The 71,389-nt window shown below is 42.1% G+C and overlaps 2 protein-coding genes across 6 annotated transcripts in view; one reads left to right on the top strand and one right to left on the bottom strand.

Moving 5' to 3' along the window:
• The window catches only part of ATOX1 (antioxidant 1 copper chaperone), a 15,710-nt gene extending 3,443 nt beyond the window's left edge, over positions 1–12,267 (bottom strand). The window contains exons 1-3 of one of the 2 annotated variants that reach the window (XM_030927017.1): positions 12,139–12,267; positions 5,965–6,040; positions 1–159 (exon numbers count right to left, since the gene is read on the bottom strand). The exon at positions 1–159 is cut by the window's left edge and continues 12 nt beyond it. In XM_030927017.1, the coding sequence (XP_030782877.1) occupies positions 35–159; positions 5,965–6,040; positions 12,139–12,144 (207 nt within the window). In that variant the 5' untranslated portion in view covers positions 12,145–12,267 and the 3' untranslated portion in view covers positions 1–34. The remainder of the gene's footprint in view (positions 160–5,964; positions 6,041–12,138) is intronic. The other variant, XM_010358656.2, reaches the window with a different exon arrangement.
• Positions 12,268–30,394: 18,127 nt separating this feature from the next.
• G3BP1 (G3BP stress granule assembly factor 1) lies at positions 30,395–71,169 on the top strand. 4 transcript variants are annotated; one of them, XM_010358654.2, is made up of 12 exons: positions 30,395–30,544; positions 46,264–46,376; positions 50,207–50,288; positions 50,755–50,928; positions 54,052–54,142; positions 55,357–55,453; positions 57,086–57,287; positions 59,074–59,175; positions 59,750–59,861; positions 60,079–60,207; positions 60,633–60,742; positions 63,676–71,169. In XM_010358654.2, exons 2-12 carry the CDS (start codon positions 46,282–46,284, stop codon positions 63,880–63,882), a joined length of 1,401 nt encoding a protein of 466 aa, XP_010356956.1. In that variant the 5' UTR covers positions 30,395–30,544; positions 46,264–46,281; the 3' UTR covers positions 63,883–71,169. The 4 variants fall into 4 exon arrangements, with proteins under 4 accessions (XP_010356956.1, XP_010356954.1, XP_010356957.1 ...); XM_010358652.2 differs by having other exon boundaries at positions 46,234–46,376; XM_010358655.2 differs by having other exon boundaries at positions 30,464–30,548.
• The last annotated feature ends 220 nt before the right edge of the window (positions 71,170–71,389 follow it).

The raw sequence follows: 71,389 nt of genomic DNA, 5'->3' as shown, positions 1-71,389 counted from the left end.
GTCCATCCTGCGGGCTGTGGGGACCAGGTCCCTACTACTCGAGGCCAAGGTAGGAAACAGTCTTTCCTGTTTTCTTCAGGGTTGCAAGCAGAGTGTCCATGCTGTGCTCAGATTCAATGCAGATCTTCTTGTTGGGCAGGTCAATGTCATACTTAACTCCTGCAGGAAGAGGAAATGGGGTATGGGGAAAGGAAACACAGACCCTCCCAGTTACAGCAAGAAAGAGTTCAGGCTCTAAATTACTATTCACAACCACCCTTGCCCTTCCTCTAGAGCAGGGATTGGCGAACTTCTTCTGTAATGGGCCAGAAAGTAAATGTTTTAGGCATTGTGGACCACATATGGACTCTGTTGCATATTCTGCGTGTTTTTTTATAACTCTATTCTTGAACATACAAAAATAGGCTGTGAGCAGGATTTGGTCCATGGGCTGTAGTGTGCCGATCCCTGCTCTATACTAGGGCTTTCTGAGACAGAGACTCACTCTGTCGCCCAGGCTGGAGTGCAGTGGCACAATCTCAGCTCACTGCAACCTCCACCTCCTGGGTTCAAGTGATTCTCATGCCTCAGCCTCCGGAGTAGCTGGGATTACAGCCATACACCACCACATCTGGCTAATTTTTGTATTTTTAGTAGAGACAGGGTTTTGACATGTTGGCCAGGTTGGTCTCAAACTCCTAATCTCAAGTGATCTGCCCGCCTTGGCCTCCCAAAGTGCTGGGATTACAGGCATGAGCCACCACGCCCAGTCATGTTTTTTTTTTTTTTTTAATTGCAAAAGTAATATAGACACTTCTTTTTCAAAAAAGCGAACATTTCTAAATAAAAGTAGAAGCGGTAAGGCCCCCTAGTGATCCTACCCCTTGAGATCACTGTGAACAGTCCAGCTTCTATCCAGACTTTGTCCCAGATAGACAAATGAAAAATAATTCCTCCAAATGGCATCACACTACATAAACAGGTCTTGCTAATATTTTACTTTTTTCTTTATTTATTACATTTATTTATTTATTTAGAGACAGGGTCTCATTGTGTTATCCAGGCTGGAGTGCAGTGGCACAATCACAAATCACCGTATCCCTGAACACCCAGGCTCAAGTGATCCTCCCATCTCAGCCTCCCATGTTGCTGTGACTCCAGGCACATGCCACCATGCCTGGTTAAGTTTTGTATTTTATGCAGAGACAGGGTTTTGCATATTGCATTTGCAGGCTGGTCTTGAACTTCTGGGCTCAAGCTATCTGCCTGCCTTGGCTTCCCGAAGTGCTAGGACTACAGGTGTGAGCGACTGCACCCAGCCCATTTTTTTTTTTTGAGACAGAGCGCCCAGGCTGGAGTGCAGTGATGTGATCTCAGCTCACTGTAGCCTCTGCCTCCCGGGTTCAAGCGATTCTTCTGCCTCAGCCTCCTGAGTAGCTTGGATTACAGGCATAAGCCACCATGCCTGGCTAATTTTTGTATTTTTAGTAGAGATGGGGTCTTGCCGTGTTGGCCAGGTTGGTCTTGAATTTCTGACCTCAGGTGATCCACCTGCCTCAGTCTCCCAAAGTGTTAGGATTACAGGCGTAAGCCACAGTGCCTGGCCCTATTCTTTTTTTAAAAGCTACAATCTTCCATAGTGTGAACGTACCACACATCCACTTAATTAATCCATGTTAAAGGTCATTGAGGATGCTTCTAATTTTTCACCACTATCACAATGTTATAGCAAACATATTTGAACTTGTCTTAAAAAAACTTATAAAAATATTTTTATACAGTGAATTCACAGAATGGAAATTGTGGGGTGACAGATGTTTGACACATTTTGAATGTTTTTAATAGACATTGCAAAATCGCCCTCCTAAATGGCTATGCCAATTTATAGCTCCTCAGCAGCACATGAGAGGACCCAGAGTTTTACTCTGATGAAAGAGCACACAGAAAGAAAGGAAAAGTCTTGAGAGGTTCTAGGCCTGGCCTCACCATTGACTTGCTAGGTGACCATGGGTGGCAGGGGTGGGGTCCTGCTTCTCACAGGCCTCAGTTACCTCATCTGTACATGAAGGATTCAGGGCTGGCCAGCTCCTGTGGTCTTTCCAGCTCAAGAATGCCATTAATCTGTGATTCCTCAGCCCTAACACTCTTCTTTTAGGGCCCTAAGCAACTCAAAAAACCCTCCTGACTTTCTCAAGAGGCCATCCAAGTAGGGACAGTAGGAAAAGATGGGGAGAAACCTGCCGAAGCTCAAAGGCAGATCCCCCAGCAAGGGGCCTTAAAAATCATATGGTTGGCTGGGTGTGGTGGCTCATGCCTGTAATCCCAGCACTTTGGGAGGCTGAGGCGAGTGGATCACTTGAGGTCAGGAGTTCGAGACCAGCCTGGCTAACACAGTGAAACCCCATCTCTACTAAAAAGATGAAAATTAACTCAGTGTGGTGGCATGTGCCTGTAATTCTAACTACTCGGGAGGCTAGGACAGGAGAACTGCTTGAACCTGGGAGGCAGAGGTTGCAGTGAGCCGAGATCACGCCACTGCACTCCAGCCTGGGAGACAGAGTGAGACTCCTTCTCAAAAACAAAAACAGGCCGGGCGCGGTGGCTCAAGCCTGTAATCCCAGCACTTTGGGAGGCCGAGACGGGCGGATCACGAGGTCAGGAGATCGAGAGCATCCTGGCTAACACGGTGAAACCCCGCCTCTACTAAAAAATACAAAAAACTAGCCGGGCGAGGTGGCGGGCGCCTGTAGTCCCAGCTACTCGGGAGGCTGAGGCAGGAGAATGGCGTGAACCCAGGAGGCGGAGCTTGCAGTGAGCTGAGATCCGGCCACTACACTCCAGCCTGGGCAACAGTCCAGCCTGGGCAAAAGAACAAGACTCCGTCTCAAAAAAACCAAAACCAAAACCAAGAACAAAAATCATATGGTTTCCCAGCCTGGGCAACAAAGTGAGATCTTGTCTCAACAACAAAAAAAAAAAAAAAAAAAAAATAGCCGGGTGTAATCCTGTAGTCCCAGCTACTCAGAAGGCTGAGGTAGGAGGATCACTTGAGCCTGGGAGGTTGAGGCTGCAGTGAGCTGAGGTCGTGCCACTACACTCCGGCCTGGATGAAGTTCCTGGGGTGGGTAGGTGTCCTTGAGCTGTCAAACAAAATTAGGCCCGTTCCCACTTCATCCAGAGCCTGCTGCTTTGTTTGAGGGGCTCCTGTGCAGTTTCATTTTTAAAGCGTCAACAGGCCAGGCACAGTGGCTCCTGCCTGTAATCCCAGCATTCTGGGGGGCCAAGGAGAGAGGATCATCTGAGGTCAGGAGTTTGAGACCAGTCTGTCCAACATGGAGAAATCCCGTCTCTACTAAAAACACAAAATTAGCTGGGCGTGGTGGCCCGTGCCTGTAATCCCAGCTACTCGGGATACTGAGGCAGGAGAATTGCTGGAACCCGGGAGGTGGAGGTTGCGGTGAGCTGAGATCACGACATTGCATTCTGGCCTGGGCAACAAGAGCGAAACTCCATCTCAGAAAAAAAAAAAAAAAAAAAAAAAATCAGCCAGGCGCGGCGGCAGCTACCTATAATCCCAGCTACTCGGGAGGCTAAGGCAGGAGAATCGCTTGAATCCAGCGGAGGGCGGGTGAAGCAGGTTGTAGCCAGCAGAGATCATGCCACTTCACTCCAGCCTGGGCAAAAGAGGGAAACCCCATCTCAAAAAAAAAAAGCATCAACAGCAGAAGTTGATACAGATACACAAGATATACATTCCTATACCACAGCTGGGGAAACCCAGGCCTGAGAAACAAGGGCCCACAGTTATGTGGAAAGTCAGCAGCCAGGTTCTTTCCACTGTTTCAGTTTCTTTCAGATTAAGATCCCAGTTTACAGGGCCAGAGATCAGCCACTGACTTGCTGTGGGACTCTGGGCAAGTCACTTAACCTCCTGGGTACTGGCATCAACATCCTCACTCCAAAGATGGAAAGTACAGCTCAGAGGACTGCTAACGAGATCACATCCATGTGGAAGCCATTTGAAAACTTAATGTCATTATTATTTAGGGTTTTAAAAGAGAAAATTTTAGAAGATTGTGTGACAGTTCATGTAGGGGAACAAGAAAAGAAAAAGTCTTAGAAGGCTGACTGAGCACTGGCGTTGCCAAAACTCTGATCACAACTCAGTTATTACCTCATTCAGTCCCAGGACCAGATCCCAGCCCTCTCTGGGCCTCAGTTTCCCCAGCTGTGAAATGACAAGGCTGGATGAGACTGATTGTTGAAAAGAGGTGCTTTAAGGATAGCTGCATGTGGCCAGGTGCAGTGGCTCATGCCTGTAACCCTATCACGTTGGGAGGCCAAAGTGGGCAGATTACTTGAGGTCAGGCGTTCAAGACCAGCCTGGCCAACATGGTGAGACCCCATCTCTATGAAATATACAAAAAATTTGACAGAAATCGCTTGAACCCAGTAGGCAGAGGTTGCAACGAGCTAAGATCATGTGCCACTGCACTCCAGCCTGAGCAACACAGCGAGACTCCATCTCAAAAAACAAAACAAACAAAAAAAAAAACCTGCATGTGAGCAATTCAAAATTACTTAAAAAAATTTTTTGAAGCAAAGAAATAGAAAAAGACAAAATTTTAAAAAAATTGTTACTTTAAAAAAATTTTTCGAACTGAACAATGAGATCACTTGGACTCGGGAAGGGGAACATCACACACTGGGGCCTATCATGGGGAGGGGGGAGGGGGGAGGGATTGCATTGGGGAGTTATACATGATATAAATGATGAATTGATGGGTGCTGACGAGTTGATGGGTGCAGCACACCAACATGGCACAAATATACATATGTAACAAACCTGCACGTTATGCACATGTACCCTGGAACTTAAAAGTATAATAAAAAAAAAAAAATTTTTTTTCCTTTTTTTTTATTTATTTATTTTGAGACAGGGTGTTGCTCTGTTGCCCCCACTGCAGTGCGGTGGCATGATCTAGGCTCACTGCAGCCTCAACCTCCTGGGCTCAAACGATCTTCCTATCTCAGTCCCCCAAAGTGGCTAGGAGTACAGGCATGTGCCACCATGCCTGGCTAATTTTTTTGGTATTTTTTGTAGAGATAGGGTTTTACCATTTCGCCCAGGCTGGTCTCAAGAACTCCTGAGCTCAGGCAATCCGCCTGCCTCAGCCTTCCAAAATGCTGGGAACACAGGTGTGAGCCACCGTGCCCAGCTCCATTTAAAAAATCTTAATAGCGGCTGGGCAGGGTGGCTCACACCTGTAATCCCAGCACTTTGGGGGGCCGAGGCAGGCAGATCACCTGAGGTCAGGGGTTCGAGACCAGCCGACCAATATGGAGAAACCCCGTCTATATTAAAAATACAAAATAAGCCAGGAATGTAATTTACAAAATTACAGGCACATGCCTGTAATCCCAGCTACTCGGGAGACTCAGGCAAGAGAACTGCTTGAACCTAGGCGGCAGAGGTTGCGATGAGCCAAGATCACACCACTGCACTCCAGGCTGAGCAAGAAGAGCAAAACTTCACCTCAAAAAAAAAAAATTTTTTTTTAGCAGAAAATGACACTCAAATGTGTCATGCAGTACACACTGGAGATGACCAATATTCACTAGTACTGCCACGGTTCCAGAGCTAGTCCTGGCAGTTCTAGTTAATTTGGCTAAATCCCAGCTCCGCCATTTACTGACCATGTGATCCCAGATAAGTTAACGTCTCTGAATTTCAGCTGTCTCCTATTTAACATGGAGCTAGTCAAACAAGCTGTCTGAAATGGCTGTGGTGAGGATTAAATGATGTGATGCACATAAGAAACTAATAAGAGTAGCTGGCACGTGCTAAGCCCTCAATACATTTCAGTTTTACTGTTATGATCAGCTTAACCCTAAGCCTCTCCTGCAACATCTGCATGCATCTGAACATGGCATAAGTGCATCTGTCTCCTCTATCCCACCCCCAACTGAGGGCCACTCACTCACCTCCAAGCTTATCAAGGACCCGAGAGACAGCTTCAGCACAGCTTCCACAGGTCATGTCCACGGAGAACATGTGCTTCTGAAACAAACAAAGGGGGAGCATGACCCGAGCCCTGCAGAGTGACCCACACACAGTGCCAGCAGACAGGCCCACTCAGGGTCGAGAGAGAAGGCAGAGAGACTGGGTAGGACCTGGTTGGCATCAGACTCATCTGGAGCCTGTTTCTGAGCTCCAGTCTCTTCAACTATAGAGTAGCTAAGAGTTTCTACCTCACAGGTGGTATTCAATGGAATCATCCCCATAAATCCTTTAGCAATGTCTGGCACATAGTGAATAGAATCACCTGGAGATCTAGTTTAACATGCTTTTTCCCAGTCCTACCTTCAAAGCACTGATTCTTGAGCTATGAGCTTTGTCTCAGGGCCACCAATAACTCTGACAGGGATGGGCCCCCATACTTATGAACGAGAAAATTATTTTCTGCACTAGAGTCACCTGTAGCTTGCAAAAACTACAGGTTCTGGTCAGCAGGTCTGGGCTGGGGAATCTGTTATGTCTAGTCATTATCCCAGGTGATTCTGCTTTCATCCAAGGGCTGCATTCTCAGTGGCAGCATCTGGGTCCAGGGAAGAGAAAGGATTGCCTGGGTTCCCCAGTGGGTTGGAGGCCAGGCAGGAAGGGATCCCCGGCTCCTAGTCTTCATGTAAGCTCTACATTCTACAGTCTCCAGGATATCTAACAGATCAAGGGTCTGAAGGTAAGCACCCAGAAGACAGAGGTTTTGTTCAGTTCACTGCTGGATTCCTAATACTTGGAACAGTGCCTGGACAGAGTAGGTGCTTAAAACATATTTTTGAGTCAATGGATAATTGACATGGCTGGTTTGAACTTCTGGGTCTTTTGCTTTGCTTTCACACAAGGATTACATAAACCAATACTTCATTTTAAAATCTCTGGAAATGAGACAATCTGAAATTAGATAAATCTGGCTTCAGATACCAGTTCTGACACTACTAATTGCATGATCATCAATAAGTTACTTCTCTGTGCCTTAGTTTCCACATCTGAACATTGGGGGTAAGAGTCCCTCTCTAGATTTGTGAATGGGATGAATACAGGATTTTAAGTGTGGTAGCTAGCATCCAAGATGGCCTCAATGATCTCTGCCTCTGGTATTTATGTCCTTGAGTAATCCCATTCCAAATGTCTTGGGTTGGTCTGTGTGTCTTATAGAATATGGCTTGAAGTGAGGTTATGTGGCTTCTGAAGATATCACAAATGTCATAAAAGACACTGTGACTTCTGTCTTGCTCTCTTTCAGGGGTCACTTGCACTAGAGGAAGTCAGCTACCAAATCATAAAGATATTCAAGTAACCATAAGGAGAGGTCCACAAAGTGAGAGACCCAACCCCTCGAGCTAACAAGCATGTGAGTGAGCCATCTCGAAAGTGGATTCTCCAGCTCCAGTCAAGCCTTCAGATGAATGCAGCTCCAGCCAACATCTCACTCCAACTTTATGAGAGCCTCTGAGCCGGAGCCACTAGGCCAAGCTGTTCCCAAATTCCTGAGTCTCAGAAACTGTGCGAGTTACTATAAATATATTTGTTGTTTACTACAAAGTTTTGGGATAATTACTAAGGAGCAATAGATAACTAATACATTAAGGAAATTAGAGCCTAGTACTAGGTTCCATTGGGTAAAAAATTAGCTATTGGGTTATTATTAATTTCTTCCATTTGTCTCTCCTGTTTCCCTTCAAAAATAAATGGCTACATTTTTCATGGAGCACTTCAAAATATTTCAAGTCTATTACCTCAATTGGAATTCTGGGTGTAGCGATATATCTTGCTGGAAAACCACAGGCAAAATCTCTGCTCCAGAAGGGCTCCAGTTCCCTAATCTATACCAAAAGGGTATTAGCTAACTCAGTTTTTTTTTCAACTTCAGTGTGTATAGGAAGAATCTGGGGACCTTGTATAAAGTGCGGCTCCCAGACACCTGCCTCAACTGGCTCTATGGATGTGCAGCAGGCCCTGCCACTCCTCATTTTTAACCTACTGGGGAGAGACAGGGAGGCAAAACTACAGACCTGAAAATAAAGTGGCTAAGTGGCTTCTAAAACTCTTTCCAAGTCTCTAAACACCTCTGAGTCTGGATTGTCATTGTGCTCTACAGAGGAAACCAAGACCAAGAGTTAAACAGCTCGATTTTCCAGTGTAGACTGTATGACCTTTGTGACTAGTAAACTACTACTTTTATTAAGGCCAAATCTGCAAAATCTGCCTTAAAGAAAATGGTCAGTCTTTCCTTTCTTCTAAACATCTCTGATTTTTCATCTTGTTTCATGATTATTCAAAGACAGCAACAATAACAAATTCTGGAAAGAAGGATTTGCAGTAGGTATTACAAAATCTTGTCTTTAAAATGTGGTCCTCAACTGAACAATATGAGCATCACCTGAGAGCCTGCCAGAAATGCAGAATCTCAGGTCCCTTCCCAGAAGTCCGGAATCAGAATCCTCATTTTAACAAGACACCCAAGTCATTCCTGCCCACATTACAGTCTGAGATGATGCTCTCCTCTATTAAAGAATTTTTTAGGCAGGGCAATGTGGCTCATGCCTATAATCTCAACACTTTGGGAGGCTGAGGCAGGCGCCATCACCTGAGGTCAGGAGTTCGAGACCAGTCTGGCCAACATGGTGAAACCTGTCTCTCTACTAAAAATAGAAAAAAATTAGCCAGGCATAGTGGCAGGTGCCTGTAATCCCAGCTACTTGGGAGGCTGAGGCAGGAGAATAGCTTGAACCCAGAAGGCAGAGGCTGCAGTGAGCCAAGATCATGCCACTGCACTCCAGCCTGGGCAACAGAGCAGGACTCTGTCTCAAAAAAAAAAATAAAAATAAAAATCTAAAGGCTGGGTGCAGTGGCTTGCACCTGTAATCCCAACACTTTGGGAGGCTGAAATGGGAGGATCACCCAGGATTTTGAGACTAGCCTGGGCAATACAGTGAGATCATGGCTCCATTTAATTTAAAACAAAAAAATTATTTAAAAAAAAAAAATGATGATGCTCTAGAACATGGATTGGCACACTACAAGCTACCTGTTTTACAAGGGAAAAGGTTTTGTTAAAACATAGCCAAACTCGGGCCACGTGTGGTGGCTCATGCCTGTAATCCCAGCACTTTGGGAGGCAGAGGCAAGAGGATCATGAGGTCAAGAGATTGAGACCATTCTGGCCAACATGGTGAAACTCCGTCTCTACTAAAAATACAAAAATTAGCTGGTAGTGGTGGCGTGCGCCTGTAATCCCAGCTACTCAGGAGGCTGAGGCAGGAGAATCACTTGACCTGGGAGGCGGAGGTTACAGTGAGCTGAGATCATGCCACTGCACTCCAGCCTGGCGAGAGAGCAACACTCCGTCTCAAAAAAAAAAAAACAAGAAACAAAAACAAAAAACCATAGCCAAACTCATTTGTTCACTTTTGCACTAGAATGGCAGGGTTGAGTAGTTGTACCAGAGACCCTGTGGGTTGTGAAAACTAAAATGTTTACTATTTGGGCCTTGTAAAAAAAAGTTTGCTGAGTCTTGCTCTAGGATAACCAGTAGAAAATTGATTAATCAATGGTTTGCACTTATATACTGAGCCAAAGTTTGGAAGGGTTTGCAAGCTCAACCTAAGAGCTAAATCTACTGATTGTCTATTATATGTCAAATTGTCTTTATGCAGTATCTAAGTTAGTCCTCACTGAGCCTGGAAAGAAAGCTATTTATCTTATTTCACTCAGGAGGAAAGTGAAGTTCCCAAGAGTTCACTAAGTGGCCTGCAGTCATGTGGCAAATACCTACTGAGTATGGAATATGAACCTAGGCTTTCTTCGCTCCAGGGAAATCCTGCTCGTTCTGGAATAGCAAAGTACACCACCAGCTCTCATAACCGTGACTCTCAGCAGAAGCTCCGAAACTAGAAATACATTTTTAGGGAGCACAGTTTTTTGCTGCCCAAGGACCTAAAGTCAACAAATACCTGAAACTTTCAGTTGCTGATTACAGGGAGTAGGTCCCATCCCCCACAGTATAAAGGTCAGAAGTGAGAAATCAGCTTCTGGGTATAAAGATTACAGTTCAGTGCTCTCCTCCTCCACCTCTGAGGGGCAAAAATAAATTTGAGGGTGATGGAAAAACTATTTCATGGACAGAGTAATCACTTCTTTATAGGAGAAGCTCAAGATTGGCTCTACTACCGGATGCATAACTGGGTAGTTCTGGTTCCTCATGGCCTCTGGGGTCTTTCATAAAGACTTATAAAATGGGTAGATTTTAAAAGCCAGTAGGTTTAAAGTAGGTTTTAAAAGTCAGTAAGTGGTGGCCAGGCACGGTGGCTCATGCCTGTAATCCCAGCACTTTGGGAGGCCGAGGCAGGCGGATCACAAGGTCAGGAGATCAAGACCATCCTGGCTAACACGGTGAAACCCGTCTGTACCAAAAATACAAAAAAAAAAAAAAAAAAAAAAAATTGGCTGGGCGTGGTGGCAGGCGCCTGTAGTCCCAGCTACTCAGGAGGCTGAGGCAGCATGACATGAACCCGGGAGGCGGAGCTTGCAGTGAGCCAAGATCACGCCACTGCACTCCAGCCTGGGCGAAGTAAGTGGGACGATTTTTTTTTCTTTTTTTGAGACGGAGTCTCGCACTGTTGCCCAGTATGTGTATATATATATATATAAACATATATATATGTTTTTTTCTTCCCTTTCCAGTTTTAAGGCAGTCCCTTGACTAACACCCTCCTTCCTTCAGTTGCTCATCTTGTGGTACATGGTGCCAGGCGCCCTCCTCATTCCCATCATTTGCTCCAGAGGGTCTTTTGTCAAAATCCCCAGAAGATACAGAATACACTGATGATCAAGCTGGCCTTTTCCTCATTGCCACCCCCCACAAAAAATCTTGGTGACCTTCACTCTTCAAGTCCCAGGGAGATTAATACTGTCTTTTACCATTGCCACAGGCTGACTTGTTCAACTGGTAGGGCTGATTCTATTAGATTCCTTATCCATACTTTGTTGTTGGAGGATTTGTCTCAAGGCACCTGGCAAGGTCCAAGGAAAATGACACCTGAAATGTTAGTGGCTCTGCCTAGGGGGCGTCAGGCTCACCTCTCAGCTCCCAAAGGACAGGCTGCTAAGACACATGGCATCTGTGGGATACCTCTTGATATCCACCTGGCCCAGAGCCATGAATTACGCACCTCGAAGACAATGCTAAACACCACATGACCCTAACCAAGCAATTGAGATCAGACCATCTTCCCAAGCCGGTATGACTGCTTTTGCCAGGCACCTGCGATGTGGTCAGGCCTGGAGAGATGGGGAGCCTGAGGACAAGGAGCTGAATCCTGGCTCTGCCAACTTCAACACGACCTGGAATAAGTTACTGGGTTTTTTATATTTTTATCTGCCAAAGCCCTCAATTCTTTATATAAAAAACGAGGCCACGAGCAACAATATACTGAGTGATCTGCAAAGGCAGGCTAAGACTGATTTCCCAGACTCTGCCACTGAGCAACTGGTGACTTTGAGGGGGGTTCCTGAACCTCTCTGGGGCTTATGGGTTCAGGCTGACAAAGTGTCTCCATTCAGAGTCGCCCAGAGCTGATTTGAAAAGTAAGCCCTGGTGGGCAGGAAAATTAAGAAAAGCATGAACCTCTGAAAACCTGCCCGGTCCGTGAGGTTATAACCGGGTCCATCCCCTTGCCCAGAGCCTCCCCACCGCCCTCCTTCAGGCCAGCTCCGCGGGCAGGGCAGCCAGGAGGAAGGCTCAGGGACTAGGCGTCTCAGTTCCCGCTGGCCACCAACTCCCCGCGTCCTGCTGAGCGACCCCCTGCCCCCTCTCTGGGTCTATTTCTCCGTGTACGCAGGAAAGGTGTGGGCTTGTCGCCCCTGGAGGCCTTCCAGCTCCGACGTTTTGAAGCCTAGCTCCTAGATTAAACTCTCTTCGGATCCCATTTTCTGAAGGGTCGCAAAAGCTGGGGGCTGGGTGGGGTAAGCTGGGGGACAACAGCGGCTCCGGCCGCGGCCTGAGCCCTTCAAGAGAAGCATCCGGTCAAGCCGCTGTGCAGCCGAGGAGGAACCCGGGGACTGCAAGTCTGCGTGGCGGGGACGGCGCAACCACTCACCGGCATAACTGAGGCAGCGGCGTGGCGGCGGCGGCAGCAGTGGCAGCAGCGCCTCTCTGGGCTCGGAGGGCGGGTTCGGCTGCGCTTCCGAGAGTGCGCGCTAGAGGCCCCTTCCCGGAAGCCCAACCGCCTCCGGGCCAGGCCGCGAGGGAGGCCCCGCCCCCTCCGGGCCTCAACCCTGCCGGCCGCACCGCCCCATTTCCGCCGGCCACGCTTTTGGTCACCCGGCCTGGACGGAGAGAGGAGGTGAGAGGAGCGCTGCGTTGGCCTCCATCGACTGTCGGCCTTTTTCAGAACGCCTACTTCGGGTCAAGCTTGTGTTAGGGAATACCAGAGAAGGGCACCGCCTTGAATAGGACAGATTCATCCATCCCTAAAAGGACAGTTTCACTCATTTATTCACCGAGTCAATGTTTATTGAGCGCCAGCCAACGAGGACGCAGCGGTTGAAAAGATGTAGCAGGAGGCTGCGAAGGACGCAGGCAGTGATAGTGCAGGGTTAGCAGAGCTGTCGTGGCAGAGGAGGAAGGGCCCTGACTGGAGTGGGGTGGGGGCGGTTGTGGAAGAGAGGCGGCCTAGGGAGGAGGCAATAATCTGGACCTCAGTTAGCCTTTTTCGCCCTATTACAGGCTCTGTCTCTAAATGCAGTCGCATTGGGGGTTAGGGTATCAACATAGGAATTTTGGGGGACACCATTCATGTCCATGTCAGAGTTCAGTCCCTAACAGAGCCATACTGACTAGAGTTTTAATCTCAGCTCTATCATTTACCAGCCGTGTGACCCTGGGCAGATGAACTTACCTCTCTAAGCCTCAATATCTTCACGTGTAAGATGGGGACAGTTAAGGTGACTATACAATTTTTTATCTAAACCTTTTGCTAGAGAAAGGAGATGCTATTAATAATTTTGCCAGGACAACAGGCAAACACCATGACTGTTTCAGGCAAACAAGGACACATGGTTCCCTCCAAGAAACCTACTTTGTGGTATTGTTGGAATACATGTAATGTATGCAGACTTCGTAGCACATTGCTTGGCACATGGTAGGCACCAAAATATATAAGTATTCTCTAATTGCTAGGCCCTCGGTTGGCCTCCCTGGCACTGGGTCTTCCCCTGCTCACAAAATACTCCTTAACCATTCATCCCCTACCCAACCTGCCAGGAATTCCCAAAAGATGGAAGGGAAGGGGGCGAGGAGGAGTGGGAAAGAGGGTGCTGGCACATTAGGTCCTGTAGAGGCAAGGCTTAGCATCTTGGTAGTCCTGGGTGCAACTTTGCAGTGGGGCTAGGGATAGCTAGATTGCCATGAGGGAAGGTGGAGGGTAGCCATGAGGGAACGAAATCCTTCCCAAAGGCAACAGTGTACAGGACGAGCCACCCACGGCATGTTTTAGAGAATTAGGGGTAGGGGTTGGGGGTATGGCTAAGCCTAGAGACAGCAATTTAAAGAGAAGACAGCTTTATGACGATCTGTTAAAGATCGAAAATAAAGGCCTATTAAAGAGGAGAAGAAAATGTGCCAGACTGTAGTTCCTGCATAAATATATACATACATTCTGTGTACTTACATAAAAATAAGCCTGAAATCAACTACAGCCAATGTTACTAGAAGTTATCTTGGATAAGTGTAGGATTTGCAGGTGGAATCCCAATGCGCCTACTGTTTAATTTTCAAATAACACAAAGTAGCATACAGTGAAAAGTAGGTCTCCCTCCTACCCTGACCTCTCCTTCTTAAACAAAAGGCATACTATATACAGTTTTGCACCCTGCTTTTCTCACTTTATAAAATATCTTAGAGATTATTCCTGGGCCAGGTGCAGTGGCTCATACCTGTAATCCCATTGCTTTAAGAGGCCCAGACTGAGCAACATGGTGAAACCCCAGCTCTACAAAAAATACAAAAATTAGCCAGGTGTGGTGGCATATGCCTGTGGTCCCAACTACTCAGGAGACTGAGGTGGGAGCATCACTTGAGCTTAGGAGGTCAGGGCTGCACTAAGCTATAATTACACCACTATAATTACACCACTGCACTCCAGCCTGGGTGACAGAATGTGACCCTGTATTTAAAAAAAAGAAAAAGAAAAAGAAAAAAAAGATTATTCCTTAATAGTACATATCAATCCTTTTCTTTCCTTTTTTTTTTTTTTTCTCTTCGACATGGAGTCTTGCTCTGTCGCCCAGGCTGGAGTGCAGTGACGCCATCTTTGCTAACTGAAACGTCTGCCTCCTGGGTTCAAGCAATTCTCCTGCTTCAGCCTCCCAAGTAGCTGGGATTATAGGCGTGCACCACCCTGCCCGACTAATTTTTGTATTTTTAGTAGAGACGAGGTTTCACCATGTTGGCCAGGCTGGTCTTGAACCAGCCTGACCTTGTTGGCCAGACCTTGTGATCCGCCCACCTTGACCTCCCAAAGTGCTGGGATTATAGGCAATGAGCCATCTCTAAGCCAGTGAGCCTGGGAAGTGGGCACATAGAATCCCTGCCCTTCCTGGCTGACAGTGTTGTTGTGAGGATAGGAATGTATGCACTGTAGGCATGTATAGATGGTGGGTTCCTCCTGGTATCATCTACCTCTAGACCCAGCCTCCTGGGATGACCCTTTCTTTGACAGATGCTGGGGAGTTTAATTATTTGCAAAGAAAGGTTTTGTAGCTGCTTGTCTGCTCCCTGCTATCCCCACCGCAGGAAACCAAGTGTCTGTTTGTTGTATCATAACACAGGTATACACTATTTGCCTCACTGCTTTATCCATCAAGGAACGCTTTATCTAGGACCAAAGATTCTGAGCTGAAAGGGCCCTCAGAGCAGCCAAGTCATGCATGAGAAGAGAAGGGCTATGAAGTGGAAGCTGAGGGAGCATGGTGTCCTGCAGAGCCGCATGCTGGCAGAACTGGGTCTACAGACACATTTCATTCAGTTCCTAAAGTATTCAAAATATTTTTTGATTAGTTGACAACAGTTAAGAACCCTGAGTATGCTTGTACAACACTGTGAATATACTTAATGCCACTGAATTATACACTTAAAAATGGTTAGAAAGAGGAATTTTATGTTCTGTATGTTTTACCACAATTAAAAAATAGGGCATGGTGGCTCACGCCTGTAATCCCAACACTTTGGGAGTCCCAGGCAGGAGAATTGCTTGAGCCCAGGGGTTCAAGACCAGCCCGGCAACATGGTGAGACTCCGTCTCCACGAAAAATTTAAAATTTAGCTGGACATGGTGTTGTGTGCCTGTAGTCCCAGCTACTTGGGAGGCTGAGGTGGGAGGATCACTTGAGCCCAGGAGGTCAAGGCTGCACTGAGCCGTGATCATGCCACTATACTCTAGCCTATGCGACAGAGCAAGACCCTGTCTCAATATAAAAATAAATAAATTTACTTCTAGACTGACATGTAAAATTAGTTGCTTTCTTATTACAAGCCTAGGAAAAGCATTTTTAAAAATAAAAATTCTAGTTTTTAATTTTTATTTTTTGAGACAGGGTCTTGCTGTGTCACCTAGGCTGGAGTGTGGTAGCGTGAACATGGCACACTGCAGCTGTGACCTCCTGGGCTCAAGCGATCCCCCGACCTCAGCCTCCTGAGTAGCTGGGACCACAGGTGCATGCCACCACACCCAGCTAATTTTTTTTTTTTTTTTTTTTTTTTTGTATTTTTGTAGAGATGGGGGTCTTGGCATGTTGACCAAGTTGGTCTCATAAGCAATCCTCCTGCTTTGGCCTTCCCAAAGTGTTGGGATTACAGGCGTGAGCCACTGCACCTGGCCTAAAGAAGTTTTTAAAAAGGGTGATGGCCAGGTGCGGTGGGTGGCTCATACCTGTAATCCCAGCACTTTGAGAGGCAGAGGCAGGCAGATCACTTGAGGTCAAGGAGTTCAAGACCAGCCTGGCCAACATGGCAAAACCCCATCTCTGCTAAAAGTACAAAAATTAGCTGGGAGTTGTGGTGGGCGCCTGTAATCCCAGCTACTTGGGAGGCTGAGGCAGCAGAATCGCTTGAACCCTGGAGGTAGAGGTTGCAGTGAGCTGAGATCGCGCCACTGCATTCAAGCCTGGGCAATAGAGGGAGACTCCATCTCAATAATAATAATATTAATAAAAAGGGTGAAACCTATTCAACTAAAGTCCTCAGAATATTTACATTGTATTTTTTAAGTGAGACCAAAAGGTTTTTGTACTATTAGTAAATGTTTTTAAAAAAAGAACACTGAGTCACATAACCTAGATTTTTAATATCTCCTGAAAAACTGAAAGATCTGGAAACATGTCTGTAACTGGCAGGATAGGCCAAGTAATATTATAGTAACAAACAATCCCAAAACCTCAATGGCTTAAAACAACAAAGATTTATTTCTCATGTGATATGCCCATAACTGGCTAAGTGGGTTGAAGTTGGAGGAGTGGCTCTGTGCAAATTGCTTTTGCTCAAGGACGTGGTTTGAGAGAGAGTCACCATATAGAATGGCACTGATCTGAAAGTGTCCCGCCAAAATTCATATGTTGAAACCTAACTGCCAATGTGATAGTATTAAGAAGTGGGGCCTTTGGGAAGTGATTAAGTAATGAGGGAAGAACCCTCATGGATGGGATTAGAGAGAATTTATAAAAGACGTTGAACGGAGTACTGTAAGCCCTTTTTGCCCTTCTGCCATGTGAGGGGACAGTGATCATGATAGAAGCCATCATAGTCCCCAGCACTCTTTATGGACTCCCAAAATAGCAGTCAATGGTCAGGGAACATTTGCCATGCTGTCCTCTTCCTCCTTTGTTCTCTGTACCCCTGGGGCTTCAGGTTTCTAAAGATGTGTTTAATGAGACAACCCAGACAAACCTGTGTTCAGTTCCTTGCTGTTTCAGGCATTTAATCTCTCTGACCCCGTCTCTTCTCTTGTAAAGTAAATAATTAGATGTAGCTCATCGTGCTGTGGTGAGCAATAAGACAACACTCAAAATATTCAGCTCAGGGATATCCCTATCTGTTGAAATGAGCCGTTTGAACATTAGATGAGTTTTTTTGTTTTTGTTTTTGTTTTTATGGTTTTTTTTTTTTTAAGACAGTCTCATTCACTCTGTCACCCAGCCTGTAGTGCAGTGGCACAATCTCAGCTCACTGCAACTTTCACCCCTTGGGTTCAAGCGATTCTCCTGCCTCAGCCTCCTGAGTAGCTGGGATTACAGGCATGCGTCACTGCATCGGGCTATTTTTTGTATTTTTAGTAGAGACGGGGTTTTACCATGTTGGCCAGGCTGGTGTCGAACTCCTGGCCTCAAGTGATCTGCCCAACTCAGCCTCCCAAAGTGCTGGGATTACAGGCCTGAACCACTGGGCCTGGCTTCGATTAGGTCTTATGTATATTTTATTCTTGTTTCTTTTTTCCTTATTGGGCTTTGAATTTCAAGTGATAGAAATCTGAGTCTGATTCTGAGCTCTGCCCCTTTCCAGCCATGGGCCAGTCATTTAGCCTTTCCGAGTCATAGTTTCTACATCTGTAAGAGTTAATACTTCATAGAGTTTTTGTAAGGATGACTTGAAAAACTGTAACTAGCACTGCGACTGTCACATAATAGGTGCTTGATATATATGCTATGTTAGTTATTCCTCTTCTAAGCCACAGGAGGTGAGGACTTCTAGTATGTGGTACCAGAGTGTGCAGCAAAGAACCTTTTGCAAAGAGCTCTGGCCGCAGATGATCAGGATTTGCCATGGACTCCAGAACTCTCAAATCACTTGGAAATTTGTCTATGCAGCATTATCTGGTGTCATGCCTGAGATATTGAAGAAAAAGCCCCAGCCTTTCAGGGGTATCTGAGAAGACTATGCCCCTTTTCTGTATTCATAACTGTATCTTCCTTCTCTGGGCAGTATCGACAGTGGGTTAAGAGAACATGGACTTGAAGTCAGAGTCCTAGCTTCTAGCCCTAGCTATGTGACCAAGGGCAAGTTGTTTACCTCTCTGAGCCTGTTTTCGTACTTGAGAAACAGGAAATAGGGATGTTGTGAATATTAAATGAGATCGTTCTTGGAAAGAATATTAGCAAGTTACCTGGCGCATGGTCAGTGCTACACAGAGTCCGAGGAGGTGAGGTACTCGTCAAGATACAATATCAAAGAAGGGAGGAATGCAATTAGACATGTCTTTCTAGGCCAGTAAAGGGCCTATTTGGATCTCTGTATGATCTTTTTTTTTTTATTTTTTTGATCCGGAGTCTTGCTGTGTCATCCAGGCTGGAGTGCAGTGGCATGATGTTGGCTCACTGCAACCTCTGCCTCCCGGGTTCCAGCGATTCTCCTGCCTCAGCCTCCCGAATAGCTGTGATTACAGGCACCTGGCTAATTTTTGTATTTTTAGTAGAGGTGGGGTTTCACCATATTGGGCAGGCTGGTCTCGAACTCCTGGCCTCAAGTGATCCATCCACATCAGCCTCCCAAAGTGCTGGGATGACAGGCATGAGCCAACACACCTGGCCTGGATCTTTGTATGATCTTTGCATGGTAAGGAGCAAAAGGCAAAGAGGTTAGCAGTTTTTGGGGAGGTGAATTAAAACGTGGATGCCTCATTTTCAAAACCTCTTGTAAGGCTGGGTGAAGTGGCTCACGCCCGTAATCCCAGCACTTTGGGAGGCTGAGGTGGGAGGATTGCTTGAGCCCAGGAGTTCAAGACCAGTCTGGGCAACACAGTGATACCTTATCTCTACAAAAATTTAAAAAAATTAGCTGGGCTTGGTGATACATACCTGTGGTCCTGGCTACTTGGGAAGCTGAGGTAGGAGGATCACTTGCATCCAGGAGGTTGAGACTGAAGTAAGCTGTGATCTTGCTAGTGCACTTCAGCCTGGGTGACAGAGCGAGACCTTGTCTCAAAAACAAGAAACCAGCCCCCCAAAACACCCCTCTCATATACCTACCTACAAGGGCTAATGTATTACATCCCTTTTGTTTTAAAGATCAAAATTTCTGTATTATAGTTCCTCATATCACTATTAAAATCTATACCTAACACTAATTAAAATAATAATACAGGCATTTTTTTTTTTTTTTTTAAATCACACAGCCAGGCATGGTGGCTCACACCTGTAATCCCAGCACTTTTGGAGGCTGAGGCAGGAGCACTACTTGAGGCCAGGAGTTTGACATCAACCTGGGCAACAAACCGAGACCCTGTCTGTACAAAAAAATTAGCTATGTACAATGATGCATACCTGTAGCTACTGGGGAGGCCGAAGCGAGAGAATTGCTTGAGCCCAGCAGTTCGGGGTCACAGCGAGCTATGATTGTGCCACTGAACTCCTGCTGTGTGATGGAGTGAGACCCTGTCCCAAAAAAAAAAAAAAAAAAAAATCACACAGTACTATAGGGTACACAGAGAAAACTAAGACCCTCTGCTGCCCTAGACAAAGTTTGTCTCCCTTAGCAATCATTAATATTCATTAACATTTTCTCGTGACTCCTTCCAGACATAACCTGTGCATGTATAACAGCAAAAACATATGGGAACAAATGTGTAGTGCAGATAACTAAAGCAATACATATGTCTTAATGGACATAATCACTCCATGCTATCCCTCTTCCTTTATTATACCAACCCAAACATACTTTTCCCATTATTCTGCACTTTGCTTCCTTCATTTACTGATATCTCTTGATGACTGCTCTGTAACTATACAAGTAGATCTACCCCATTTTCTGTATGGCTGCATGACAGTCTACTGTAAGTATACTGTTTTGTAGTACTGTAACCAGTATCATACCTCCAGATATTTCGGTTGTTTTCTGCCTCTTTCTACTACAAACAATTCTGCAATGACTATTAGTAACTCTTCGTTTGCAGAGTATTTTTTTTTTTAAAGAAGAAATTCTTTTTGTTTTCCTTTTTTTGAGACAGTCTTACTTTGGTGACCAAGCTGGAGTGCAGATCTCCACTCGCTGCAACCTCTGCCTTCGGAGCTCAAGTGATTTTCCCACCTCAGCTTCCCAAAGTGCTGGGATCACAGGCGTGTACCACCACGTCCGGCTAGTTTTTGAATTTTTTTTGTAGAGATGGGGTTTCGCATGTTGCTCAGGCTGGTCGCGCAAACTCCTGACCTCAGGTGATCCACCCACCTCGGCCTCCCAAAATGCTGGGATTACAGGCGTGAGCCACCGCATCCGGCATGCTGCATAACATTCTGTATTACGTGTATATCACTGTTAAGCATCTTATCAGTTGATGAACATTAAGCGTTCGGGTTTTTTTTTTTTTTTTTTTTTTTGAGACGGAGTCTCTCTCTGTCGCCCAGGCTGGAGTGCAGTGGCCAGATCTCAGCTCACTGCAAGCTCCGCCTCCCGGGTTCACGCCATTCTCCTGCCTCAGCCTCCCGAGTAGCTGGGACTACAGGCACCCGCCACCTCACCCGGCTAGTTTTTTGTATTTTTTACTAGAGACGGGGTTTCACAGTGTTAGCCAGGATGGTCTCGATCTCCTGACCTCGTGATCCGCCTGTCTCGGCCTCCCAAAGTGCTGGGATTACAGGCTTGAGCCACCGCGCCAGGCCCGCATTCGGGTTTTAAATATTCCAGCAATGCTGATAAACCTGCAGTGAAAATCTTGGCACATACCTTTGTAACCAAACATGGCTATCAACCAAGAAGTGACATTATTGTTTTGGGGGATATACACAATTTTATTAGATCTTTAAATTGCTGCTGGGCACGGTGGCTCACACCTGTTAATCTCAGCACTTTGCAAGGTCGAGGCAGGAGGATCACCTGAGGTCAGGAGTTTAAGACCAGCCTGGCCAACACAGTGAAACCCCATCTCTACTAAAAATACAAAAAAATTAGCCGGGCCTGGTGGCGCACGCCTGTAATCCTGTAGCAGGAAGAGCAGCAGACAAAACTCCTCAGATACCAAGTTAAAGAAGTAAGGGGTTTATTTGGCCGGGGGCACTGGCAAGACTTCTGTCTCAAGAGCTGAGGTCCCCGAGTGAGCAATTCCTGTCCCTTTTAAGGGCTCACAACTCTAAGGGGGTGCACGTGAGAGGGTCGTGATTGATTGAGCAAGCAGGGGGTATGTGACTAGGAGCTGCATGCACCGGTAATTAGATGGTAACAAAACAAGATAGGGATTTTCACAGTGTATTCCTATACAATGTCTGTAATCTATAGATAACAGAACCAATTAGGTCAGGGGGTCGATCTTTAACTACCAGGCCCAGGGTGCAGTGCCTGGCTGTCTGCCTGTGGATTTCATTTCTGCCTTTTGGTTTTTACTTCTTCTTTCTTTGGAGGCAGAAATTGGGCATAAGATGATATGAGGGGTAGTCTCCTCCCTTAATCCCCCCTTTTGAGACTCTCATTCATTTTATTAGTGGGAGTTCTCACTTTCATTTTCACTACCCATGTCTTCTTGCAAGACAGATTGATAGTGATTCATATAGCACACTTGTGCATTATAGTGAACTAAGGTAGCGATGAAGCTTTTTATCATTCGAAGAAGTACAGGTAGCAAACAAGGGAGCAGTAAGTAGGTTCCTATTACTATTATCACTCTTATTATAAGGGTTTTAAATCCTCCTAGCGTTGGGAGTCATTTTCTAAACATGGCCTCAAATCTATGCCACACTTGCATGGGCACATGTGCCAGTTTTGTCATATCTCTATGTTTTCAACTACTTGCCCTTGATTATCTATGTGTAGGCAGCAATTAGTAAGGTTAAATTTCCTACAGATCTCTCCTTCAGCTGCTAGCAAGTAGTCGAGAGCTAATCTATTTTGATAGATAGCATTTTTCATCTGGGTTTCTTGCTGGACCAGAATAGTCAAGGTTCTGCCGGTTTTATTAGTGATTATTTTTAAGACAGCTTGTAACCGTATGATTCAGTTGATCATGTAAATGGGGGTCCAGTATCCCCACGAGCCATCTTGTGCCTAAGTAGCAGGCCTATAATATTGTATGATTCTCTCAGGGGGCCATTTATCATTTTTTTTTTCAATTTCTTATAGCTATGCTTCTCTTTTTGTGGGAAGCTAGACAGGGAAGCCCAGGAGTTCACCTGTTTTTATGGGCAATAGGAAGAAAGATGGTTTAATAATGCCAATAACACAACTACCTGCCCACTGGTCAGGTAATTTGGCATGAGCTCTATGCCCACATACCCAGTATAATCCAGTGGGGACTGTCCAGTCCCTGTGGGACTCCGGGTGGGTCCACACGGTTTGCAACTTTGGGAATTTACTAAATTGATTTCTCTCTGTGTGATTTTTAACTCCACCAAGTGACTGTTTTTGTGGTACCATTATATGGTTTCTGTCTTGGACAACTAAGTCATCCTACAGGGTGAGTTAATTCTTTTTCTTCTTTAGCTATGCAATATTGTCCCATAATTGAGGATTTTAGGACCCAGAAATTATCAGGGTGATTCTTTTGAGCTGGGAATTCATCAGGAACTGGGTCTGTAGGTACTAATTCTCGGGCTTCCTATGGCCATTGATCTCTTATTACAGTTCCTCCACATGCATAACATGAAGTGACATTGAGAGACTGTGCTACATGCTTGGCTAATTGCAAAAACAAATTTCTTGTTTTTCCTGGAATTTCTGGTACTGGCAAATTTAGTTCATCATAGAAAGTTTGAAACACTGGCTCAGGAGAGCATTTGTAAACTTCTCCTTGAACCAAGATACTTACTGGAGGACCCTATCTGGCCCCGTCAATTCCTAAGGTCACATGCTCCTCTTTTTTTCCAGTGAGGATCAAGGGGATTGGTTATTACTAGCTCTAAGGGGTTACATTGACCCTTAGTACAGGAAGGGTCATTTTTTCCTTTCTGAAGGTGGACTGGATCCTTTTCATTATCATTTTTTTTTTTTTTAATCCAAGTGGCCTAAATGACACAAGACCAGTATTTACATTTATTTCCACACAGTCCTAATTTATGACAGATGTACTTATTTTCTGCCATATAGCCTCTTTTCTAATTAAGAGAACCACACCTTATTCCTAACTTATTACTATTAATGACAGCACAGGCATCAAATTTTCAGGTGACTTGTTTGGGCACCTTTTTTTTTTTTTCTCTGTTTTGGCTAACACTGTACTCATATTGTTTATGAGCCCCTACCAGTCTTCAGTTCTTAATCTTATTTTAAAAACTGTGGTCATGGGAGGCTCAGATGGGTCATAACACACATCAGGTTGGTCATTTCCTGGGTTACATACCTTGTATAGAATAATATTATACAAACAAGTTCTTTTTAGAGTTCCAGTACACTTATAACCGTAAAATAATAGGACCATAGCAACGTTTTGTCCTACCCTCAGTGACTTGACATATACACTGGCAACAGCCCTCAGTCTGAGGAAGGACAGTTGAAATCCTTACTGTACAAGTCCAAATTTTAAGGAAAATGAGTCCCGCGATAAGTTTCCTCATGCTTTGGCCATGCGTGGACCAGTAAGCTTCCGCGTGTGACTGAAGCAGGGCTTGTCGTCTTCTTTAGAGTCACTTTGCAGGGGTTGGCAAAGCTGCTCCTGTCCACATACCGCTCACAGTCTACTGATGTTTAAGGATGGTGTCGGAGGTTGGGCCTGCTAGAATAAACTGAGTCCAACACCTCTATACAGTTATGTTCAACTGGGCTCTCTGATACTGGGAGCAAGGTGGTGGGGTTTAGGGTGTTGCAAACTTCAGTGGTTATGTTGGAATTTTCACATAGCAAGCTTTGGTACTTGGTTAATCTAGCATTTGTTAACCAATGATGTCCTTTGGTGTTTATTAAAGTTACCACAGCATGGGAGGTCTTTATATTCAGGTTTTGCCTAAGGGTTAGTTTATCTGCTTCTTGTGCTAACAGGGCCTTTGCTGCTAGGGCCCTTACACCTGGGGGCCAGCCTTTGGAAACCTTGTCTAGTTGTTTTTGAAAGATAGGCCACTGGCCTTGGCCAGGACCCCACAGTCTGGGTTAAAACTCCAACTGCCATTTTTTCTCTTTCTGACACAGAGTGTAAAGAGTTTTGTCGGGTCTCAGGGCTGGGGCCGACATGAGTTTTTCTTTTAACTCATGAAAAGCTCATTGCTGTTGGTTGTAAATAGATGTAGTTTATCTAATCTACATTTTTGTTAACTGTCACCTACTAAAATATTGACTAAAATCCTGCAGCTATTTGATTTCAAGCTTTAAATTGATCTCGTATTCCTCGTGGGACTCCAGTTGCATCTAAATAGACATGAGAGTCGAAAGACCCATAAGGGGCTTCCCTCACTTTATGGTATCTTATTATAATTTTTTCCTTCTGGTTGATGAAATGCCAGGGTGAAAGGGATAGCCAACTGGACTAAAGTACAAGTGCCACTACAGTTATTCAGCAGAGTGCCCAGTAAAGGTCCACCACAATACCACCACACATCTGCTCAGGGATGAACAAAGGCTGACTGATTGATAAGCTCTTGAAAATTCTTAAGCTCACTGCATCCTTTCAGGTCTCCAAGGAATGCTAAGTTTCCTCCCTGTCGTGAGAGACACAAAGTGAACTTAATATTGGGAGATGAAAGCTGGATTGCCCTCAGGGGCTGAAACGCTGTGTGCTGGACTTTGAGATATAGCAGAGAGAGAGCTTGGCATGACTTATTACCCCAGGCTGTAGAATCCCGGAAAAGAGCTACCATGCAGCCCACACCTGGTCAACTGGAGGACCACCTTAGTGGAAAGGGGACAATCTGGGCCTCTGGCCTGCCATGTGCACAAGCATAACAATTGCTTTTGTTTAACATGCAGATGGAATATTTGATCCATTTTAACCAGGCATTTACATCTTGGTATCCTGTCTTAATTGCTAAAGTTTAAGTCTTTAACTTCTATTCCTCTAGTAAAATGAATGTATGGTTTTAGGGAAATTACAAAAACCAGTCAGGGCAGTCCATCCTTGCTCTTTAGTGGTCCACAGAATGTTGGACCAACTATGGCATGAAAGCTCTACATCGGGGGGCAACACTCACGGTTGGCACTGGGGTCTTTATCGAAATCTCCTCAGATTAAATAGTCCTAGTTTACTAATGCCTAGTCTGAGGAGAATCAGAAGGGACAGAAGTACTTTTCTGAAGTAGAAAGCTGTCTTTCACTTGGCAAGTCCTCACAGGGTATAACAAGGCAAGCATTAAATGCAATAGTTCGTGGCGAAATTGACTTGGTTATATTAATAACTAGATGGTCAGCAACAGAATGAGGAAAGAAGAAACAGTAATAGAATACACTAAAATAATTAAATTTTTCTTAGCTTTAGTTTGGTAGGGTTTTCCCCTGGGACTATGGCCCACAACTCTGGAGGGGTAGGTGCTTTCTTGACTCGGGTGTGACGAGTCCAATCTTTTTTTGCTGTACGAACAGCAGTCTTGGTGGTTAGCAGCACAAGGTAGGGTCCTTCCCAGGCTGGCTTGAGTTTTTCTTCTTTCCACCTTTCCATGAGAATGTGATCTTCAGGCTGGTGCTGGTTTACTGGAAATTCTAGGGGTGGTACATGTGCTAAAAGACTTTTAGTTTTTTTTTTTTTTGCAAGAAAGGAAAGTGGAAGATAAACCAAGTATATAATTTTTGAGAAATTGACCCTTTGTTTTAAATGTGGGGACCTTGGGAGTGGACTTTATAGTCCTTAGTGCCTTTTTACTGAGAAATTTCCTATTTTATTTTAGGTCCTATTTTAGCACCTATTTTTATTAGTTTTTAAACCAAAGAAAGCCAAATACCATTTTACATTTAACAATGCTTCTTGTATGATTTTTACACCAGATAAGCTAAAGGTTATCTTTATATTAGCATGCTATTAATGTTAAACCTAATTTTAATAAAACCTTGTAGATATATTTATTTAATTTTTAATGTTTGACCATAAGGTAAGATTTTATAGACTCTTTTTAATCTTTTATAATTTTTCCTAAAGAACAGGTTGGTGCTTTAAGAAAAACCTATTATGCTTTTACTTTAATGTCCAGTTCACAGAAAAACTGGATGATACTTCTTTAACTTTAGCTAATGTTTACACGCAGAATGTTCTTTACAATTAACGTTTTCAAACTTGCTTAAACCTTCAAAACAAAAAAAATTTTTAAAAAACTTTTTAATGCAGGTAAAAATGTACAGTCTTATGCCTCCTTATAATCCTTTTACCAAAGGCATATTTTGCTTTTCTTATACACCTTGCACATAAACTGTTTTTTTTTTCCCAATAGTTTTACATTCAGGAGGCCTAGTTACTTTTAAATTATAAAACATTTTTTGCATAAATTCTTTTTAAACACACTTTTTAAAATAACCTTTTTTCTCCTTTACGACTTTTACAGGCAATTTTTCGACATGCCTTAACTTTCTGACTTATTACAAACATTTCTTTCTTTAAATAACCAGTTAATTTATTTCAGGACAAGAATTTACCATAAAACACTCCTTTTATATAAATTCCGCCCCCCCCTTTTTCCCCCCTTTTTTTTTCCAAGATGATAACCATTCTTTTCCAAAGCGAACCTTTTTTTATGTCTGTGGACTAGACTGTCTAAGGCCACAAGAGTATAAGTTACTATAATACATGTTACACTGTTAACTTTTAGCAAACTTTGCTTTTGTTGAAAACCTTGTAAGTTTGGGATTTTAATTATCCTTTGCTATTCATAAGACCTTGTTTTGTCCAAATTAGAATTGGTATGATGGCTTTTAAAGGAATAGGGTACTTTTTTTCTTTTTTCTTAACTACTTATTTCTCTCCTTCTTTCTTTCTCTGACTTTCCTTTTGCCTCTGTCTCTTCCTCTCTCTCTTTGCCTCTTTCTCTCTCCCTCTCTCTCTCTCCTTGACTCCCTCTTTGTCTGTCTCTTCCTCTCTCTGCCTTTGCCTCTTTTCCTCTTTCCTTTCTCTCTCTCTGCTGGTCTTTCCCTGCCTCTGCCAGCCGCTTATGCTGCTGTTCTCTCAACCACTGTGCGTTGGGGGTGGGGGTCTAAAACCAGCTGTAACCAAGTGTCTATGTACAAGAACTGGTCTGGGTTCCCTGGCTTACATGTTACCTTGTGCTATACCTTTGAAACAAGGGACCTGTCCAGGCTTCCTTCTAATGGCCAACCTACCTCTAATGCTGGCCAGTCTATCTTACACAAAGTTTTCCTGGTGTCATAGTACTCTATAATCTCCCTTAAATCCTTTTTTTTTTTTTTTTTTGAAATTTTTCAACATAGTTCCTAGTGGGGTGGGCTTACTTGGTGCCTTACCCATGTTTCCTCTAGACAAAACACCACGCTAACACCACACACACACCACAAAACAAAGAAAGGGTAAAAAGGGCACACACACACTTTTGTAGTTTACACCAAACCAAAATAAAAACCAAAATCAGAGTATCCAGGAATCCAAGCCAGGTCAAAACCAAAACCAAAGCATCAAGTCAAAAACAAAAACCAAAGTGCCGGTACAGGCACACCGTCGGTGATCAGCCCACGCTTCCCCTCAAATGGAGTGGGCAAGTTCCCAAGATTGGTCCTGTCAAGCAATTCAAACCAAATCAAAATCAAAATCAAAACCAAAGTGCCAATAAAAGCACGCCATGGGTGATCAGACCACACTTCCACTCAAAGGGGGTGGGCAAGTTTCAAAGACTAGTCTTACCAAGTTTTAGATGTCCAGACTCCAAGTGCCCGTTCCTTCCTGGCGTTCAGCCACTGTGTTGATCCTCCACGGGGGCCTGCCACACACTGCTCTGGCGAAGCATACCACCAGGGCAAATGCCTACCCGGGAGCACTCTCAGCTCTCCTGCTGGTTGGAGTCCCCTGCAGGGATGTTCCACGGGGCAGGCTTAAGCCGCCTAAGGAGCTGCCTTGACCATCCACCATTCACCTCGCTTCCCGGTCAGGGAACCGAGAAATGTAACAGGACGAGCGGCAGACAAAACTCCTCAGACACCGAACTAAAGAAGGAAAGGGTTTATTCGGCCAGGGGCATCAGCAAGACTTCTGTCTCAAGAGCTGAGCTCCCCGAGTGAGCAATTCCTGTCCCTTTTAAGGGCTCACAACTCTAAGGGGGTGCACGTGAGAGGGTCGTGATTGATTAGGCAAGCAGGGGGTATGTGATTGGGGGCTGCATTCACTGGTAATTAGATGGGAACAAAACAAGATAGGGATTTTCACAGTGTATTCCTATACAATGTCTGTAATCTATAGATAACAAAATCAATTAGGTCAGGGGTCAATCTTTACCAGGCTCAGGGTGCTGCGCCGGGCTGGCTGCCTGTGGATTTCTTTCTGCCTTTTAGTTTTTACTTCTTCTTTCTTTGGAGGCAGAAATTGGGCATAAGACGATATGAGGGGTAGTCTCCTCCCTTAATCCCAGCTACTCGGGAGGCTGAGGCAGCAGAATCGCTTGAACTCCGGAGGCGGAGGTCGCAGAGAGCCGAGACCACATCATTGCACTCCAGCCTGGGCTACAGAGTGAGAATCCATCTCAAAAAAAAAAATTGCTTGGCAAAAAGATCTGTATCACTTAAAATTCCCTCCAAAAATGAAGGATAGCCATGTCCCTCATCGCGGGTCACCTGGGTTAAATTACTAATCTGTAAATGTTAAGTTTCGCCAATCTTCTTAGTATTTCAATTTGAAGAGTCATGTTGTGAAATGCCAATCTCTTAGTCCACCTTTTAAAAAACTTTGCAGGGGTTCTCCACGGCCCTCAGAATGTCCAGATTCCTTTGCAGAACTAACAGGATCTTGGAGATTCCCTGCTCCAGGAAACTTCAGGGGCTTCTCTCCTGGGGCCTGTTCCCTGGTTTTGGGAGCGCCCAGGCAACCGCGAGCCAGGGCAGCGTCTTGCTCAACTCAGACCCAGGCCTGGGGCTCCACTGACGCCGACGGAGCCGGGCTGCTGCGGGAGTGGAGCCCTGAGAGACCAGAAGGGACTTTCACTTCGCTCCTGGGCTTCCCGAGTTCCAGGCTCGGGCTAGCCAGGCGCAGGGAGGCGAGAGGGCCCGGCTCTCCACAGGCTGAGGCCGGCGCCCGGCTCCTTTCAGCTTGGCCTCTCTACCCCTACGTAGGCGCTCCACGTGCTTCATTTCCAAAATTCTCAGAAACTCCACGGGAGACCCTCCCGCCTGGTCACCTGCCTGAACGAAAACAAACCGGGGCCTGTCTTTGCCTGACGGCTGGGAAACAAAGCTATTTCCATAGAAAATGCCCATGGCGACGCACGCAGGGCCCGCCAGCCATGAGTTACAGCCCCGCCAGTGCCTGAGACGCCAGGAGGAGGGGATGAGTTGCCCTTTAAAGGCGTAGCGACGAGAATAAGCCCTCATCCGCGGCAACTGGAGGCTGAACAATAGTGGCGCGGCTCCGGACGTGGTGCGACGGCCCAAACTACACTGGAGCACGCGCGGACCACCGTGCCTCAGCCGCCACAAAGGGAGTCTCACCACACGCCCGCGGCGGCCTCGCAGCACCCGCCCGGAAGCGCCTGGCGGAAGGGCGCGCTCCCAGGCGCTTCCACTGGCGACCTTACGGCAGGAGCCCGCAGGCGGCGCAGGAGCGACTTTCCTTCCTCTGCCCCACAGCAGTGCTGAGTAATGGTGAGAGCAGCAAGGCCCTTGGCCGTCGTATGTAAGAAAAAAGTTGTAATAAAAAGAAAACAACCCGGGAAACTTTGCCACTTGGTTCCCCACAGGTACCAAACTGTGCAGAAAAGGCGGTGTACACACCTCAGAGCCAGGACCCAGCAAGTCAGGGAAAGTAAGGAAAGAGGGCAGAAGCCGCAGCCTGCATAGCCTCACAACCGCCCAGAGGGCACGGTCGCCCTGGGGCTCGGTCTCTTCCGAGCAGCGCAACCTCCGTGTCTATCAGCTCCTTCCGGCATCGCGATTGGCCACAGGCTGTCTTGGCCTCTCCAGCGCCCGCCTCCTAGTTGCTAGGGGTTTACTTCCCCAAAGTACACGGGGCCCCACCTTGTGGCGCAACCGCTCCTGCATGGAAAACGGATCTCCGCCCAGGAGAAGACGTGTTAACGAATAAGAGCAGCCCCGCATATTTATTGGCTACTCTGGGTATCAGTCAAAGAACTGCTCACCCGCCTTTCTATTGTACTTTTCGGTTATTGGTCTCTCTTAGTGCCGATCTGTTACTAGGGAAACGAGATCCTCACAGTCTCATAGGTATGAGTCAAAGCCAATCAAGAGCCACGCCTTCATCCCGAGTAAGTGCCCAATTGCTGTTCGAAGAGCCCAGAGGACGCCGTCGGGATTGGTCATCCTGTCGCCCGACCTGGCCACAACAAGTTAGTGTGAGTGGCAGCTATATAGACCGGCGGCGGAGCACGCGTGTGTGCGGACGCAGTTGCGTGAGGGGTTCCTGCTCTCCTTGGTGCTGCGGCGCAGAGCTAGTTCCTCTCCAGCTCAACCAGGTAGGTACGCAGGGGTGTGGGCGGGGCGGGGCAGGGCAGCCAGAGGACTAAGCCGAGCCGCGGCAGTTGTGAGAGGGAGAAGTCTGAGTGGCGCTCGCCGCGGCCGCGCCAGGCGCGTCCCCCACCCCCACCCCCACCCCCACCCCAACGGCCGCAGGCGCGCGCGGCGGACGGACGGGAGCGCGGCGGCTCCCCGCTCCCCCTCCCCTCCCGACTGGGGCGCGTGGCCGTGTCCGCCGCGTGCGCGTGCTGCATCCAACGGCCACGCGGGGCGGGAGTGAGCCTCGGCCGCCGCCCGGGCCCCAGGGCGGTCTCGGGGGCTAGGGGCTCTGCGCCCAGCGTTTCCCGCCCGCCACCCTCTCCGCCACGCGCCTGCGGAATTTTTTCGTCCCCTGGCCAAGAGATCCAGTGGGTTCGGACCAGAAGGAGGCTTTCGTTTAAGGGTGGGTGCAGCACTAAAGTCAGGAGTCTTGTGGTCCGCGCGGCGCAGAAGTGCCTTCAGTTTTGCAGGGAGGAAAGGGAGCAGCGAGTGCACGGAGTGATAGTAACAGCCAATGTTCTTTCCACGCTCTGGGTGTGTGCCCGGCACTGTGCGGAGCCGCTTTTCTGCCTTTCGTTTGATTGTCGCAGTGAACCGGCGAGGTGGGTACGGCTGTCCTCCTTCCGTAGCGGCCCAAGGCAAGGGTCTGGAGAGCGGGGTCACAGGCACGCACGGGAAGGGCGGGGATTTGCTGACGCCGGGCCCTTTGACTCCGAGTTCCCCGCTTCCCAAGCCTGTTTTATTCTTTGCCCCCCGAGCACTTGTCCCTCGGGGCAGCATCAGCCTCAAAAGGCCACCTGCCGAGCAGGCTGCAGGAGCATTTGTACTTGGGCTAGTTCTGGGCTTCCAGGGAGACAAGGGTTGGTAGTGGGAATGTGACAAAGGAAAAGGGTTTGGGCTTCTTTTCTACGTGTATTCGTACAGGCCGTGGGTAGATGTGCTGCCACAGTAACTTCTGGAAAAAAGTAGGGAAAACGATGAGTAAGTGCAAATGAACATGGACTGTGTTCCTCATCGGGTTTGAAACTCAGATTGCTGACGGGAAATTCCCGCCAGCGGGAAGTTAGGCTCAGGTTTTAGACGTTGAATTTTTTTTTCTCAATTTTTTTTTTTTTTAATTAGAGGAGGCTTTTGGAGAAAGACCTTGAGAAGATTAACTTTATAGTTGAAGGAAGTGAGGTGCAAAGCAACGAGTTTCAGATCTCACTAGCATCTGTGGGTTAAAATACGGAATTGTAATGGAAAGGATGGCGCCCAGTTACGATATATACATTTGATCTCTGTGGCGCGTGTCACCCTGGATGAATTACTGGTGTTGGAGATGTCTTCGAAAAAACAACTGTAACAGTCTAGATCAGTGGATGAAAGTTTGTGTACACACTCCGTTTATTTAGCATTTACTCCTGGGTTCCTGTGTATATGCAGAAACAGGATGCTTTTCTTCAGACACTTGAGATTATATTTTTCTAGTAGAGTTACCATATTTTAGATTATTTAAAAGCCAGCATACTCCTTGGCTTAGTGAAATAAATCTTCCTATGTTATAAAAACGCTTCTATAAACATAAACATTTCTATAAACATGTTCTAGAAACTCTGTCTAGAGAAGCTGTTATGCGTTGTAATATAACAATGTTCCAAGTAACATTTACTTGGAACTTTCCTGGTGTAGCAATTCCGGTTACCTGCCCTTACAGACTGGTTAACTATTGAATTAGCATTTTAACTTAAGACTTAAAGACGAGCAATTTAAGTTGTCAAATGGAAAAACACTAGAATGATCTGCATTTAAACTGTTAAAGCTTGAGTCCAGCTAATTTTATTACTGCTTGAGGCAAAATAGAATGAAATTACCTTACGCATTATTGAGGGAAAATTTTGTTAGTTTCTACTTAAAATATTAAAAAAAAAATACAGTTCCTGGTCTCAGGCAAATGGTTCACTTGGGCAGGAATATGCAAATTACGTGATTATTTCACAAACTGGTGCTCCAGCTGATCACTTGTGCATTCCTTTATCAGGAACAAGTGAGTTGAAGCAAATTGTGGTAATGTAAGGCTTGGCAAGGCCGCCCTACATCCCTACCAAGTCATACGTCAGTTTTGTTGGAGCTGCTTACCGGTAGAAAAGTCTAAGCTTTTGTATCTCTTACAGGTAGAAAAGTAGACAGTTCTTTGTTTAACTCAGTTTGCTGTTCTCAGCTGACAATCCACCAGGGAACATTAGGAGATTTTGGGAATGTTGGTTTGTGACCTACTTAGAGCAGTTTTTCTTTTGTAACTTATGGTTTTTCTTTTTTTTCCCACTCGTTGTAGTATTTTGCATAGAAAGTGAACGGCAGAAGGCAGTTTTAAGTTTTTGTAAAAGTTTGTGAATTTTATATTCTCCTTAGGACTGATGGGGTTAGTGTTAAAAGATAAAATTTAACATAAAGCTTACATTTGTGACTAAAGCCAATTTTATAATTTTTTATTTTTGTCAGTCTGATAAAAGTGCCCACTTGGTCTTTTAACAGTTTGCAAATTGATTTTTTTTTAAGTTTCAGAATTCAAATAGGCATTGTATGTTGTTTGTTTAATTATATTGTGCTTTGGCGTCCTTGGACAAAACTATTACTGACTTTGGGAAGAAGATTGAATAATTGTGGAAGTAGGTAGGTCAAAAAAAAAAAAAAAAAAAAAAAAGGAAGCCTCGTCCATCCCCCCAATAATTTGTCAACAGCAAGTGGGAAAAATCTTTGGTAGTGCAGTACTGCCCTTCCAAGCCCTGGAGTTAAATTTAGATTCAGCAACTGTTATCTTACATGTAGTTGGTGATCACAATGTGGTGGCAAACTAGGTTTATAATTTTACATCTCAGAAATCAGCTATTTACTTTTTTTTAAAGTATTCTTGGACATCCTGTCTGTCTTTAGTTGGGAAGGCCAAATTGCAAACCAGGTGATAGGGTTAAGAGTAGGAATAATTCATCCACATGAATAGTGTATTAACACATGAATAGTGTCTTAATATTTTATCTTACAAGGTGGAAAGCAATTTCAAAAAAATTGCCCTCACAGCCTGTAGCTTAGTAAATAAGGTCTTCAGGCGACTTTGTGATAGAGTCCCTCTTCTGTCAGATGGCCAGTCTGTCATGTAATACGTTTTTGGTATGTGCGTTGTATCTTAGGTATTTAATAAAAAGTAAAGATTAAAGATGATTGAGATAAATTTGGCTTCCTGGATGGTATACACATCTACTTTGTCGGGATGTAATCTTCGGTGGCCATTAACTTCGTTGGCTATATAAAGCATCATTATGTATTTGTGTAACCCTTTGCGTATTTTGAAAGTGCTTTCACACATCTTTGGTATTACCATACTTATACTAAGAAGTGAATTGGCGCTCTGAAACTGAATTGTCAAAACTGTTTTGAAAAGCATGTGGTACCTAATAGGGTACTATAGCCAACTTATTTCCTTAATTAAAAAAACTTAGAGGGATTTTGAATCTGGAATGTATGGATGTGACACCTACCTGCTCTTTCAGGCTTCTCCCATATGCTGTTTATGCAAAGCTGTAGGCTGTGCCTTAAGTACACCCTTGTTTCTGCACTCTGAGGTTGCCTAGATTTCCCTGGAGTGTATCTACCTGTCTTGATCATCGGTTTAAGAATTTTGCTGATGTGCGGATCACGAGGTCAGAAGATCGAGACCATCCTGGCTAACATGGTGAAACCCCGTCTCTACTAAAAAATACAAAAAACTAGCCGGGTGAGGTGGCGGGCGCCTGTAGTCCCAGCTACTCGGGAGGCTGAGGCAGGAGAATGGCGTAAACCCGGGAGGCGGAGCTTGCAGTGAGCTGAGATCCGGCCACTGCACTCCAGCCCGGGCGACAGAGCGAGACTCCGTCTCAAAAAAAAAAAAAAAAAAAAAAAAAAAGAATTTTGCTGATGTGCGTTAGTATTAACTGTAACATATATTTTCACTTGGTGAGAAAGAATGAAGATTTTTCTTTATGAACCTGAGTAGGTTTTAACTTCAGAGTGGGGAAGGGATACACTAAGATAAAAGATAGTTGTTAAGTATTCTGATTCCTGAAGTTTTTTTTCTTTCAGGAAAATGGTATTTTTGAGATAAAATAAGATTTCTGGAAGAGTTGTAATAGAGAGGTCTTACATACCCATTATCCAGTGTTAACATCTTACATAATCAAGGTGCATTTAGCAGAACTGAGAAATCGACATCAATAAAATACTGTTAATGAAAGACTTTATTTGGGTGTCCTTAGTTTTTCTAGTAATGTCCTTTTTCTGTTCTAGGATCCAGTTCAAGATGCCACATTGTATGTAGTCTCCTGATCTGTGTCAGTTTGTCTTGCCTCTTGTCTTTCGTGACCATGACACTTGATCTCATTTGGATTTGATGTTATGATTAGACTGAAGTTACGGATTTTTGGGGGAAGAATACCACAGAAATTACCCTTATCACATCATATTGGGTGTCCATAATATATAACTGGTTGAATGAATTTAACCTGATGATTTGGTTAATCTGTCAGGTTAGTATTTTTTCCCCTTTACATACTATTCCTTAGATGCTAGTCACCAAGTCCAGCTCACACTCAAGGAGAGAGGGGAATTAGGCTCTACTTTCTAGAGGGAGGAGAATGTGAATTTGTGGACATATATTGAAGCTACTGTTAGTATTTTGGGGGAGATGCTTCGAAGCCATGCAAATAAAGTTCCCCTCATTAATTTTACCATTTTAATGGATCTTAGACAAGATCCATTATTATTACTGCTGTTATTACTGTTGAGTTCTAATAGTGATTTTTTTTTTTATTTCCCTCATTCCTTCTACAGTATAAATTTCCTGTAAGGAAGATTTGTGTATTCTTCATATTTTTTCATTTTTTCATTTATATCACTATAGACCATCGATTTAATTTTATTCTTTGGGTTGTAATCCACAATTATCCTTGCTGATATTTACTTATTTTTGATTATTTATTTTATATTTTTATAAAATATCGTCCAGGCTGGTTTCGAACTTCTGGGCTCAAGCAATCCTCTTGTCTTGGCCTCTAAAGTGCTGGGATTACAGGTGTGAGCCACTGTGTGGGCCACAGATTATTTTGTTGTTCATGTTGTTCCAGCTTTTTTTTTTGGCTCTTTTGTCCTTTTGACACTTCCTTGTCTTTTCTGTTTTTTGAAAGCATGTTTTTTTTTTCATTGATTACCAGGTATTTCAGGCTTATCTTGTATTTTGCATATCTCAGGTCCAGAATTAACCATTTCTTCAGGGAGCTGTCAGGAAGAATTTTGAAGGACGGTGACAGGTGGTAAATGCGAAGAGTTTGGAAAAATAGATTGACAGTAGGCCCAGTGATGTTGATACTTCTCTCACTCTAAGCACAGACATTGGCTTCTGTATTCAGATTACTCTGGTTCTGGGAAAATATTTTGTTTCTAAATTCCTACGATTTAGAGAACCAAATATCAAATTTTTGAATACATAGCATAATCCTGAAACAAAATTTAGAAAAATTTAATATATGCTCAAGTTGGTACACACAAACACTTGCTGTTTTCCTTGATGTTTTTGACAACTTCATTAAAGTAAAAAGACTACTTAAATACTACTGTACTCAGAATTAACATTTGACATTTTGTGTTGCCCTTTAAGACTCCTTTTTTTTCCTTTTTTCTTTTTTTTTTTTTTTTTTTTTTGAGACAGAGTCTCGCCCTGTCCCCCTGGCTGGAGGGTCTGTCCCCCTGGCTGGAGGGCAGTGGCGCGATCTCGGCTCACTGCAAGCTCCGCCTCCCGGGTTCCAGCCATTCTCCTGCCTCAGCCTCCTGAGTAGCTGGGACTACAGGCGCCTGCAACCGCACCCGGCTAATTTTTTTGTATTTTTAGTAGTCTGGATCTCCTGACCTTGTGATCCGCCCGCCTCGGCCTCCCAAAGTGCTGGGATTACAGGCGTGAGCCACCGCGCCCGGCCGACTCCTTTTTTTTCTATATGGGTTTCCATTCCCTTCCTTCCAGGGATCTTTTTCACATCTTTCCAGGCTGTTTTATTGACGGGGTAATTTTTAAAAATAGCTTTATTGAAGTACAATTGACATAAACTGCATGTTTTTAAAATGTACTGCCTGATAATTTCAGACATCTTTTGTAATCCCAGCCTCTCAAAAGACTGAGGAGGCAGAGAGGATTACTTGAGCCCAGATGTTTGAGGCTGCAGTGACCTATGGTCTTGCCGCTGCACTCCAGCCTGGGTGACATAGCAGACTCTTAAAAAAACGTATACCCATGAAACCGTCACCACAATCAAGATTGTGAACCTATCCATTACCCCCAGAAGTTTTCTCATGTTCCTTTTCCCTCTTTCTTGCTTGTTGCTCCCACCCTTCTTTCTCCTTGCAGGAAATCCTTGATCTTTCTCTCACTGTAGATTACTTTGCATTTTTTAGAATTTTTGTGTAAATACATTATGTTCTTTTTTTAATTGCTCAGTGCTAGTCTGTTGTGTAGGTATATCACAATTTTTTGGTTTACTTGTTGGTGGGCATTGAAACACAAAAGCTGTATTTCCAGCTTTTTGACTATTACGAATAAAGCTTCTGAACTTTGTGTACAAGTCTTTGTATGGGTATATGCCTTTATTTCTCTTGGGTAAATGCTTGATAGGGGAATGTTTAGATCATGTAGTAGATGTATGCCCAACTTTTAAAGAAACTCCCTGTTTTCTAAAGTGGTTGTACCATTTTACATTGCCGCCAGCAATGTTTGGAGGGTTCCGGTTCTGCCAGTATGTTGGCGTATAGTCAGTCTTTTTAATTTTAGTCATTGTGACAGGTGTTTAGTGGTACCTCACAGGTTTTAATTTGCATTTCTGTAATTGCTAGTGATCAGCATTTTTCATTTGGCATTCATATAATTTCTTTGGTGAAATATCTTTAAGTCTTTTGCTCATATTTTATGGGACTGGTTACTTAATTATTAACTAATTTTTTTTGAGACAGACTTTCGCTCTTGTTGCTTGGGCTGGAGTGCAATGGTGCCATCTCTGCCCACTGCATCCTCTGCCTCCTGGGTTCAGGTGATTCTTCTGTCTCAGCCTCCTGAGTTAGCTGGGATTACAGACATCCCACCACCACTCCTGGCTAAGTTTTGTATTTTTAGTAGAGATGGGGTTTCACCATGTTGGCCAGGCTAGTCTCGAACTGCTGACTTCAGGTGATCTGCCTGCCTTAGCCTCCCAAAGTGCTGGGATTACAGTCATGAGAGTACTTTATATATTCTGGATAGGAGTTTTTTAAAAATTAGAGATAGGGGTTGGGTGCGGTGGTTCACACCTGTAATCCCAGCACTTTGGGAGGCCGAGGCAGGTGGATCTCTTGAGGCCAGGGGTTCGAGACCAGCCTGAGCAACATGGTGAACCCTCATCTCTACTAAAAATACAAAAATTAGTTGGGCGTGGTAGTGGGTGCCTGTAATCCCAGCTGCTTGAGAAGCTGAGGCATGAGAATTGCTTGAATCTGGGAGTGGAGGTTGCAGTGAGCACCACTGCACTCCAGCCCAGGTGACAGTGGAAGATTCCCTCTCAAATAAATAAATAAATAAATAAATCAGGTAAATGCTTTGCAAATATTTATTCCTAATTTGTGGCTTGCCTGCTTGCCATTTCATTCTTTTAATGGGGTCTTTGCAGAGCAAATGGTTTTAATTTTGAGTCAGTCTACATGATCAATTTGCTTTCTTCATTTGCTTTTAGTGTGTCTAAAATCTTTGCTTAGTGTCATGCAAGTTTTCCCTAGAAGTTTAGTTTTGGGTTTTACACTTTTATTACACTGAATCATTTTGAGTTAAATTTTGTATGTGGTGTGAGGCATGAATTGAGGTTCTGGTTTTTGTTTTTGTTTTTTCCATTTGATATCTAATTGTTTCAATACCAGTTGTTGAAAAGAGTATACTTTTTCCAGTGAATTGTCTTTGCAATTTTTGAAATACAGTTGTCCGTGTGGATATGTTAGTGAACTCCATTCTGTTTCATGGATCCATTTGTCTCTTTATGTCCAGCCTGTGTATCTGTATACGATACCTGGTATTTGTGTATACTAAAAACACTTTTAAATATACGTAATGTTATCACACAGTACATATTTGGGAACTGATTTTTCTTTTTAATAATGTTTTTGAGTTCTGTGCTCACTTTCTGGCAGGCATAAATAGGGTGACATATGTCTTAGTTTGCCAGGGACACTCCTGATTCACTTCAGTTAACCTGACACAATTAAGAGGAGTTGTTTTCTTTTTTTTTTTTTTTTGAGACGGAGTCTTGCTCTGTCGCCCAGGCTGGAGTGCAGTGGCCGGATCTCGGCTCACTGCAAGCTCCGCCTCCCGGGTTCACGCCATTCTCCTGCCTCAGCCTCCCGAGTAGCTGGGACAACAGGCACCCGCCACCATGCCCGGCTAATTTTTTTGTATTTTTTGGTAGAGACGGGGTTTCACCGTGTTAGCCAGGATGGTCTTGATCTCCTGACCTCGTGATCCGCCCGTCTCGGCCTCCCAAAGTGCTGGGATTACAGGCTTGAGCCACCGCGCCCGGCTAAGAGGAGTTGTTTTCAATCTTAAAAGTGCCCTCATATGGTTGTCTTAGATATAGAGGTTTCCCTAATGCCAATAAACCACAACTTAATATCCATTCCTTATTTGATGGACATGTAGATTGTTACCAATGTTGTATTTTAGAAATAAGGTGAAAGATACTTGTTTTTGTCTTGTGTGACTTTGTTTTGTCTTGGGTGAGTTTCTTTTGTATATGTACCTAGAAGAGAACTGCAAGATTTTCATCAGAGTGTTTTTGATTTTATTAAATAACGGCAAAATTGTTCTCCACTGTGGTTATACCATTTGAGACTTCATCATCAGCAGTCCTGCAGGCTCTTTTACTTAGTTGCCAATGTTTGGTGTTGACTGAGATTTTAATAGTTTGGTGCATGTCTTGTAAGGTATCTCCTGTGAGAAGTGAGAGAATTTATTAATAGCATTTTCCTGGTTACTTACTCTGTTTTGTTTGCTGTCCATTTAGTACTTTCCTGAGAATTGGCAACTCCATTTCATTTACCTGTTTTTCTCTTGGGTTATTCTTTTAGTGATTTGTATGCAGTTTTATATACATTTTATATACATACTAATCTTTTATTATATATTTTCTTATTATAAAACTGGCACTAAAAATGGGCTATGAAGGCATTTGGCTACTTTATAGAGTGAGCTTTGCCATTAAAAATGCAGGTGGAGTATCGTGTGCCTTCATGTTTCCCTGCCCATTTGTCTGTTAAAAATTGGAAGATAATACTCATAGTCCCCCTCTCCCCCCGCCCGCCCAGCTCTTTGTCGCCCAGGCTGGAGTGCAGTGGCGCGGTCTTGGCTCACTGCAAGCTCCGCCTCCCAGGTTCATGCCATTCTCCTGCCTCAGCCTCCTGAGTAGCTAGTACTACAGGTGCTCGCCACCATGCCCAGCCAGTTTTTTTGTATTTTTAGTAGAGACGGGGTTTCACTGCGTTAGCCAGGATGGTCTCTTATCTCCTGGCCTCGTGATCGCCTGCCTCTGCTTCCCAAAGTGATGGGATTACAGGTGTGAGCCACCACGCCTGACTGATAATAATGCTCATAGTTCTTTAGACCCTTAACGTGTTTATGTGAACTTCAGCACAATTATTGATGGGGAGTTTCTTTAAAGTTACTATGCAATCTGGAAACTTGGAATCAAGTGGAAAATTTGAAAGTTCATGTAGTACAGTTGAACCATGAACAAACATGGGTATGAACTGCTCAGGTCCACTTAAGCAGATTTTTTTCAATGAATATTTTGGAAATTGTTTTTTGGAGATTTGTAACAATTTGAAAAAGCTCACAAACTGAATAGCCTAGAAATAATAAAAAAAATTGAGAAAAAGGTTTGTCATGAATGCATAAAATATATGTGGATGCTGTTATTTACTACCATAAAATATACACAAGTCTATTACAGATCTATTACAGAGTTAAAATGTATCAAAATGAACCCACACAAACACTTGGAGACCATTCAGGGCACCATTTGCAGTCAAGAGAAATGTCAACAAATGTAAAGATACAGTATTAAGTTATAACTGCATAAAATTATATACTGTACTATAATTTTTTTCCCCAGCCACCTCCTGTAAATATTGCAATCTGCTTACAGCACTGTGTGATGCTAATCATCTTTATGCGAGCAGTTCTTCTCTCTGGTAAATTTGGATGCAGTAAAAAGTGATTTCTTTTCGTTGAGTATTTCTCATCATGTCTAATACAATACTGAAAGCCTTGAATAACACCACGGGACCCATACGAAGTATCACTAATGATTCTGAAAGCACTCCCAAGAAACAGAAAAATTATGACATTACAGGGAAATATTAAATTGCTTGATCTGTACCATAGGGTTGAGATCTGCAGCTGTGGTTACCTGCCATTTCAGAGAGGTGATTTGTCTTTTAAACAGACAACATAAACATATACAGTACTGTAAATGTATTTTGCATATGATTTTCTTATTTTCTTTAGCTTCATTATAAGAATACAGTATATAATGTAACCTACAAATAGTTAAATGACTCGTTATGTTATTGGTAAGGCTTCTGGTCACCAACGTGCCATTAGTAGTTAAAATTTTGAGGAGATTTTCAGTTCTGGGCTATCCATGCCCCTAATTCTCACCTTGTTGAAGGATCAGCTGTAGTTCACCCAAAAGGTAGATAAAGTTTTATGTTAGATGCTTGGGATTTTTTTTTTTTTTTAACTCCTTTAGGAAATACTCTTCCATTTTAATCTCTAGGAGAATAAGGTGACACAAGAGAGTGGGATATAGAAATGGTTTTTCTTCATTATAGTTAATAATTTTAATACTGATAGTAATAATAGCTAACATTTCCTGCTTACTGTCAGGCACTTAATTGCTATAATTCTGATTATAATTTTACAGACGTTAGAATTGAGGTGCAGAGAGACTAAGTTACTAGCTCAAGGTCACAGCAAGTGAATGGTGTTGGAGAATTTTCCCTAGTGAGAATTGGTTAAATAAATTTTGGGGGTTTCCTTTTGTTGTCTTTGAAATGTTTATTCACTATTTAAAAATAACACTCAGTTTCAAAGTTCTTTTGTCATATTTTACTCATGTTAAAGGTGGCCTTTGATAACTCTCAAACTTTGTCTTAAATTTGGATGGTTCAGTTAGAACTGGTAAACTCAAGGTCATGATCTTTGTAGATGTTAATGGTATCAGTGTATATCATTCTTAAGAATATTATTTATATTTCAACATGCATTGGTGTATGCTGTTATATTAGGAACAGCCAAAGTCCATAGTTGTAGAAATTTTCAAAACCTCTGTAGAAAAGGACTTAGTATGCTTAGAGTATTTATAAATGAGGGAGAATCTTGGAAATTTTTAGCGTATATTTTCTTTTTTCCCCCTCTGATACTAGCTTGTGCTTTCGTTGATAATGCATACATTTTTATTTAAAAATTATTCTCCCCAGAGGTAATTCACAGATTTCATAAAATGTCTGTAACAGCGGATTAGTCACTGGCATAACTTTCTTTTCTGTGACTAATCTTTTTTTTTTTTTTTTTTTTTTTTTTTTTTTTTTGAGGCGGAGTCTCGCTCTGTCGCCCGGACTGGAGTGCAGTGGCCAGATCTCAGCTCACTGCAAGCTCCGCCTCCCGAGTTTACGCCATTCTCCTGCCTCAGCCTCCCGAGTAGCTGGGACTACAGGCGCCCGCCACTTCGCCCGGCTAGTTTTTGTATTTTTAGTAGAGACGGGGTTTCACCGTGTTAGCCAGGATGGTCTCGATCTCCTGACCTGGTGATCCGCCCGTCTCGGCCTCCCAAAGTGCTGGGATTACAGGCTTGAGCCACCGCGCCCGGCCTTTTTTTTTTTTTTTAATGGAGTCTCGTTCTGTTGCCCAGGCTGGAGTGTAGTGGTGTGATCTCGGCTCACTGCAGCCTCTGTCTGCTGGGTTCAAGTGATTCTCCTGCCTCAGCCTCCCAAGTAGCTGAGATTACGGACGCATGCCACCATGTTTGGCTAATTTTTTGTATTTTTAGTAGAGGCAGTGTTTCGCCATGTTGGTCAGGCTGGTCTCGAACTCCTGACCTTGTGATCTGCCTGCATTGGTCTCCCAAAGTGCTGGTGTTACAGGCGTGAGCCACCTCGTCTGGCCTTTCTGTGACTTATCTGTTTAAATTTGCTTAATTATTTTTAGATTTGATAGAATTGAGAGTTGATGAACAAGAGTGAGAATTCTTTCTCAAGAGATATTATGTTCACATTTCTCATAGCTTGTGTTTTATTTTTGGGCCAGAAAAGATGAAGATTTCAGAGAGATGGTTTACAATTTTTTAGGATTTATTACACTATATAGATTCAAATTGCCAAAATTTACATTTTCCTTCTTTTTTTTTTTTTTTTTTTGCTGCGAATGATCAAAGAAACAGATTTTTTTTTTTTTTTTTTTTAAAGGCAGAGTCTTGCTCTGTCACCCAGGCTGGAGTGCAGTGGTGTGATCTTGGCTCACTGCAACCTCTGCCTCACAGGTTCAAGTGATTCTTGTGCTTCAGCCTCCTGAGTTTGCCACCATGCCTGGTTAATTTTTGTATTTTTAGGAGAGACAGGGTTTCACTATGTTGGCCAGGCTTATCTCGAACTCCTGGCTTCAAGTGATCTGTCCATGTTGGCCTCCCATAGTGCTCGGATTATAGGCGTGAGCCACTAAGTCCAGCCCAGATTTTTTTTAACTGAGAATAACAAAATTATTCACTAAACTTTCAGTGTGTGGTCTTTGATCAGTGAAGAACTTACCTAAACATTCTTTTTTTTTTGATACGGAATCACGCTCTGTCGCCCAGGCTGGAGTGCCGTAGGCAGTAGTGCGATCTCGGCTCACTGCAGCCTCCGCCTCCTGGGTTCAAGCAGTTTTCCTGCCTCAGCCACCTGAATAGCTGGAATTATAGGTGCATGCCACCATGGCCGACTAATTTTTGTATTTTTAGTAGAAATGGTGCTTCACCATGTTGGCCAGGATGGTCTCGATCTCTTGATTCTGTGATCCTCTCACTTTGGCCTCTGAAAGTGCTGGAATTATAGGCGTGAGCCACCGTGTCTGGCCAGTGTTCTTATATTTATGTTTATTTTTATACTTTATTTTTTTGAGATGGGGTCTTGCTCTGGCACCCAGGCCGAATTGCAGTGGCGTGATGATAGCTCATTGCAGCCTCAAACTTCTGGGCCCTAGCATTCCTCCTGCCCCAGCCACCTGAGTAGTTGAGACTTACAGTAATGTGCCACTACACTTAACTATTATTTTTTTCTTCATTTTTTCAGAGATAGGGTCTTGCTTTGTTGTTGCCCAGACTAATCTCAAACAACATTTTTTAATAATTAAAGAAACAGTGTTATGTTATCTAAATGCTGGAAAATCTGATAAGTCAGTTTTGTTAGTTAGATGGTTAGAAATCAACTCTGCTAGTATAAAATTCTAACCTGTTCTCTTTGTATGAGAAAGTTGAATAAAAAAATTGTGTCTATTATGTGTCAGACATTAAGTTTTGGGGCCAAAAAGTTGGGTAAGAAATGGTCTCTGCTCTTAAAAAACTTAATATTTGGGAAAAAGTTTGTATTCTTTATTCAGTATGTTTTATCTGACCATGACTAATGTAGAGTTTGTGAAACCTTTGACTATTTTAATTTAGGACTTAGATTTTTTTAAAGCAGTGAAGCAATATAGTTTAATTTTTTTACTAAAAGGAAATACATATTTAGTCATGTGGAATTAAAAAAAATTCTGCTACTGTTTCCCTTGAGCTCTTTGGTGGATATTTATTATCAATAGATAATATATTTATTTTCATTAAAGGAGTGACTTTAGGAGCCAGCTGCCACTCAAATGGAACTGTTTACAGTGTAAATGGGAAACTAAGGGTATTTGAGGCAAATCTAATGTTGAAACTTCAGTACCAGAGTATTGAAAATTTGGTTTGACTAACAGCTGTTGCATGTTTCTGAAGTTGACAGTCTCAACTCAAAGTAGAATCTGTTAGGAAAATTAAATGCTAATTGAGGCCCTAGTTTGCAGAATGATGTAAACTGTTAAAATGTTAAGCTAATGACAAAGTGATCCGCCTGCCTCAGCCTCCCAAGGTGCTGGGATTACAGGCGTGAGCCACTGTGGCCAGCCAACTTTTAAAGTACATTAGTCTGAGACTTAGGATCCAGATTCTTCTTACTGATACCCTCAATACACATGCCTGAAGGCGAAATACTCCTAGTATGACTGGGAACCTTCTTCATATTGATATTAGTGGCTGTAGTTTTGGGGACAATAACAGACATTGGTGAAATAAATACTAATTGGAATAGATACACAAGAATAATGCAAAGATGAACTAGATGAGAGTAAATGTATCTTCACAAATTGCTCGTTTAGAAGTGAATCAGTCTATTTTGTCTACCTTGTTTTAAAAAAAGCAGCTAAAATTTTTCTGTGGTAATTAAATCTGTACATTATCTTTGTTTGCCTTTATGTTTGAGTTTGGGATAATTTTATCTCTTCTCCCATGAATGAAAAGCTGGGATGATCTCATTTCAGGGTTTTAATTCAAAAAGTGTTTTTTGGTAAGAGCTGACAATAATTGGACTTCTTATGGGGCAGGTGCCTTTCTTGGCACTCAAAGGTGTTAACTTTAAATTATCACAATTTTGATATAGTAGGAATTATTTTGAGTGTAAACATCTTGTTTGCTAACTTCCCCATTTTATTTTGAAAATTTTTTTTATTATAGAATGAAGTAGTAAGCGTATTTAGAATTTTTAGTTTTGTAGTTTCTTTTTAAAAGATGCTGTTCTAAAAGTTTATGTGATTTAGATGGGCCAGAAAATGTGATCGTTTGTCTCTGGATGTCAAAGGAGTGTTGTTTAAGATTATTGCCTTTGAGTCTAATATTGCCTCAAGTAAGAATGTGCTTATAACTTTATAACTGGAACACTGTTATTTGGGTTTAATAACTTAAGAAAATTGCCGGGTGCTGTGGCTCACATCTGTAATCCCAGCACTTTGGGAGGCTGAGGCAGGCAGATCATGCGGTCAGGAGTTTGAGACCAGCCTGGCTAACATAGTGAAACCCCGTCTCTACTGAAAATACAAAAATTAGCTGGGCATGGTGGCGTGCACCCGTAGTCCCAGCTACTCGGGAGGCTGAGGCAGGAGAATCACTTGAACCTGGGATGTGGAGGTTGTGGTGAGCTGAGATCAAGCCACTGCACTCTAGCCTGGGCAAACAGAGTGAGACTCTGTCTCAAAAACAAAACAAGAAAATTATAGTGGGATGTAGATTGGAAATACATACCTTTGAGGTTCTTGTATATTGAATATTAAAGATAATGATGAATTTTTCATAATGGTTTCCCCCTTTTGTATTTATATGATTGCAATACCTTTGTATAAAATCTCAACTGGTCTATGGGTCTGTTTGTTTTTATGATGTTTGTTCGTGTTTTAAACGACTTGCTGAAGTGATCTTGTCTCTGAGTTGGTTTCAGCTAAATGATTCGGTCTTTTCCTCTGTGTTTGATCCTTCAGGTTTGGACATATTTGACTCTTTCCCCCCAGGTTGAATTGACCAAAGCAATGGTGATGGAGAAGCCTAGTCCCCTGCTGGTCGGGCGGGAATTTGTGAGACAATATTACACACTGCTAAACCAGGCCCCAGACATGCTGCATAGGTAAGTAAGACATTTTTCTCCTGCATTATCTAATGCTGTCTTTTAGTATGTGGTACTTATCTTTGAGATTCTCCCACTCACCATCGTATACTTTGTAGGGTTGTTGCATAATACTTATTTGCATATAAATGTCCCCCAATTTTTTTTTTTTGAGACAGAATCTCGCTCTGTTGCCTAGACTGGAGTGCAGTGGTACGATCTCGACTGACTGCAACCTCCACCTCCCTAGTTTAAGTGATTCTTCTGCCCCAGCCTCCTGAGTAGCTGGGACTGTAGGCACCCACAACCACGTCCGGCTAATTTTTTTTTTTTTTTTTTTTTAAGTAGCAATGGGGTTTCACCATGTTGGCCAGGCTGGTCTTGAACTCCTAACCTCAGGTGATTGATCCGCCTCGGCCTCAGAAAGTCCTGGGATTACAGGCGTGAGCTGCTGCTCCTAGCCCCAAAAATTAATTTTTAAAAGTTAAACTAAGTTACCCAAACTTGTACATTATTGGAAAATAACAGTTGAAATGTAAAGGTATAGTTATGCATTATTGGCTAAGAAAGTATAAAGATTGCTGGAGCTGAGGTGGATGTAAAAAATAAGAATGTATTGAAGACAATCCGTGACTGTTTCTGTAATACCATACTTTTGTGTTGATGTGCTTTAAAAAATTAGTGTCTTTAGTAGAAATGATGCATGCTTATTGAAAATTAAAACAAATTATGAAAGCAGTAAAACCACAGAAACAATTTTTCTATATATAGAAACATGTTTTAATATACTGTCTTAACTTTCTTACTTGATAATCTGGAATCATCTTTTCAGGGTAATATTTGTATCCCATTAATTTTAGTGGCTACAAAGTTTTTTATGGAGATGTGGTGTACTTTAATCTCCTAGTTGATGGATGTATAGATTGCTTCTATTATTTTCTCTTACAATGTCACTTTATACAAAACTGTCTATTTATGTGGCCTTGTTAGAATAATTTCATAGAAGTTTCAAAATGTGTATTTGCTGGACCAGAACTATTTTTTCCCTTATACCTTGACCAGCTTACATATTGGATACCACATGATTATCAGGTATAAAATAAAATTTACGAATGTTTTCAATGCTGGTTTTGACATTGCTCTGACAGTGAAATGTGTCTTGTGTGTGTGTGAGTGTGTGTGTGTCTTGTGTGAGAGAGAGAGTGAGAGTCAATCTCATCTGTCTCCTGGGCTGGAGTGCAGCGGCAAGGTCACAGCTCACTGCAGCCTTGAACTCTCGGGCTCAGACCGTCCTCCCACTTCAGCCTCCTGAGTAGCTGGGACTGAGGTACAATCCACCACAGTCAGCTAATTGTTTTGTAGAGGCAGTTTTACCATGTTGCCCAAGCTGATCTCGAACTCCTGGACTCAAGCAATTCGCTTGCTTCAGCCTTCCAAAATCCTGGGATTACAGGTGTGAGCTACCACCCTTGGGTTTTTTGTTAAGGCTTTAAAATTTCCAGAACTTTTTTTCTCATTTCCTCCTGATCATTACAAAAATCTTTAGTGAAGGGTAAGGCATTGTAAGAGAGTTAACTTCATTTTGCAGATACACTCAGAGGGTTTAAAAATTTGCTAGTACATATGCACGTGACTATTAAGTGGTAGAACAAGTCTCTAAGCTGTTTTTACCCTTCCTTCCTTTTCTTTTTTTTTTTTGAGACAGTCTTACTCTGTTGCCCGGGCTGAAGTGCAGTGGTGGCGATCATAGCTTACTGCAGCCATGACCTCCTGGGCTCAAGTGATCCTCTTGCCTCAGTTTCCTACATAGCTAGGACTACAGGCATGCACTACCATGCCCAGCTAAGTGTGTGTGTGTGTGTGTGTGTGTGTGTGTGTGTGTGTGTGTGTGTGTATTTTTTTTTTTGGTGGAGTCTCACTCTGTCACCCAGCCTGGAATGCCGTGGTGAGATCTCAGCTCACTGTAGCCTCTGCCTCCCAGGTTCCAGTGATCCTCCTGCCTCCGCCTCCCGAGTAGTTGGGACCAGGTTGGAGTGCAATGGCGCTATCTTGGCTCACCGCAACCTGTGTCTCCCAGGTTTAAGTGGTACTCCTGCCTTAGCCTCCCGAGTAGCTGGGATTACAGGCATGCGCCACCACGCCTGGCTAATTTTGTATTTTTGGTGGAGACAGGGTTTCCCTATGTTGGTCAGGCTGGTCTCGAACTTCTGACTTTAGGTGATCTGCCCACCTTGGCCTCCCAAAGTGTTGGGATTACAGGCGTGAGCCATCGTGTCCAGCCTTTTTTTGTGTTTTTACATTTGGTTAATTTATTTCAACCCCATAGAATAAAACTGACATAAAACATGACAACAAGAAAAAAGTATAGGGCAAGCATGGTGGCTCATGCCTGTAATCCCAGCACTTTGAGAAGCTGAGGTGTGCTAAGAGGCTGAGGTGGACTGAGAGGCTGAGGTGGGCGGATCACTTGAGGTCAGGAGTTCAAAACCAGCCTGGCCAATATGGCGAAACCCTCTCTCTGTACTAAAAATACAAAAAAAAGGTGGAGGTTGCAGTGAGCTGAGATTGCGCCATGGCACTCCAGCCTGAGTGACAGCATGAGACTCTGTCTCAAAAAAAAAAAAAAAGGTGTTTATCTGGAAGATGGAAGACAAATGTTAAATCTTAATAGTGGTTATCCCTGGGTTAGAGCATTTTGGTGTGTTGCTTTCCTGATGGAATATTGTTTTAATGAAAATGGATCAAAGGAGGACATAGATGGGTGAAAACTATGAGGAATTGACTTTGACATTCTTTTTTTTTTTTTTTTTTTTTTTTTTTTGAGACAGAGTCTCGCTCTGTTGCCCAGGCTGGAGTGCAGTGGCTGGATCTCAGCTCACTGCAAGCTCCACCTCCCAGGTTTACACCATTCTCCTGCCTCAGCCTCCTGAGTAGCTGGGACTACAGGCGCCCGCCACCTCGCCCGGCTAGTTATTTGTATTTTTTAGTAGAGACGGGGTTTCACTGGGGTAGCCGGGATAGTCTCGATCCCCTGACCTCGTGATCCGCCCCTCTCGGCCTCCCAAAGTGCTGGGATTACAGGCTTGAGCCACCGCGTCCGGCCTGACTTTGACATTGTTAATTGCATCAGCAAAAGTGATTAAAAAGTACTTCTAAAACCACTTGCATGAACTAGGTGTTTAAGGGAAACTGCTCACATTTATTCTCAGATACATTAATTAAAGGACACTTGATGTCTGTGGAGAATATAGCTGTTCCAGCCTTACTGCTTATTTTCTTCCTGAGTGAAAATAGGAACTTACGTATTGGTGGCCATCTTGACATGAAACTACAAGATCCTTCCCCACATTATCATCCTACGCTGAAACCTGGAACCAGATCCACTCCCATTCAGCAGATGTTGATCAAGTGGCATGTAGGGGATAGAGAGATGATTGCATACAAAGATGAAAAAGAAAACACATTTCTGCCAGGGCCAGGTGCGGTGACTGACGCCTATAATTCCAGCACTTTGGGAAGCCAAGGCAGGTAGGATTGTTTGAGTTCGTGAGTTCGAGACCAGCCTGGGCAACATAGTGAGACCTTATTTTTACTTAAATAAAAATAATCAGCCAGGCATGGTGGCATGTGCCTGTAGTTCCAGATACTTTGGGAAGCTGAGGCTAGAGGATCACTTGGCCCTGGCACATAGAAGCTACAGTGAGCTATGATCGCATCACTGCACTCCAGCCTGGGTGACAGAATGAGACCCCATCTCCAAAAAAAGAAATTTGCCAGTATCAAACATGAAAAACAAAAAAAAAACTTAAGATATTTGAAGATGACAAGCAAATCATCTTCCCATTTTACAGATTTTATGGAAAGAACTCTTCTTATGTCCATGGGGGATTGGATTCAAATGGAAAGCCAGCAGATGCAGTCTACGGACAGAAAGTAAGCATTTCAAGCCTTATTTAGGCTGTTAAGCAGGTAGAAAATAACTCACAAAAGTGAAGTGGATCATAATAGGTTTTGGTGATGAGGATCAAATTTCTCAACTTTTTAGTAAAAGTTGATGTGTTTTATTACTATTTGATTAATATATTTGTTGAAATATTTATGTGATGTCAGATTTGTTAAATTTGCATGATATAAAGCTTGTGTGTGTTGGAAGATAATTGGCTTTAGCATGGGGGTCATCTTTTTTAAACTTTGAAAAGTGTGTTAATTCAGAACAGTTATTTAAAAAACTCAAGTGTGGTCACTGGGAATAGAGTATACAAAGAAACATCAAAATACAGTCTGCGTTTCCTGTAATTTAAATATGTACATTCTCTTTACCTGTGTTGTGTTGAAATTTTTTTTTTAGTTGGAGGTTATTTAAATTTTAAGGCATTCACAGTTGATTTTTTTTTTTAAGGAAATCCACAGGAAAGTGATGTCACAAAACTTCACCAACTGCCACACCAAGATTCGCCATGTTGACGCTCATGCCACACTAAATGATGGTGTGGTAGTCCAGGTGATGGGGCTTCTCTCTAACAACAACCAGGCTTTGAGGAGATTCATGCAAACGTTTGTCCTTGCTCCTGAGGTATGTATAGGAATGATTATTTTGTAATGATCCAATACATGAAAAAAGAAACAATGAACAGTTGTACATATCTTTAATGACACTTGAAATTTCAGACTTATAGAAAACTTGGAATAATGGTACAATAACTCCTATACACTCCTTACCTAGAGCAGCTGTCACCACTTGCCCCCATGTGTGTAATTCTTTCTCTAAAATACTCAAGTGGGCATTTCCTAAGAATAAAGAATTCTATTCCATTCTGTAGTACAGTTATCAAATTCAGGAAATGTTGATGCAGTATAATTATTCTATAATCCATATTTAAAATTTGGAAATTATCCCAATAATGTCTTAGAGTTATTTTTTTTCCTTGTCCAACATGGAATCTATAATTGCACATTGCATTTAGCTATCATGTCTCTAGTCTCTTCTAATCTGCAATTGTTCCTTAATCTTTTGGTTTTTTTTTTTATTGCATTGACATTTTTGAAGAGCATAATCACTTTTTTTTGTAGGATGCTTTACGTGTGTCATTCATTGCCTCACGTTAGAGAGGCACATTATGTCATTAAGTTGTGATATGAATTTTGATTAGTTAGGTTTTGCCACTGTAAAGTTAAATATGTTTTCTCTCTCTCTCTCTTTTGTTTTGGAGATAGAGTCTCACTCTGTCGTCCAGGCTGGAGTTCAGTGGCTCCATCTCTGCTCACTGCAACCTCTGCCTCCTGGGTTCAGGCTATTCTCCTGCCTCAGCCTCCCGAGTAGCTGGGACTAGGAGCGTGCCAGCACACTTGACTGATTTTGGCATTTTCAGTAGAAGATGGGGTTGCACCATGTTTGTCAGGCTGGTCTCTAACTCCTGACCTCAAGTGATCCACCTGCCTCAGCCTCCCAAAGTACAGGGATTACAGGTGTGAGCCACTGTGCCCAGCCTTATTTTTTCTCTTTTTGATTTGTAAATAAAGGATGGGAGATTCTCTATCTTTTTATCTTTTTTGAACACTTACGGCATAAGATGCTTCAGGTTCATCTTGCACTGTTCCTTGCCCAGCCCCTATTCTTGAATCACCTGTTCCTTCAAGGAGGCCTGGTTCTTTTTAGTTATACTTTGAAAAGGGTGACAAGTTTATATTGAATGATTGCATTTGTGTTTTCTTCCGGATTGGTCTAGACTGAACAAGGTTAGGAATCCAGTCTGCTTAAGCATGTATATAGAAATGGCATAGTATGAACTTGCTGATTAAATCATTGTTTCTTCTAGCATTAATCTTAAATTTTCTTTTTAGGATAGCAAACCTAAAACACCTAAAATCTTTTAACCTTTGAATATGAGATAACTTTTTGTCTGTGCAAAATTACACAAAGCCATTACAGTCATAATTTTTAGAGGAAGGCTTAGATTAAAATGTAAAGATGTGGTAGACTTCTAAATATGCAAAGAATCACATGGAGTATGATTGTCAATTATAGGTTTAATTATAGTTTTTTTTTCTTTTAAAGGAAGTATCTAACTTCTTGTTAGTATAATACACTATTATGTAAACTGTCTCATTTAATACACAGAGTATTGAGGCATATGTTTATATCTTTCTTTTCTGTTTTTTGAGATAAGAATCTCACTGTGTTACCCAGGCTGGAGTGCAGTGGTAGGATCATGACGTACTGTAGCCTTGACTGCCTGGGCTGAAATGATAATCCCTCCTGAGCTTCCCAAGTAGCTGGGACCGCAAGCACAGGCCACTATTCCTGGCTAATTTTTGTTTTTGTGTTTGTAGAGACACACTCTACAAAAAGTATGTTGCCCAGGCTAGTCTCAAACTCCTGGGCTTAAGCAGTTCTCCTACCTCAGCCGTCCAAAGTGTTGGGATTTCAGGAGTTGAGCGAGCCACTGTGCCTAGCTGATACCTCTCTTTTCACAGAGGAGTAACAGCCTTAGAAACTGAATAACTCATAAATTATATAATTGGATCTGCACTCAGGTGTGTCTTATACCTAGTGTGAACAATCTTTTTCAGACTACACTACTCTTGAGTGTTTATATCAATATTTTTGGATACAGACTTAGGGGAAATACCTGCTGAAGTTAGGAATATGATTGCCTTTTTTTTGTTTTTTTGAGACAAGGTCTTGCTCTGTTGCCCAGGCTGGAGTGCAGAGGTGCAGTCTGGGTTCACTGCACCCTCCACTTCCCGGGTTCAAGTGATCCTCCCACCTCAGCCTCCCTAGCAGCTGAGACTACAGGCGTGGCCCTTTATGTCTGTCTCATTTTTGTATTTTTAGTAGAGATGGGATTTCACCATATTGACCAGAGTGGTCTTGAACTCCTGACCTTAGGTGATCTGCCCGCCTTGGCCTCCTAAAGTGCTGGGATTACAGGCATGAGCCACTGCGCCCATCCAGAATATGATTGCCTTATAATGATTTGAGGTGTGAACTGTGGCATCTTACATACTTAGAACTTTGTCAGTTTCTGCATATTTATCTTGTGGTGAGGTAAAGTGTTTTGAGCAAACAAAATATATGTGAGTGTAGTCTTGTTACTAGCTATTGTAGAGTGGGCATTTTCAGTCTTGGCACTGTTGACATTTTGGATCAACTAATTCTTTGTTGTTGGAGCCTGTCATGTGCATTGCAGGAATTTAGCAGCATCCCTAACCTTATAAGTTGTCAGTAGCATTCCCTGTAGTGAATACTGAAATGTCGGCAGGGCATGCTGGCTCATACCCATAATTCAGAACTTTGGGAGACTGAGGCAGGAGGACCACTTGAGCCCAGGAATTAAAGACCAATCAGCGCAGTTTAACAAGATCTCGTCTCTACTCAAAAAAGAAAAAAAAAAAAGAGAAATTAACCTTTCAAGGTGGCACGCCACTGTAGTCCTAGCTACTTAGGAGGCTGAGGCAGGAGGATCCCTTGAGCCTGGGATATCAAGGCTGCAGTGAGCTGTGATGGCCCACTGTACCCCCACCTGGGTGACAGCAAGACCCTGTCTGAAAACCCCACAACAACAAAAACTGAAATGTCTCCAGACATTGCCAGATGTCTCATGGAAACAGGTGTGTCTCAGTCACCAATGGTGTGGAGTGATTTGACTTTCTAAAAGTCTGTTGAATAAATTAAAACTTTCTGTTGGCATTGCAGGGGTCTGTTGCAAATAAGTTCTATGTTCACAATGATATCTTCAGATACCAAGATGAGGTCTTTGGTGGGTTTGTCACTGAGCCTCAGGAGGGTAAGTAGTGAAATATTTTAAATTACTTGTCTAAGGTTTTTTTAATGGTATCAGATTGCCCTTAAGAGACTATGCGTTTCTTTACTGTTTTCATTACACTCTGTTCTTCATTAATAACTAATTATCATGGCATATGAAGAGTCTAAGGTTTTACTCTACTTGAAGCTGCTAACAGGTTAGCTTATATCGTGGATGTTAGTAGAAGACATAAGACTTTTAGGTCAGAAGGAGACAGGTTAACTCAGAGCAACGGTAGTAGCATTTTTGCCACATTTACCAACAGGATGTCATGAAGAAGGCTAGATGATACTTCTACTGCAGTGGGTTGTGTTAAAGGCATGGGACACTGAGTTTAGGGAACACAGATCTATTACAACAGGCAGTAAACATGCCTCCTCTTTGTGCTGGGGGGAGATACTCTTTCAAAGCTGTTTGCTCTATAAATGTTCTTGAAAGACAGTCTAGAAGAAAGGGTAGGCAGGAAAGATGTGTAGACACAGAGACTCATGGAAAATTTTCTCCAAAATAATAGAATTTGCATGTTGTTTATTTGGCTGAGAGTATATTTATTTTGTAATATAGTTTTACAGATAAGCAGTCATTTGCCTAGCTAGTAAAGTGGTAGAGCCTGCATTAGATAACTGCCTAATGTAATTTGGCTAATGTAATGTAGCCAGTAAGGTGAAAGCCTGCATTAGGCTCCGTGTTCTTAAAAACCAAGACACTACAGTAGCCTTAAAGTCTATCCTTAAGGCCGGACGTGGTGGCTTATGCCTGTAATCCCAGCACTTTGGGAGGCCAAGGCAGGCGGATCACGAGGTCAGGAGATCGAGACCATCCTCACTAACATGGTGAAACCTTGTCTCTACTAAAAATAGAAAAAATTAGCCAGGCATGGTGGCGGACGCCTAGCTACTCAGGAGACTGAGGCAGGAGAATGGTGTGAACCCGGGAGGTGAAACTTTCAGTGAGCTGAGATTGCACCACTGCACTCTAGCCTGGGCGACAGAGCGAGACTCCATCTCAAAAAAAAAAAAGTCTATCCTTAAAAGCCTTAGTTCTGTCTTTAAAGTCAATGCCATGAGTTTTACCAAATTGCCCTGCTTTATTTATATGTGTTTTTCTTCACTGTTGTTTTGTGAACATTGTGAAAGTGAATGTATATGTGAATTCAGTAAGTACAAATTACTTTAAATATCTTTTTCTCACTTAAGAGTCTGAAGAAGAAGTAGAGGAACCTGAAGAAAGACAGCAAACACCTGAGGTGGTACCTGATGATTCTGGAACTTTCTATGATCAGGCAGTTGTCAGGTAAGAAAATTTTGTTCACATGTCCGGGGCTGCATAAGAACTTGCATTGTCTAGTCTTTCCCTTTGTTGGAGGGCATTTACATATTCTGAGAATTACCTCAAAATAATACTTTCTCAGAAGAATGGTTTTGTTTCTGGTAATTTTGACTAAACAAAAATATGTAACTTGTTAATAGTAAATTGTACTATGAAGGCAATCTCCTATTGCTTAGTTTAAATAATACCGGTTTCTTTTTGGTTTAGTTTTTTCTTGGTGTTAAGTGAAAACTTGCATATTGTTGATCAAGAGTTGGATGTATTGAGGTATTAAATGCTTTGAGGGAATATGAAGTGGACAGACACCTATTAGAGATCGGGCATAAATTGATATAAATACCAATATGTGAGTTAAGTAGCAATAAAGAATTTCATTACCTTCGTAAGTACATCATTGTACCTTTGGGTTTTTTCCCCCCCTTGTGATTAGAACAGAAATGTGTTTGATAGCAAAAGAAATCCATATTTACTTGTTACCATGTGACACTGAATGTTAATATTCAGTGCCTGAAGGGTGTTTCCAAGTGTTTTTCAAGGTATGATGAACTAATCAGGTTACTCACTTGGGTTGCTGCTTGAAAATGAAGATTCATGGTCCCACTGCAAACCTACTGAATTAGACTTTCAGGAGGCAAAACATCTGCAATTTTGTTTTTGTTCTTTTGAGACAGTCTCGCTCTCTTACCCAGGCTGGAGTGCAGTGCCATGATCTTGGCTGACTGCAACCTCCGCTTCCTGGGTTCAAGCAATCCCCTTGCCTCAGCCTCCTGAGTAGCTGGGACTACAGGCGCATACCACCATGCCCGGCTAATTTTTGTATTTTTGTAGAGATGGGGTTTCGCCATATTGGCCAGGCTGGTCTGGAACTCCTAATCTCAGGTGGGCCGCCCACCTTGGCCTCGAAAAGTGCTAGGATTACAGGTGTGTGCCTAGCCCCTCTGCAGTTTTAACAGCATTCCTGGTTTGATTTATGTGGAATTTTAAGAATTGTATTCTGAATCATAACTAATATATTTTCTCCCCCAAATTCCTTACGTGTTTGAAAGTTTTTGTGTGTTTGTGTTAAAAGCCACATATCATAAAATTTGCCATCTTAACCTTTTTTTTCATCTTAACCATTTTTAAGTATAAAGTATAGTAATGTTAACTGTATAGACACGGTTGTATGACAGATCTCTAGGACTTTTCACCTTACAAATCTTATTGAAGATAACTTTATATACCTTACAGACAGACTGTACCCATTGAATGGCAACCTTCTTTCCCCCCCTCCCCCAGCCTATTTTGAGAGTTTTTCTGATGTTGTATGCTAAATGAATTGTAATGATTGTGGGATTCCAGCCATAAAGTGGTTTGGTTCATTTTGATGTCCTGAATCATTTGCTCATCAGAATTTGTCAAATGGATTCCAGTGAAGTTATTGAGTGGCATTTTAAAAATTACTTTTTAAAAACTCAGATATACGATTCTTAGATTTTTTTTTTTTTTTTTTGACGGAGCTAACTCTGTGTTCTGGTTTCTGGTTAATAAGTGATGGGGAATTTTTTGCGAAATAAATGGTGGCAGAATGATATTTCTCAAATTTTTCCATCAAAGTAATGACATGGAAGAACATTTAGAGGAGCCTGTTGCTGAACCAGAGCCTGATCCTGAACCAGAACCAGAACAAGAACCTGTATCTGAAATCCAAGAGGAAAAGCCTGAGCCAGTATTAGAAGAAACTGCTCCTGAGGATACTCAGAAGAGTTCTTCTCCAGCACCTGCAGACATAGCTCAGACGGTACAGGAAGACTTGAGGGTATGAAACATGTCTTCATTTTTATTCTATTTCTAGTTATTTTTTAAAAAAGAAAAATCTCTGTTCTGTATTGCTGTTTGGTTGACTTTTGTAGATACATTTTCATATTGGTGGTTCATTTCAGGGAAATTTCTTAGATATTGAGCCATGCCTTTGATAAGAGAGAGGTAAGATGTGTATTAGTTTATTTCATCAAAATAAACCACTCCCTTCCCCTAGGTAACTTGAATGCCTGTTAGACTAGAAATTTTAGGTGCCACTGTAGCACCATGTCAGTGATTCCTTATCTTTTTAATATTTAATCTTTTACACTATAAATTATTACATGCTTGTTACTACAAGTGCATAACATCTTTTTAAGAAAAACAACATGGCAGAATATACTTTTCTTTTTCTATGAAATTTTTTTGAAGATAACTTTATAGTGGAAGTAGAAATGAACTGCTGAAGTAAAATTTCTTTTCTAGTTGGCATACCTGATTTCGGAAGTTTTCGGTTTGTCCTCCTGAGTCTTATTAGGGTGTTGTTAACTGAACTCATGAAACCTTTACATTTGGCGCTCTGGGAAGGAATATAATTTTTAGTGCTGTATTTACAGGCTCAGGGTTATGTCATTTGTTTGTTCAACAATTAATTCAAATTCCTGCTGTGTGTTAGGCATTGTTCAAAGTGTAGGTATTGGCAAAACAGATAGGGGGTGTTGCTCTCTGGCAGCTAATAGGTGAGTAGGAAAGAGCAATGTTGAAATGACTTTAGCTTGCAAGTGCAAAAAATTAGCTGTGTATGGTGATGCCTATGTGTGGTCCCAGCTGCTTGGGAGGCTGAGGTAGGAGGATTGCTTAGCCTGGGAAGTCAAGGCTGCAGTGAGCTATGATTATGTCACTGCATTCCAGCTTGGGAGACAGAGTAAGACCTTGTCACGATAAGAAAACAGTAAGAAGCAAGTGGAAAAGTAGTTTGACTGGACCAGATGACCACTTAGTTGGTTAATATAGTAAACCTAGTGAGAGAGAATGATGGCTTGAATTAGAGTTGTGGCAGTGGAAATGGAAAAGAAATAATTAGGTAGAATAACAGGTTGTGACAATTTTTAAATGTGTGAGAAAAGTGTTGATGATGATTCTACAGTTGATGTAATTGAGTCGATGTTTGTACCATGGATTGGATTGAATCACAGCAGGAAGAGCTGAGCTGATTTTAGAGGAGAGGGAATTTTGTTTGATTCACAAATTTGAATGGAAGTAGCTTTCCTTGGGCCAGGCGTTGTGGCTCACGCACTTAATCCCAGCACTTTGTGAGGCAGAGGGCAGGAGGGTTGCTCGAGTTCAGGAGTTAAAGACCAGCCTGGTCAATATAGTGAGACTTCATCTCTGCTAAAAAGAAAAAATAGCTGGATATGGTGGCACACGCCTGTAGTTTCAGCTGCTTGGGAAACAGGTGGGAGGATCACTTGAGCACAGGAGATGGAGGCTGCAGTGAGCTGTGTACATGCCATTGCATTCCAGCCTGGGCAACAGCTAGATTCTGTCTCAAAAAAAAAAAAAAAAGTGAGTAGTTTCTTGAACCTAAGCCTCTCAGATTTGCCTGGTACTTGATCATCAGTCCCAAGGAATTTCAGTACTAAATTTTGAATAGCTGAAAGAGAGGAATCTTAATATATGTATAAACTCCATCCTGCCTGTGAGAATGTGTTACCATTTGTTGTGTACAGGCAATCAAGAGTTAGTAGCTTTTATATTGTTTTGATAAATGGTATAATTATGTAATGTTGGTATTGCTCCCTTAGACGTTTTCTTGGGCATCTGTGACCAGTAAGAACCTTCCACCCAGTGGAGCTGTTCCAGTTACTGGGATACCACCTCATGTTGTTAAAGTACCAGCTTCACAGGTAAGATCTTTATAAAACTTGTACATTAGGCAAGTGTACTTATATTTTGGTAATTTGATTCAACAGAGGTTTAGAGATTGTGAAAACTGGTCAGGTGCAGTGTGGCTCATGCCTGCAATCCCAGCACTTTAGGAGGCTGAAGCCAGCTGATCACTGGAGCCTAGGAGTTTGAAACCAATTCAGGCAACATAGTGAGACCCTGTCTCTACAAAAAAATAAGAAATTAGCCGGGCCTTGTGGCATGCATTTGTAGTCCTAGTTAATTAGGAAGCTGAGGTGGGAGGATTGCTTGAATCCAGGAGGTTGAGGCTGCGGTGAGTCATGATTGTGCCACTGCACTGCATCATGGGCGACACAGTGAGAATCTGGCTCAAAAAAAAAAAAACCCCGAATCATTGTAGAAACAAAACTGATACATAGGACAGAAGAAAAGGGTATAAGGTGGTTTTTAATGATTTTTCTTGTAAGGGAATTGTCCATTTTCTAGTTTAAAACTTGTTAGCTAAGAAACTTCATTAAGAAAAAGGATAAGCCTGCTTTGTTTTAACACAAAAGTTAACTTAAATTTTTTCAGCCCCGTCCAGAGTCTAAGCCTGAATCTCAGATTCCACCACAGAGACCTCAAAGGGATCAAAGGGTGCGAGAACAGCGAATAAATATTCCTCCCCAAAGGGGACCCAGACCAAGTAAGAGCTCAGAAGGGCGATTTCTCGTTTGGGGGATTTTGAGGTGAGAGCTTATTTTGGGAGGGCAGTTGATATTTATATACTTTAAAATAAAAATATTGTAGGGTTGATGGAATTGCCTGTTTTTAGGGTAGAGGGAAAACTATTGAATGTGAGCAGTCACTGAAAGATGTCTTCTTTCTCTTGCCTTTCATTGATGTTTTTGTCTCCTTTTAAGTCCGTGAGGCTGGAGAGCAAGGTGACATTGAACCCCGAAGAATGGTGAGACACCCTGACAGTCACCAACTCTTCATTGGCAACCTGCCTCATGAAGTGGACAAATCAGAGCTTAAAGATTTCTTTCAAAGTAGGTTATTGAGTTTTGAACACTAAATTCATCTAGTGTCTCTAGCACTGTGCAGCAGAAATAGAAAATGAGCCACATGCGTAATTATAAATTTTCTAGTAGTCATGGTAAAAAAAAAAAAAAAAAAAAAGGTAAAAAGAAACTGGATAATTTTAATAACATTTAACTCTTAAGGCATTGTCATTTCAACATGTAAGAATATGGTGAGAGATATTTTACACTTTTCATAATAAATCTTTGAAATCCAAATGTGCCTCCCATAATTTTACACTTATGAGAGGCACATCTCAGTTCAGACTAGCTGTATTTATAGTTCAAGTGCTCAGTAGTCACATGCATCCAGTGGCTACTGTATTGGACTGTGTACATGGAATATTTAAAGGGAATGGTCTAAGTAGTTATCTGAGAATCTGTTTCACTTGCAGATTATGGGAACGTGGTGGAGTTGCGCATTAACAGTGGTGGGAAATTACCCAATTTTGGTTTTGTTGTGTTTGATGATTCTGAGCCTGTTCAGAAGGTCCTTAGCAACAGGGTAAGCAGCTTTTCATCTTGATTTGTTTTTTTAAAAGGGTTTTGGTTCTTTAGAATATCTTTATCTTTACAGCTGGGTCTTTATGTAAAGTGCAGTTTATTCCAACATATTCAGGTAATTCATTCCATTATTTTCAACCATTGTTAAAAGACCTGCCTGGGGCTTTAGAAAAACGAAACTTATGTTTAAATAACTTAGTTTTTGAAAACATGAATTATGAGAATGAGAAAATGAATAGTTATCAGTGCACTGAGATTTACGTAACTACCTTTCCTTGGTGTTGGCTTTTGGTGTACAAGAGTTGAAATACAAACCTACTTTTAACTATTAGATAAGAGCCAGTTTGCCCAGGGCAGTTTTGGTGTACTGCTGTTTTGTAGAGAATAACTATTAGGAACTTCTCCTATAAGTCAATAAGTTGGGTTTGGAAGATAAATTACATAGTCAGACTACTTGGAACCACCCTTACTAACAGCACTCTTACCCTGTAAATTCTAATATTAGAAGAATTTGTAGAATGGAAATCTTACTGTCGTAGCCCCAAAGAAAGCTTCCCCTCCCCTAGCAAAAAACTGCTTTTTGTAGTAGTCTAGAAGAACAAGGGTATAAATGATATTAATTTACTAAGCTATACTTTTTTATTGAGGTGAAATTTACATAACACCTAACCATTTAAAAATGTACAACTTAATTGCATCTAGAACACATATTGTGCAACCATTACTTTTAATTCCAAAAGTTTTTTACTAATAGCCATAAGCTCTTTACTCACTAAGCAGTCATTCCTTGTACCTGTCTCCCCAGCCCCTTGCAGCCACTAATCTGCTTTCTGTCCCTGTGGATTAAAATTGTGTACTTTATACCATGTAATAGAAATATTGCAGATCAGTGATATTCTCCAGAATGCTAATGGGCATACTGCAAGGTTTTTTTTTTATTTGAGACAGAGTCTCGCTCTGCTGCCCAGGCTGGGGTACAATGGTGTGATCTCGGCTCACTGCAACCTCCACCTCCCGGGTTCAAGCAGTTCTCCTGCCTCAGCCTCCTGAGTAGCTGGGATCACAGGTGCCCCTCACCGTGCCCAGCTGATTTTTTTGTATTTTTAGTAGACATGGGGTTTCCCCATATTAGCCAGGCTGGTCTCGAACTCCTGACCTCAGGTGATCCACTGACCTTGGCCTCCCAAAGTGCTGGGATTATAGGTGTGAGCCAGTGCACCTGGGCATACTGCATAGTTTAATGTTGTGGTCATAACATTATGTCAACCTGAGTATGCACATACACATTATCTTTCAAATTATTTTACCACATATTTTTGTGAAGCATCTCCTGCAAAATACTGTTTGAGAAATGAGAGAACAGTGGTTCATCTCACCAAAGCCACTGAAGAACCCAGAAATGTCCAGTAGGCTTTGTAGATAAATCCATCATTCAGCACGTTATTAGGCCTAGTGGCCACCCTTCATTTCATGGTATTGATAGAAGTCTGCTATGCTTCCTTCAGTAATTTTTTGTGTGAGCAGAAATAGCTTATGTAAGACTGACTGCCCTGGTGTATGACATACTGTAGTGTAGCTTAGCGGTTCAAAGCTTGTTTTTCCCAGTTTGGAGGCCTTGGTTTACATTTTCCTTTCATCACTCATTAGTGTTGTGACCCATGGGACAAGTTACTTAACCTCCCCAGTCCTTAGTTTGCTAGTCCTTAAAGTAAGTATCTACCGTCAGAGGGTTGTTATAAAGGTTAAGTGAGTTAATAAATTTGAATAGAACACTTCTCTGACACATAGTACTGTTAGATGCTCATTTTAAGAAATTAGAAAATTATATTGCTGGTGAAGAGCATAATTGAATATATTGAAATGTTTGGTAACTTTGGCTCTGTTAGGAAACGAAGCCCAAGACTATCCAAACTTCTCAGGAGGTGAAGAACAAGTTAAAAGTTTATGTCAGATTAATGAAGTTTTTATTTTAAATATATACGTACTTTGCATAAATATGTACAGTACCATCTTTTCACATTGGCGATGATGAGGTTTTATTCTAAGCCTCCAAATCTATGGGGAAGGTGGCAATTCTTTATTCAATTTACATAATTATATGAGAAAAAATAAGTACGATGAGAGTTAACTTGTGCTGCTGTGCTATTTAAAATGGCTTTTTAAAACTGGCCTGCCTACCTAATCACCTTTCCATGTATTTGTTAATGGTAAATTGTATGTTCTCAGTTAAAAACTGAACTGTTGTAATCCCAGCACTTTGGGAGGCTGAGGCAGGCGGATCACTTGAGGTCAGGAGTTTGAGACCAGCCTAGCCAACATGGCGAAGCCCTGTCTCTACTAAAAATACAAAAATTAGCCAGGTGTGGTGGCGGGTGCCTCTAATCCCAGCTACTCTGGAGGATGGGGCAGGGAAAATCGCTTGAACCTGGGAGGCAGAAGTTGCGGTGAGCCAAGATCATGCCATTGCACTCCAGTCTGGGTGACAAGTGAAACTGTGTTGCATTAAAAAAACAAACAAAAAACTGAACTGTGAGAATTTAGCTGATTTATAATCTGCTGGTTTTTTTTTTTTCTGAGACGGTGTCTCGCTCTGTTTCCCAGACTGGAGTGCAATGGTGCGATCTTGGCTCACTGCAACCTCCGCCTCCCAGATTCAAGTGATTCTCCTGCCTCAGCCTCCTGAGTAGCTGGGACTACAGGCGTGTGCCATCATGCCTGGCTAATTTTTGTATTTTTGTAGTAGAGATGGTGTTTCACCATGTTGGTCAGGCTGGTCTTGAACTCCTGACCTCGTGATCCACCTGCCTCAGCCTCCCAAAGTGCTGGGATTACAGGTGTGAGCCATTGCCCAGCCTCTGCTGGTTCATTATTATAGCTTTCTTTGATAGTGATAGCTCATCACTACTCTAAGTCTGGTCACCTTGATTCTTACAGCCCATCATGTTCAGAGGTGAGGTCCGTCTGAATGTCGAAGAGAAGAAGACTCGAGCTGCCAGGGAAGGCGACCGACGAGATAATCGCCTTCGGGGACCTGGAGGCCCTCGAGGTGGGCTGGGTGGTGGAATGAGAGGCCCTCCCCGTGGAGGCATGGTGCAGAAACCAGGATTTGGAGTGGGAAGGGGGCTTGCACCACGGCAGTGAATCTTCATGGATCTTCACGCAGCCATACAAACCCTAGTTCCAGCAGAATGGTGAATTTCTTCGACCAGCCTTTGGTATCTTGGAGTATGACCCCAGTCTGTTATAAACTGCTTAAGTTTGTATAATTTTACTTTTTTTGTGTGTTAATGGTGTGTGCTCCCTCTCCCTCTCTTCCCTTTCCTGACCTTTAGTCTTTCACTTCCAATTTTGTGGAATGATATTTTAGGAATAATGGACTTTTAAAGAAGAAAAAAAAAAGACTGAATTTCCTTGCTTACTTTGCATATACAGACTGGATTTTTTTTTTTTAACAGCCATTTCCCCAAAGGAATGTCTTGTGTATTACTGACATTTGGTATGTTTCATTCATTGGAATATTTCTTATTTTCTACGTGTTTCAAAAGCCTGTAAGAAATACAGGATTTGATAATATTTTGAAGGCAGGAAAAACCCAAATTGTTTCTTCTTTGAGAGTCATGACTACCTTCTAGTGTGGAGAAATTGCCATTGGAAAATTTGACAATTTTGATTCTCACTGGTATGTTTAAAAACTGAATAAAAGGAATAGAAATTTTCTTTTGATAAAGGATCACAAAACAATTCTAAAACCTACTGTTTTTACCATTGAAATTTAAATTGTGATAATAGGTTTTAAATGTCTAGAATGCAACTGATAGGCTTTTCTTGAACTGTTGTTTTTTAAAGTAGTTTTTTCATGTTTAATTTGTATTTGTAAAAAAACAAAAAGCAAAAAAATTCCCAAAACTCAGATAACAACCAGAGCAAAACTGTTGTGCCTTCTATTTATCTTTGATTTCAGTCTTGGCAATTGTTTAAACAAAAATAATTTAAAAAAAATCTAGATTTGTTTTATTAGGTCCAGAGTATGTGGGGAGTTACAGAATCCCTCTTTCATCACTTTGTGTATGTCTTTTGTTAACTTGTTTGTTATGCCTTATTCTAAAATTGAGTCTCAAACTGGAATGCCTTCGAAGACAGATGCTTCTATAGAGGTTCTTTGACCTAAATAGTTCAGCATTTGTGTTTTTATTCTGGTATCTAATCAGATTCCTAATCATAGCCCGTAAGAAGGAATGTTACTTTAATATTGGACTTTGCTCATGTGCTCGTGTCCGCATTTTTTTTCTTAAAATCATAGCCATATGGTAAATTTTCTATTTTGTTATGGTTCTCTTTTATTGATTGGCATGCAGTGGGTGTTACTTGGAAATGGCCAATTTTTATTAAAATATTTCTGGAAGAAAATTTAATCTGGCAATATAGACTAATACTCGTTTCACATATGTGTTATTTGTTGAGTGCTGTGTGTGAGATGGGTGAAGGTTTTGTTTACACGTGTGAAACAAATTTTGTGTGATTATTTATCATACTAATTGAAGGGCAACCAGGTTGTAAAATTCAGCGTATTTATTTTCTTAACAGTATTCATCTTTAGGACTGTCGTTTGAAGATAGCATAGGAATATTTGGTTTGTGTTACTGAGAAACTCTAGGTTTGCTGTGATGGTTAAGACCACAGTGAAGTTGGTATTACCAGTTTGGTTCCAGTTCCTCGAATATTTGAAAATTGGCAGCATCTCCTTTACATAAACTTAATGTAACTGAATCACATGGGTTTTTTGTAGGGTTAGTTTAAGTAACTTTGGTAACCACTTTTGGCCCAGATCAGTGGTAACAGGAAGAAATACAACTTATACTTGTGTAGCTTATATTAAGCATATGGTGGGTGGAAAGAAAAGTTTAGTCTGAGTTACTTTGAAAAAACAAATTACTTTGTGGTAACTTCAAGGTAATAAATTATGGATAGCCTAGAAATTATCCTTCACAGGTGAATACTAAATTACACATTTCAAAACAGGAGTTCTTCCTACTTGGAGACTTAACAGCATTAACTAGATGCAGCAGTCCTCAGCTTGGCGTTATCACATCCTAGAGGACATTTAGAAATGTGTGAAATTTGGAAGGTTTGTTGGAGAGACATGCATCTGGCATTTATTGGGTGGGGTCTAAGGATACCAAATGTGTAAAAATGAAGCAACCCCACTGAGAATACTGATAGTCCCTATTCCTGTGGGTGGGTGGAGCTGTGGGATTAGAAGAACTGGAATGAAGACTCATTCTTTTGAAACTCAGCCTCAGATAAATAACAAACTAGGAAATGGAAATCTGTTTCAAGAATTACAGTAATGTCTACTCTAAGGAATTAGTAATTTCACTTTTTATTGTCTGTACCAAATGTATGTGTGTGTTGTGTATGTGTGTGTAAATGTGGAGAGGTGGTAGCAATACATGCTGATGCTGCTTGCAATTTGTTGCAGGGAATTACTGCACAATCAGAAAATACAAGGCTTCCCCAGTACTTTCAGTCATCAGAGTTGGGATGATTGTGAGGTTTTGAATGATGGTATTGGACCTAAGAAATAGGATTAACATGATCAGCACTGTTGAGAATCCTCGTACAATTATGTACATTATTGCATGTAGAGTAAACATGAGAGCTCAGAGATGTATACATTTCCACTGCTGGAAAATGGTTATGTTAGGGCAACATTTTCTATAGGTGGCAGCAGTAGGAGCTCATCACATTGAACGTTTTCAGATTTTAAAATGAAAATTTTCATCCATAGGAATGGCCCAATGTATAGTTATTAGCTACTGAACTTAGAACTCTTGACCCATGAGGTTTTTGTTTTTTAATTTTTATTTTTACAGAGGCAACGTCTTGCTATGTTGTCAGGCTGGTCTGAAGCTCCTGGCCTCGTCAGTCCTCCTGCCTTCCAAGTAGCCAAAACTATGGGTGTGCACCATTGCACCTGGCCTCATGAGTATTTTAGCTAGATAAGATTTGTTTGGTTCAGTGGGTCTTAGTTTTTTAAGACTTGTTGATGTATAATTAGAGATCTTGGGCCTTAAACTGTATTTTTGTGTTAGTGGTGAGGTTGGGCTTTACTTTGTATATTCCAGTGTTCTCAACTTTGTCAGATAGTGCTAGGGACCAGTGAGATCGATAATCCAAAAATAATAATTTGACTTTGGATGAGTATGTCATTACCACAGTGTTAGTTGATTTGCACTTTAGGTTAGAAAAGTTAATTTTCACATCTGTGCTGCGGATTAGGTGATACTGTCCTCAGCACAATAGATGAGGAAGAAACTGAATCAGAGCAGTTAAATGACAGGCTTCCAAGTCATCCATGTAGCAAGGAGCGCATTGGTCTCCCAAACTGATGATTTTTGTCTGGAACCATCATGCCCCCCTAATTACATTTCAGTAACATAGACCGCAATGAACTTCCTACTGTAGGGAGACTTGAGTCTAGAATACATTCAGAACAAGGTTAACATTACAGTTCTTAATTTCCTTTAGGGCAAACAAGATAATTAAAGTTGGATTTTGTGAGTCTTTTTGATTTGCAGATTATATATGGTAACACAATAGTAGTGGTTTGTTTTTAAGTTTTTTTCTCATCTGATTTGATAATTTAGTGCAAACTTCAAATCTGGATGTGGATAACAATATTGTTATTAGAGCATAATCCAGGTGAGTTTATAGAATTTGTGTTTTGTGCTTATAAACTGTCACCTTCTGATACTTTTCTTCATCCCTCTGTTTGAAAAACCCTCGTAGAATTTAACAATTTAATGGAAAATGTTGCACTTTATAGAAGGCCATTTTAGAACTTATAGGTAACCTTTCTGAAGAGCTTAGATTTGTAGACCACTGTTTTTGCTGAGTGACATTTCTTTTAAATGGTTGCATTTGTCAAATCTATAAAGATGTCTTTTATATTGCAGTTTTCTTTTTGTGCTACTTAAAGGAATCTTTGCAGTACTGCATACAGATAATTGTTGACCTTTTTAGTTGAGCCGTTTTTAAACTTGCAAAAGAAGTATCATCAACATTTATTTGAATATCAGGTTTTTTAGCTAACTGCCTAATGTACCAAAAAAACTTTGCAATGTCTTATGTAGGCTGAGGGGTTGAGTTAAAGTTGCTAATCAAGTAATGGCCATGTGGCACAAGATGATAACTAAGAATTTCTGGTTCCAAGGGGATTTATATTTGTTGAATGTTGAGGTTCTGGGGACCATAGGTGGGCCTGTCAACTCTTAACAGACTATAGTAAAGGAGAGATGGTGGCACATGTGAGATAAAACTTGTTTATATTTACATTCTTACTAGTGGATAGATACCACCTCAGAACAACACTGAAATTAAATTGCCTTGTTCATGCTTTCATGTCTCAAATCAAGGCCTGAATGAGTAAAAAGATGATTAGAGGTTACCTAAAACCCTTAACCGTTTTGGTTTTTGATTATGCGTATGCGTTGACTTGGAATTAGGTTTTTAGTTTCTGTTTATGTGACTTAGTTTGAGAACATTGGATTCATCTTCTCTCCACAGTTTCTACTTAAACCTAGTAGCTTATTTTAATTCCCTGTAAGTAAGAGGAAAATAATATAGGGAATCTGATCAACTATTTCTTTAATAAATCATGTGACCTGGGCAATTACAGAAATTCATATTTGTTTAGTATTTTGAAATGTGGCCAGTGTCCCAGATTTGTAAGCTACAGTGTGCATACAGTGCATTTTTTTTTAAGTGAATTAAGGATGTTTTGGGATTTTTTTTTTAAGTGAATTAAGGATGTTTACCAGAAATTACTGATTTACTGAACCAAGTATTTATTTTCAAGAACTCACTTATGGGGAAGGTTGCCTATATTGGTAGTAATTAGAGGGAAGATTAAATCCTGTTTAACCTGAATAGAAACAGTTTTAACTATTGCTGAAGTTAAAATCACTTTGGGGTGGGTTGGGGTGGCTCATGCCTGTAATCCCAGTGCTTTTGAGAGACTGAGGCCAGAGGATTGCTTGAGGCCAGGGATTTGAGACCAGCTTGGGCAACACAGCAAGACCCTGGCTCTACAGATAATTGAAAAGTGAGCCAGACGTGGTGGCGCATTCCTGTAGTCTCGGTCTCTCAGGAGGCTGAGGCAGGATATTGCCTGAGCCCAGGAGTTGGAGGCTGCAGTGAGTTATGATCGTGCCACTGCACTCTAACCTGGGTGACAGAGTGAGACCCGGTCTCTAAAAAACAAAAAAAATTAGAAAACAAAACAAAAACCACTTTGGTTACTCATTGTCCTTATGTTTTGATGTCAGTTGTTCTCCTAAATTTTAAAATTTTGTTAGGAAGATTGGATGTACACTGATTTGGCCCTTTAAATGACATTATACCAAGAAGCTGGTATAAGGAAGTAGGAGAGGAGAAAACTTTTTGAAAAACCATTTGGTGCATGCTAAGGTAGCTTGTAGGACATGTGGTTTTAAAAAATTCATGAATTTTGAAGAAGGATAGGGTGGGAGTAAAATTTAGCTGATAGCATAGGGATCATTTGTCATTTATATAGAAAATAATTATATTTTTGAGTGAGAAGCATCAGACTTAAATTTTTTTTCTTCTATTTTGATTATTACCACAAAGAACGGAGAAACTCTCAGAATTCTTTGAATCATAGAATGTTAGTACTGGAAAGGACTGGTAAGTGACCTGTACAACCCATTCATTTTACAAATGATCAGATAATTGGCTAGTAGAGTCCCAGATCTGCTTCTAGAAGTAATACGGTGATCATCAGTTTAGATTCACTATAGGAAGGCCAGCACTGTTAAAGTTCGTCAGGAGAAAAAGGGAGGGTATCACTTTTTGTATGTTCGCCCAGTTGCTTCTGTAGTTTTCATACCCCTGTTTTCTCTATTTTCTTAGAACTGTCTTTAATGGCTCAGCTCTACCAGGGCTTGTTGTCTAAGGACATTAACTTGTGCTCCCCTCAGGGATGAGTTTACTACTAGCTGTCAGAAAGCTATTGGGTATCCTAATGTGTTAATAGCTGAAACTCAGCTGTAATTTCTCCTAAATACTTCAGCATTTTGCATTCTGTACATTGTGGTGCTTTTTCCACCTTGTATTGTTGTAATTGTAAGCTCCTAGGGGGCAGCAATTTGGTCTTAGGCGTGTACCCTGTTTAGTGCCTGGCAATGCCATGTTTATATCAAGGTCTTAATATTACTTTTCAGTTATTTTTCCCACTCTTCATGGAAGTGATGCTCCAGCCTTGCTAAAACACTTAGGGTCCTCCCGATAAGCCAGGCATTGTGATTCCTTGGCTTCAAGTGCCTTCTCTCTTCCCTGAAGGTCCACTGAGATCTACACTCTCCCCTTTCCTCCGATCTCTTGCCATGTAAGTAATTTTTTTTTTTAAAGATCAGTACAAGAGCTGTGTTTTTTCCTAAGAAAAAATTGGCAACAGGAATGGGGAGTAGCCCTTTTTGGGGCTGATCTGTCCGAGGAACAAATCCATTCTCATCTACTTCCCACATTGTCCCTCTTGTTTGAGGTCCTGTTCCGACCTTCATTTCTAAAACTGTTCTAGAGCACTTTGTCTTTCTCATAGTTCATAACTTACCCCTTCAATCTAGAATTAGAATTACATTATCTGTTTTACTACTTTACTAGACTGTAAGCTCCTGGAAGACAAGGACTAGGGAGTTAATCTCTATATTCCACCAGAAGGTACAGTGACTCACAACTAGAGTCTTTAGATGATAACTTACTGAGTTGAATAACTTAATATATTTCTGTTTTCATTCCTAAGGGAGGTATGTCTGGAGATAGACCTTGAATTTAATAAATGTTAGGCACTACACCATTTTAGTGGAGGAAATTGTTGGGAAATTTGGGGGGATGGGTATAGAAGCGGGAGGAAGTCACTGGCCATTTTGAGGTGCTTCCATTGGTCTGGGTAACTAGCCGTTTCTTCCTGATTATGCCTGGTATATCCCAGGCAGTTTGTTTCTGTGCAGAAGAATTTTACATGAAATTTTCATTTCTTTGCCAAAACTTGTTCCTTCTTTCAGTTCATGACATCATCCATGCTAAAGTCTGAGTCATCTGCTTCCATTTTTGTTATTCCCAATATCCAGTCTTCAGCTAAGTCCTGTCAGTTCTACCTCAAGTCTTTCACGTCTGTCTTCCTCACCTATGTAATTTCAGTACTCTCTCAGCTTCACTTAACCTCTTCTTACTCCCGCCTACTTTATACACAATGTTAGATTCATCTTACTGAAACATAGCTCTGACCATGTATCCCATGTATGTGTTCTCTCTCCCCTATTAGACTGTAAGCTCCTTATGGGCAGGATCTGTGTCTGAGTCATCTTTGTATCTTGCCTAGCACCTATCAATAAATACTTCTTGAATGAACCAGTGAATTCTCATTTCTCGGCATAAAACCTTGTCTAAAGTGAGATATTTCCTAGGTTATACGTAGGTTTCTCCCTGGGGTAAGTGAAAGTTCTTGCATATAAAGTTGGTTAAATAGTAACAATTACGAGTTAACCACAGAAAATTTCAGAAAACTTTAATTTTTTTCCATTGGAATCAGCATGGATATGTGTATATGGATGGTTCAATAAATATACAT

The sequence above is a fragment of the Rhinopithecus roxellana genome, chromosome 3, assembly GCF_007565055.1.
Source record: "Rhinopithecus roxellana isolate Shanxi Qingling chromosome 3, ASM756505v1, whole genome shotgun sequence".
NCBI lineage: Eukaryota > Metazoa > Chordata > Mammalia > Primates > Cercopithecidae > Rhinopithecus > Rhinopithecus roxellana.
This window is presented reverse-complemented; position numbering and strand designations above follow the sequence as displayed.

Bases quoted from the DNA above. Each gene is read 5' to 3' on its own strand.
- G3BP1 (XM_010358654.2), top strand. From the start codon at position 46,282: ATGGTGATGGAGAAGCCTAGTCCCCTGCTGGTCGGGCGGGAATTTGTG. The intron at 55,454-57,085 runs GTAAGAAAATTT...TTTCCATCAAAG, and splicing joins TATGATCAGGCAGTTGTCAG to TAATGACATGGAAGAACATT. The intron at 60,208-60,632 runs GTAGGTTATTGA...TTTCACTTGCAG, and splicing joins GCTTAAAGATTTCTTTCAAA to ATTATGGGAACGTGGTGGAG.